A 72,089-nucleotide genomic window follows, 5' to 3' on the forward strand; every position below is an offset into this window, starting at 1 on the left:
GACATTTAGGCTGTGCCAGTCTATTGGCAACCTTACTTACAACTAATTTCTTTTCGTAGGCGCTTGTTCCGGCTTCCAACCGGTAACGTACCGGTAATGTAATTTTGAGAGGACAAGTTCTGTTATTGACTGTACATCTGCCTCTGCTCGCTCGCCTTCGATTGACCGTATGGCCTCTGTCGATTTCGGCGAGACGGCCTCACGAGTTTCTAGAACTCGAGGCCCTTGCAATTTCAGCAATGGCAGCAGTCGTTCTGTGCTTCATTGATTGCCGCACAATTTTGGTTTTTCAACCATAGCCCAGTAAAATGACTCGAAATTTGTCGATTTGGAGGAAATAATACTGACTGGGCTGAAACTTTGTAAACAGGCTTGTTTTAGGATACTATTCAACATATTAAAAGTCCCCACGTGTAGACGCTACGTTGCGGGCAGGGGAGGGTCCAAAAGGTCCAAAAAATTAGTTTTTCGCAAATAACTCGGAAAATATCAACTTTACGGATATTTATGTAGATATCAAAATTGTAGCTTACAAAATTCCGCACAATTCCGTTTTTTATTCAAGTCTGTACGACCAAATAAAGCAGAGATAGAATTTTTTTAAACACCAGTAGTTTTGCGGCGCAACGAAAACGCGTACGTGCTTCGCGAATTTTTTGCTAATATCTCGAAAACGGACTTTCGAATCGAAAAATGTTTTAAATAAAAGTTGTAGAGAATCTAATTACGAACAATTTCGTGTTTTATTCATTTCTGTACAGTGAAAAATCGTGGAAATATGAATATTTAAATAATTTATAACCGCCATAGAAGAGATACGATGGAAATTAGTTGTTAGTCTTCTTCTTCTTCTTCTTTATTTGCACTATTTGAATAGTCTTCATCCGATTCGGAATCGCTCATTTTGTCAGATACGAACATATTTAGGCAGCCGTTCTGTTTGCAATTAGCACAGAGGTCAGAACATCTTAACCCTGCCTTTTTGCAGCTACATGACCCGGTGCAATTTGATTTGCATTTACATGCTATTAATTTAAGAAAAAAAATAAAAAAAAATTTAAAAATTAATAAATTAATAAAAAAATTAAAAATAAATAATAAATAATAAATAAATAATAATAATAATAATAAATAATAAATAATAATAATAATATTAATAATAATAATAATAATATATAATAAATTAATTTTTTTACATAAAAAATATCTGTCACACTTCAAATTCGCTTTTTCTTATTCAGAAATTCTTTTTCTAGCATTCTTTAAGTCCTTAAAGTTCTTCTGTACCATTTAAAAATTACTAAATTTGCGGCGACAAAATTAAGTATTCTTATTTAATTAATAATTATCTCATATTTTTTTCTCATTCGCACTACTTTTAGCTTTAATTTGCGTGTTTGATCATTAAGCTTCGTCAATTTGTTCGTGAGTTATGATTTTTTAAATAAAACGAGTGGTAACGTGTTTGCCACGCCGCGCGTTGCATACCGACTTCGGACTCTTCTCAATCTTTAATACCTATGTATCCTAAAAATATCGGCCTAGTACCAAACGATTCAGAAAGACCCCAAGAATAACTTCTGACATTTCAATAGGTACAGAAAAATGTTAAGGACACGTTTTTTCATCATTTTAGGCGACTCATAGTGATGATCTGCTACATACGTAAACTTACCTGTCTTTTAAAACGCTAGTTTCCCATCACAATGCATTCAAAATTACATGTCATAAACTCTATTTTATAGTAAATTTTGTCAGCTTTAATTTCGGTCTCTTGAAGTTTTTTCGTAAAGTTAATAGAAACGGAGATATTTACAAAAAAAGGAATAATAATGCAATTTTTCCACAATTTATCAAAAATACAGCAATATTCATGAACTTTTTTTTTAAATAAAACATACTTTGCGAAGGACTTATACTACTCCAGCACGTTCATATATATATGAAGTAATGAAAATAAGGTAAAATAAATTTTTGAAAAATTATTATCCATATATTTTTGGACTAAAATGTTAATTTAACAAAAATTGATTTTTTTTTCAATATTTAAACGCCTGTAATTCATCAACGTTTTAATGAAAAAAGGTCTACGACGTCTCATTTTAAAGATAATTAAAATATCTTCAAGAAAAATACATAACATTACTGCCTCCAACCAATTAGAAAAAGTTATTTTCTAAAATGCACTAAAAAATGACATTTTTTCATGTTTTTTGCTCTTAACTTCAAGCTATCTTTACCAAAATGGATTCATGCATACATCAACATGTTCAAAATTTTATTCTCTTTAACTTTCATTATACATACTATATGTGTACGACCTATACTTTCAGAGTTAATACTGATTTTTACATGCAAAACATCCACTATCAACATAAAATAAAATTGTCTTTTAATTAATAACTCGGCGAATTTGGACCGTACAGAAATGAATAAAAAACGAAATTGTTCGTAATTAAATTCTCTACAACTTTTATTTAAAACATTTTTTGATTCAAAAGTCCATTTTCGAGATATTAGCAAAAAATGCGCGAAGCACGTACGCGTTTTCGTTGCGTCACAAAACTACTGGTGTTTAAAAAAATTCTATTTCTGCTTTATTTGGTCGTACAAACTTGAATAAAAAACGAAATTGTGCGGAATTTTGTAAGCTACAATTTTGATATCTACATAAATATCCGTAAAGTTGATATTTTCCGAGTTATTTGCGAAAAACTAATTTTTTGGACCTTTTGGACTCTCCTCTGCCCGCAACGTAGCGTCTACACGTGGGGACTTTTAATATGTTAAATAGTACCCTAAAACAAGCTTGTTTACAAAGTTTCAGCCCAGTCAGTATTATTTCCTCCAAATTTTGTTATTTTACTGGGCTACATACGCTCGTCGTCTTACAATAGTGCTGTCTAAAACAGATTTAACCTCCAAATTCATATTTAGTGGATTTATTATTACCGTATAAGTTTTCCGGAGGAATTTTTTAATTTGCATTTTCAAGGCGAATTAGTTGGACCAAGACACCTGAATAACTTTTTCAGCAGGACCTTTCGCTCCTCCAAGGGAAGATCTTTTACAAAGACGTCTTCCCGCCTGACTACAAGATCTTTGTAACCCGCTGGTTTTAGGATTCTATCAGGCAAAATGCAATCTCTGAACATATCTACAATCAAACAGGAGAGCGACTCTTTGTATCACGACTCTTACCGTCTCGACGCTAAGCAGATTTACAAGCGTCTTTTTAAACCTCATCTTAAGGATCGCTGCTAAACGTACTAAGGCATAGACTAAGGAACAGATACGCACTAGTTCTTAAGAAATCCTTGTCGTAAGAACGACCTTCCAAATAATAACGACTACAGCTTTTCCTATTGGCATCATAATATCGCCTGTAAGGATATTCGTATTCGAGGAAAAATAGTCTTTCTAATAGTTTCAAGGCGAGTTATACTCGGATTGTTTTTTAATATATTGGTTGAACCAATATATTTACGGATAATATTTTCCGCAATAATTTCTAAAAAATTTTAGATACCATCCTCAGTCAGAGTTGTCGATTGGCAGTCTGGTCGAAATTATTTACCTTTCTGATGATATTCTGAAACAAGATGGGGGGTTTTTTCCAATTTGTCCTCGGGAGAGGACGGTTAGGCGCCTTCAGCGTTAGGCTATTTGGCGCAATTGATCTAAAACTAATAATGACCATATACTATAGTCTCGTGTCTCTATCACCATCAAAACACAGTCAATTCAAATCACTCTACGCGTAGCTTTATTGCATCTCAAAATAACGTGGTGTGTATCCTCGTAATCACATCCGCATTCGCATCTCACACTTGCGAAACCACGGCAGTCTCGCCTCTCGATCATAGAATGTATCAAAACAGAAAGTGCCCTTGTATTGAGCATCGCGTTCGATCGATAATTGCATTGCCTTCCACGACTCCTCTCTCACTCGCACCAACAAGTCCCCCACCGGGATCAGATGGTGGGGTCGGGCTCCTCCTCCGTTGTCTCCTCAGCAACATCAATGTGATCTGGACGTGTTTGTGGTATTTAGGCACACATCTACGGAGGAAGCGGGAGAGCACACCCTGGAGGATCCTCAAAAAAGCGTTCTTCGCCGCAAAAGGCGAATAAGGCCCTCCATCGCGTACCGTTCCGCCCCTTTTCTTATGCGGCGTACATCAAATTTATAATTTCATGTACCAAGTCACCATTGTCGTTAGTAGTTGGACAGTTCCATAGGGTGTTATGGGCATTATTGTATCCAGGCCATTTCCCCTAATAGCATTAAAAGTCGGTCTGAAATCATGTCTGTTCGTCGGCTATCCGGGGTGCATCCTGTTTCTGTTAAAATCACAATGTCATGCTCCGAAGCGTGTCGGGCTAGTTCCTCCTTACAACTGCGGTATCCTCTGCAATTCCACAGAAGGAGCCTAAATTATGTTCTCTCGTGGGAGGGAGTCCTTCCCTCGCTATTATAGCTCTGCGATCCATACCTACGCTTATCCTCCATATTCACATCCTTCTTGGCACCATTACCAGCAACGCCACTTGTAGGGAGAGATGCCTCGTGCTCCTCCCTCGTTAATGCCTCAATCAGGCCTTTCCTAGCCAATGGGGCTTTCTTTATGATAGACATTATGCCCGCGATGAACTCACCCGCCGCAGCAGCATCCTGCTGCACCGCATCTCCAGCCTCACGACGCACCACCTGAGACCAAGAAGCTCCTCGGTTACCAGATAAGGCCAATCCTCTTCTGTCCGCGGAAATATCTTCTTCATGGCTATTGAATTGGGCAAAATAGTTGCCAATTCCACTTGATTTAGGCCTCGTTTCGCTTCTAACTTTCGGGGGGCCACTATTAGAATAAGAAAATTTACGCGGCGTTGGTTCGCGTGCCTCCGGTTTCACAGGCCTCGTCCTCCGCGACGGTAACGCCGGCCAACTAGTAGGATCTATCCTGCTGTCCATAGGCCTATCTGTAGGCGGGGATTTTCTCTCCACCAGCCTTCTCGCACTGTAGAAAGAAATATTGTTAAACGCCATAACCTTATTTATATTCTTGTTTTTCTCGTACACCGGGCAACCACGGAAAGTTGATTTATGCGGACCATGACAATTGAAACATCTCATAGTTTTTTCACATTGGGCACCACCGTGTGATTTATCTCCACACACGATGCAGCGAGTGTCGCTTTTACATGCCAACTTAGTATGACCGAACTTAAAACAATTAAAACATTGTTTAGTTTGCGGAATAAACGGCCTTACTCTGAGGTTAACACCATGTTGAAAAATTTTCAGATTTCTAATACTTTTCGACTTAAATGTTATCATAATATTATCCGTGGCCATGAGAGATGATGTTCTAGTAGCCACGTCCCACTTTCTCCGATACATTCTTTCCAGACTCAATATATCAGCCCTATCCTGCAGCACCTCCCAAAGCTCCGGGATGCCGGCCGGCCAGTCTGCAACAACGCCCTTGCTAATAATACTGCGTTGCTCAATATATGCTTTTATTTTTGAAACCCTTAATTTTTCAATAATCTTAAGCGCGCGGTTGGCCTCCGTAGCATTTGCGAATTCCACTTCAGCCGAGAAGTGATTTAGCATTTCCACGGCTGTGGGGCAAATATTCGACTCAGAAAGGAGCATCCAGATTTTTATTTCATTCATGCCCTTTCTGGTAGCGGCGTATTGTGGCTCAAGCCTAACGGTAATCTTAGCTTTACCTTCATAGTGTTCGTCAAACTTAATATACCGCTGGAATTCCGGCTTGTTTACACACTTCTTCAATCCTTGTTCGCTAACTGTATATATCTCCTTTTCAATCCTCGACATGAGATTCACGTCCGTATCATGCCGCTCGTCGCTGTTGTTCACGTGATCGCCCAAGGTTACAGGCGCACGCTCGTACTGGCTATTATTGTTAATATCTTCGTCTACCGGAGACGTCGTCACACTCGTTTTATTGTTAATATCACAGTTCATAGAGTCACCCCTATCATAGTTCGTATTGTCCACCTCCATCTCGTTCCCCGGGGGCGAGAGCACTTGTAAATCCGTCGAGCTTTCTTCGTCATTAATCTGATCCACAGACGTGGCGCGTTTTTTAGTAATCCCGGCACACATCATCTCGAGCCGGTCGTTCAACGTTAAACAGGCTTTAGCAAACTCGTCAAAGTTTTCTTCCGAAATACTCGACCTCGGCCTCTTATTGCACTGTGAAGTGTCCATCGGCACGTGCTTATCATCGTTAATATCACTCGGGTCCACGGGAGAATTCATCCCTGGAATATCGCTCCCCCTCCGAGAGGGGAGCCACCAAAAATATATAACACCCGCCCAAATAAGAGGTTCACCCCAGGCCGATACGGAAAGGCAACACGACACCAACTATAACCTAGCAACTATCGATAGCGGTAGAGAGCGACTCGCATACACGTCCGACTCGTGCGACGGTCCGAGCCGGAATCCCCCTGAAACAAGATGTTATGAGTAAAGGTTATGTATGCAATTGAAATTTATCAATCACACATTTCCAAGGTGAACTGGTTGGACCAAAACACCTGGCTTTGCATATGCGTATTATATGTGCACAATTGAAGTTCCTCAATTTGCCTTCTCAAGTCTAATTGGTTAGACCAAGACTAAATCTTTTTTTTTTTTTTTTTTTTTTTTTGTCGCTACAGTCAGTACAGTCCCGAACAGGCTTGATAGCTGGGAGGACGTTACGCGGTGAGGTTTTGTGCACAATTGAAATTCAATTTGCATTCTCAAGTCGAATTGGTTGGACCAAGACGCCTGAATCTCGCCTATGCATCTTACCCCATTTTTAAAGTCGCTCCGAACGGGCTTGATGGTTGAAAGGACGTTACGTGGCGAGATTATGTGCACAATTAAAATTTTTAATTTGCATTCTCAAGGCGAATTGGTTGGACCAAAACACCTGAATCTCGCCTATGCATCTTACCATTTTAAGATCACTACCGCCCCGACCCAACTTGCTAGTTGGGAGGACGTTACGCGGCGAGATTATGTGCACAATTGAAATTTTTCAATTTGCATTCTCAAGGCGAATTGGTTGGACCAAGACACCTGAATCTCGCCTATGCGTCTTACCTTTTTGAAGTCACTACCGCCCGATGGTTAGGCTATCGTAGGACATTCCGCAATGAGGTTATGCACAATTGAAGTTTCTCAATTTGCATTCTCAAGGTGAATTGGTTGGACCAAAACACCTGAAACCTTCCTTTACGCATTACTGCGTTGACATATAGTCGATATAGACGACACCTTTATATCTTGCTGCTGCGTCTCGCTCGGTTACTTTCGTCTAACCGTCAGGTGCCTCCTTGGCAAGGAGGATGACGACGGTGAGCCACGATCACGACCGTAACGTAATGGTCGTGATGATCACGACACAGCGGCGACGGCGACGACGAGAGGATGTCTCGCGCGCGGTGCTCGCGATTACTCGCAACAACGACGCGCTTCCCTTCACTTCACCTGTTTCCCACGAACGTGCGGGAACGCCGTGGAAGTGCAGCGTCAAACATTGTCACGACGACGACGGTCTCCGGCTTCGTGTAGCCGTCGTTCGTCGTCACTCGGCACATAACCTCGCACCGTACACATATGTGACATATGTAAGTGACACCGTACACATATGAGAACGACGAACGCTACCTAACCGTCGCTATCGTTTCCTTTCTGTACCTCCTCGCCGTCTTCCGAACTCGAGGAACCGTCTCTAACTTTCCTTACTTCTATTTTCTTCGGAATCTCGTAAACACGCGTGTGTCTTAATCGGCACAAAGTAAAAGAATGACCAACGGAACGGGAAGCTAACCCTAGCGGAAAGTTTTAGAACTTTAAAACTGTGGTACATCGGTACATAGTAGGGGCTACTACCATATGATCTCGAGGAAGAGGCGCGCAATACAATCACGTATTATTCATAGATTTGATACAAGTTGGATCCATGTATGTAATATTTTCGGGAAAATGGTCCATTATAATAAACTTTTTCTCAGTCGATCTGTTCAAGCAGTCAAGAAATCCGAACCAATAAATAACTAGTCCAGACCCGAATCTGTTCCAGTAGTTTCCAGTTTCGCATTGTTTTATATTCTTCATGTGTTTTTAATACATGAATTATTACTTATTTGAAAATTATTAATTAGTGGATAAGGAATAATCACATTGTCAGGTAAATTTTTTATTTTAAAAATAATAATTAATTTAATATAAATAATTAAATTATTGCAGATAAACATGATTTAAAAAATATGTTAATATTATATATATGTATATATACGATATATATGTGTATTTATATCTACCTAACATAGAGAATTCACAAGAATAACATTAAATATAATAAATACGTATTTAATACATATTTAAGAAATTTCAAAAATAGAAGACAATAGTTCTATATTATAACTATTATTACATTTAATGTTATAGCGATTCTCTATATAATATAAATACACATATATGTATATTTGTAAAAAATAAGAGGTTTTATATATATATATATATATATATATATATATATATAAATTTAATAAAAATTTAATTCGTTGTTATTATCAATTTGTGAATAATTAAAAAATAAAAAATGGAAATTTTTTGCTGATACTTGCTTATCACTACAAAATGCATGATATCAATACAAAATTACCTTTTTCAAAGAAAGGTAAAAAAAGGCGCTAAGTACACGCGCAATGTATGTTGTAAATCTAAAAATCTTAAATGGTAGTAGCTTTATTTTTTTCTAACAAAATAATTCACAAAATTGCGTTACCTAACTCAACCCAAATGATATGTATAGTAGCTTTATATTTTTCTCCCTAACAAAATAATTCACAAAATTGCGTTACCTAATTCAACCTAAGTGATACGTATTTCAAAAAAAGATGTGAAATCTTTAAATTGCGCCAATTGCAAAGAGAATATATATACTTTGAAAAATAATTGTTGTGCAACTACTTTTAAAAAATAAAACAAAATTGTGTTACCTAACTCAGCCCAAGTGGTATGTATCTTTGTATTCCTGAGAGTCTTTCTATCAACCCAAGTGGTAGTAGTTTTAATTCTCCTTGATAAAATTATAATATTACAAAGAATTATTTTAATCACAAAAAATTAAAGAGGTAACATTATAAAATAAAAATATTTAATTAAAATAAAATAAATAAATTTTTCTTGTAAAAAACTTGGCGCTGCTTTTTTAAGGTTTAGAACCTTTGCACAAGACTTTCGTATGGCAACGTAGTGTAACGAAACGTAGTGGGTCAACGCACAAGAAACGTATCAGTTACGGCGTTAAGCGTCGTCTACAATGGCAGCAGGACTATGCAATAAGACGTAAGCAGTAAGCTATTCTATTGACCAATCACAGTCGATTATTCTTGAATTGTAAAAATCCCATTAGTCAATAACTTACTGCTTACCCCTGGTAACCATCTCCGATAGAAAACGATAAAAAAATTTCTTATCGTTTTTAATACGGTTAGTGAATCGTTTATTTACGGTACTCTATCAGAAACTCACGTTACAAAATACTTGGAATCTTATCGTAAATGTCTTCTCAGCTGCACATCAGTTTCTATCGTTTTTAATATGGTTAGTGAATCGTTTATTTACGGTACTCTATCAGAAACTCACGTTACAAAATACTTGGAATCCTATCGTAAATATCTTATCAGCTATATATCAGTTTCTATCGTTTTTAATATAATTAGTGAATCGTTTATTTACGGTATTCTATCAGAAACTCACGTTGCAAAATACTTGGGAGGTGCTTTTCAGGTGCTCCAAAATTAGTACAAAATGCGGATAAATATTATAGCTTGTTAAAGTGTCATAGTAACTATTATAAGAATTTCATGAATAATAAAGAGGTACATGTATATGAAAGGTGCATATTTAGCGGAATTGTGCTCTACACTGCAGCGTACAGTAAAACTATTAAAACCAACGATTCTGTAGTACAATTAGACGATGATACAATTATCGAAATATTAAGTTTTATTATTGTAAATAAATGTTGCTTTGTCGTTTGTAAAGTTCTGACAACCATGCCTGCGGTCAATCAATTAAGAATAAATTATATGTTACATAAGTTACTAACGAAGCACAAGATGAAAAAATAATTCCGATTCAGCTGATAAAACGTAAACTTGTGGTCGTCGAAATAAAATGTGACAAATTTCTTTGTACAATGCCGAACCAATTTGAAACATTATAACTATATATTAATATATCACTTTAATTATCAGTTAAAAAAACAAAATGTATCTGTTCATAATTCTTCATATTTGTACACTTATATAAAATATATTTCTAATAAATTAAGATTAATTACAGACTGGCGTTTAATTTATTATTAAAAATTCCGTGAAAGTTTATCTAACATATAGTTAAAATTATTTTTCATAATTTTCTATAAAAAAGTATCAAAATTGATTCAGCTCTTCTGGCGTAAAAACAGCACGCGTAGAAATTAGTATATTCAACTTAATTTTTCATAAAAATCTATAGCTTTCTGTGAAAAAGTATAAAAAATTGTAGTTATTCATAGTTTTTCATATATCTGAATTATTAGATGCATGAAAATCGAAAAATTTCTATGAATACCCAGACAGCACGCATGTCCAAAAGCGGGACATAAGACGTCTAAAACGCATCTAAAAGACGTGTTATGTCCCGATTTTGGACTTGGTGCTGTCTGGGTATTCACAAAATATGATTTTCATAGAAATTTTTTCCGTCTGCTGCTTCTAAACAATTCGGTTAATATCGTTGATATACGATAGATAACGATTAGCTGCCGTACAGAAGATGATTGTCAGTCGGAAAATCCTGATAAGAAACGATAGATGTGTCGGTTTGGTTAAGTCGTATAAATATCGACGAGATGTCTATCGTATTAACCTTATAAAAACATATGCAAAGTAGAAGGTTTTCAAACGATTCAATTTATATCATTAATATACGATAGAAAACGAACCGATTTGCTGCCGTACAGAAGATGATAAGTTGTATGTCGGAAAATCCTGATAAGAAACGATAGATGTGTCGGTTCGGTTAAGTCGTATAAATATCGACGAGATGTCTATCGTTTTAACCTTATAAAAACATATGCAAAGTAGAAGGTTTTCAAACGATTCAATTTATATCATTAATATACGATAGAAAACGAACTGATTTGCTGCCGTACAGAAGATAATAAGTTGTATGTCGGAAAATCCTGATAAGAAACGATAGATGTATCGGTTCGGTTAAATCGTATAAATATCGACGAGATGTCTATCGTTTTAACTTTATACAAACATATACAAAGTAGAAGGTTTTCAAACGATTCAATTTATATCATTAAATATACGATAGAAAACGAACCGATTTGCTGCCATAAAGAAGATGATAAGTTGTATGTCAGAAAATCCTGATAAGAAACGATAGATGTATCGGTTCGGTTAAGTCATATAAATATCGATAAGATGTCTATCATTTTATTCTTATATATCCGTATTAATGCATACGGTAAAATTATTACCATAAATAACGATACATATTATATCGTGTATATACGATTGATTCAGACGGGCAATAATTGTACATATAGAAAACGATTCATAACTATAAAATTTGTATAGTTATTTTCTTATTCGGACCTAAAACGATAGAAACCGATTTGATTCGATTAATGTTTTATCTGTCTTCTAAATATGCAACGATAGAACCGATAAGATACGATTAAAAACGATACAGATATAGCCGTTTTTAATCGTTTTCTATCGGATATGGTTACCAGGGACGTCTTACTGTATACTCCTGCTGCCATTGTAGATGACGCTTTATACGTCAATACGTTTCTTGTGCGTTGATCTACGTTACGTTACTATACAAAAATTTTGTGCGGAGGCTCTAACCGATACGTTTCTTGTGCGTTAAAACGTTACGTTACGCTACGCTATCATACGATCGAGAGTCTTGTGCGGAAACTCTTATCCAGACAAATTTGCATAGCGCATAAACATAAGCGTAAGAAATTGATTGGTTTATATGTATATGTGCAAAAGGAAATAGACCAAAATCCATCTCTTTATGCATATGCTTATGCACCTATGCAAGTTTGTCTGGGTTGACCTTAAAAAAGCAGCGCCAAGTTTTTTACAAGAAAAATTTATTTATTTTATTTTAATTAAATATTTTTATTTTATAATGTTACCTCTTTAATTTTTTGTGATTAAAATAATTCTTTGTAATATTATAATTTTATCAAGGAGAATTAAAACTACTACCACTTGGGTTGATAGAAAGACTCTCAGGAATACAAAGATACATACCACTTGGGCTGAGTTAGGTAACACAATTTTGTTTTATTTTTTAAAAGTAGTTGCACAACAATTATTTTTCAAAGTATATATATTCTCTTTGCAATTGGCGCAATTTAAAGATTTCACATCTTTTTTTGAAATACGTATCACTTAGGTTGAATTAGGTAACGCAATTTTGTGAATTATTTTGTTAGGGAGAAAAATATAAAGCTACTATACATATCATTTGGGTTGAGTTAGGTAACGCAATTTTGTGAATTATTTTGTTAGAAAAAAATAAAGCTACTACCAATTAAGATTTTTAGATTTACAACATACATTGCGCGTGTACTTGGCGCCTTTTTTTACCTTTCTTTGAAAAAGGTAATTTTGTACTGTCACATTGACATCAATCAATGTAAAGAATAAAGTAGCAGTATTTTTCTAAATAAAAAGAAATTATTTTAAATTTTCAGGTTTTTATTTCGCTTTACAGAGTTATAAATATTATTCTTAGAATCTATTAATGCAACACCATAACATCTTATTATATTCTTCTATTAATTAAATGGTCTCTGAGAGTTCGAGCTTGCTTAGTTTGAATATGCGTTTTTTTCGATTGTTAGTTTTATAATTTACATGATTTGTATTACAACCTGTAAGAGTGAATTGCGAGTCCCTGATTGAAAAACATATTTGTTCTTTATAAATGAATCTTTATTATTTGGTTATATACATATATGTATAACTATGTATCATACAAATATACAAAATAAATGAAATGGACTATACGACTGTTGCGAAAATATGTGATTATTTTCATATGACACATAAATAATAAATAAATAATAAAATATTTACTATATGTTTTTTCTGCTGTTGTCCCATACGATGTCTCGCTGGTTTCCTTTCGTTTTCGTGTTCCTTCGTTGTGTTGCGTTTTATAAATTGTTTTGTGATTACTCGTTTACGATTACATATATCTAAATTCCATAAAGAGATTTGATGTACCTATGTATACCTTTCATAATATTTTTATGCTGTTGAAATTAATTTAGATCCAATCTCTCGCGCATGTGCGATTAAATATGGTGTGAACGGAATATTTTGTTATTAAAGAAAGTAAATATAAAAAAGGAGCTTTAGTTTTCGCCATTCTGCACTTACAAATATGTATGTAAGCTTTATTATTATTCTTGTTATTTTTATTATTCATTAATCAGATTATATCTTGCTTCTAATACTTTTCTTCAAATGTTATTAATTGATGTTTACTGGGTATAACGTACTTTATATTAATCTTTACTATACTAATCTTATTTTCACTAACGCTTATATTTCCTGTCACAACATGTACACACAATTTACAAATCACAAAACACAAAAGGATAATTGTTCACATTTACAAGATTTACAAAATACTTGTATCACTTGTACCACTAAAACGAACAATCATCATACTGTCAAATTTGCCGCTAAATATAATAACGTCGTCGACCGCTAAACACGCGGAAAAAAGCAATGCGCCAATGAGCACCTATCTCACTCGCTCTTTTACTCTCCCGCTCGCTCGTTCACTCTCCCGCTCGCTCTCCTGATTCATGCATACAACGCGCGCTATCTCGCTCGCACTCTCAATTCACTCTCTCATTCTTGCACTATCTCGCTCGTTTACTCTCTCAATGCATCTTTTTCTTGTAATTTAAAATGACGCTGGGTACTAAGCTCTTACCGTCTATCACTTGCAATATGTCAACAACAACATTTTAAACTCTTAAACGGATTATTAATTCATATAGATCTTTAATCTTTAACTTCCCATTAAACAAGAAATCCACCTTTTAAACGAGGTATATGCGAGACGATCAATGCCGGGCCGGAATCGAATCACGGAGCTTAAATTTGAATTACTAATCAGTAATCACTCTGCACGGAACCACGCGTCATCACCTTCTCAATCCATCAGTGTGGCTTGATAGCGCATTCTAGCTCTCAGAAATTGCAACCGTACAAGAAAATCTTATAAAGTTTATAGGACATACTAAAAATTCTCCTGCTCGCGTAAATATACACCGTAGTGTCTCGCGCTGCATGTGTACTTGGCGCGAGACACTACCGTGTCTTTTGATATTTCTATGTATGAGCGTCCAGATTTTAGACTCTAGAGCTCTAGACTCTTGACTCTAGAGCATTCTCGGCGGTTGGAGAGATGGTGATGCAATCACCACAATTTATACAATATCAAAACAATTTTTTTTTATCATAAAATGTATTATATTATATACTGTTTGTGCTGACATTGCAGCACTAAGAAAAGTAATCGCAAAAAGTTGAAGAAGTTTTCAGGTCGTTGTATAATAAATAGATGCGAAACATTTATCATTCCATATTAACCTCTTCATTCATTGTAATATCATGCAAATCATATGCAACATTTGTAATGGTTCTAACCATTTCGATAACCCTTGTATTGATGATATTATTAATATTGCTTATATAAGCAATTTTTTTTTTAAATTTTTATAAAAAACTTATTAATAATAATTATCGAAGACTGTTCAAGTCATTCAAATGATCAAACAAAACATCACAAAAGCGAACGAATAATCAATAGGTCAATACCAGAACTGATCAGTTACTCGCAAGCGTTTAATATAAGAACTTCAATTTATTGTGACACACTTTATAGTAACGATAAATTTTTACTAAATTTAAATGTTTGTTGTGCACATGCACATTCTTTAATAAAATAAATAATACATTATATCTCTTTAAAATTTGTTAGTGGTAGAGTATTAATAAAGTATTTAAACACGCTTTTTACTTACCAAACGTAATTAAAATATAAAAACCGTAAATACATATTTAGTAACTTGTGTAATTTAAAAACTAAAAGAAGATATCAACACATAAAAAGAAAGCATAGTGCCACAACAGAGTGTTCCTTAGTAACCTTTATTTAAAATAATACTTTAACAAACGTTTTGGTCTGTTATTAAATCATCTTTAGTGTAATAAGTGAAGATAATACATAAAGTAAACAAATAGATAAAAATAAAAACCGCAATACATTACATTAATCGCATTAGTTTTTACAGCAATATAAAATTTGCATCGAACGCACACATCCTATTTCTTCAAAGTATAAGAGCCGAGAAATAAACTGAAATAAATAACGGACACAAATAACAACATGTTACATGTCAATGATATTATATCCAACTAATAACAATATTATAAGTGATAATTTTACAATATGACTCTCTTTACATAGAACACCATAATCACCTCATCACGATACTTAATGTACATATTCAGAAAATATTTTTCTTACTCGTTTATTTCGATGACATGTTATTAAGTATTTGTGAATCCGTAATTCATTTCAATTTACTCCTCGACTTTTATATTATACATTGAAGAAATGAGCGTTCAATTCGAATTTTATATAGCGATAAGAACTAATGCGATTAATGCGTTTATTGTGATTTAAAATTCTTATTTTTTTATTTACCGGTCTTTGTGTTATCTTAACTTATCACATTAAAGATGGTCTGATAATAGACTAAACATTTGACAAAATATTATTTTAGTTAAAAGTTTACGGCACGAACACGCTGTTGTGGCTCTATCCCCTTCTTTTTATGTGTTGATTTCTAATTAATTGAATTTTTAGACAATAAAAGAAGACAGCAGAAGGGAACAAAACTTGCTTAAACTGGTTAATTATTTCGTCGGCCGATAATGATCACTATTATATTGCTATTACTTATCCTTATCCTACTGATATCTAATTATTATGTGCATTATTATGGACAAAAAGGCCGACTTATCAATCTTATACCAGGACCATCGGGTTATCCGATTGTTGGAAATGCATTTCAATATCTTGTTTCACGAGGTAAGTTACATACAATATTCATACATAACTTTACATACATAACTTTACATACAATATTCTCGTAAATAAATATTCACTTGTGCCCATATATTTTTAAATATGATATTTGCAAACATTTTTCTCTGAGATATATAATTCTCGATATTATTGCACGTGTTAACTACTTTTAAGAATTATTAAGCTTATAGGTAAATATTTTCAAGCAATAAACATTCATTTTCTGATTATTGAAGTTATTTGAGGAACAATGAATTATCTAGGTACATTAAATATAACGATAAAGTCAATCATACATATTTTGATCAATATCTATATATATCTATATATATAAGTACCGTCTTCTGTCTGTATGTACGCGAACTACTCATTCGTTAGTGGACCAAATTTTTACCGAAAGTATATGAAATAGGGGTAGAATTTTCTGGGGATGAAAATGTCGCGGCTTTTTTTTGTTTTACGTCCCCCCCCCCCCACCCACGCACGCAACATACGCACCTACGCACACCTACTCATTTGTTAGTGGACCAAATTTTTACCAAAAGTATATGAAGTAGGGGTAGAATTTCCTGGGGAGTACCACAAAGTGTATAATTTTTTGTTACCGATTTTTTTGGAAACCGGTTCCAAAATTTTTCCAATTTTTGGGGAATTAATTGACTGAATCTTAAAAGAATCTCTAATTAAAGAATTGTATATGAAGTATATGAAGTAAGGATAGAAAGAACTAAAGAAAAAAATAGAATTAGAAAAATTGCTAATAATAAAAAAATTTCCAATTTTTGTTTTTAAAAAATGTACATGATTACTCTAATTTTCGCAAATGTTGAGATATCAAGCTAAATTTTTTAAATAATTTTTATTTTTATTTTTATTTTTACTTTTTCGTTACCGATTTTTTGGAAGCCAGTTTGAAAATTATTCAAATTTCGAGAAATAATAATTATAATTAACTGATTTTCTTGAAACCAGTGCCAAATTTTTTTTAAATTTTTGGAGGATAAGTTTAATTTTTCATTAATGGATAATTTTTTATTAATGGATCGATTTTCTTGAAACCGGTGCCAAAATTTTTATAATTTTTTGTTGATAATTTGATAAAATTGGTACCAAAAGTTTACTAATTTTATGGAAATGGCTACTATGGGGTTGAAAATTGGGTTTTATGGGGTTCTATTGGTGCTCCTAATTAATTAGTGAGTTTGGGGAGAGGGGAATAGATTTTTCGCCCGCGCTTAATATTTCCGTAAATTTACATAATAAACATGTTACGTCCAACCCTGAGATTAGGATATGAAAATCCGGGAAGCAAGGAGAAGGCTAACCAGAGGGGTCGGGGTAAGGAAGAACGCAACTAGACCCTTAAGAATATTGCTCGCAAGTACACGCTTTGAGGTGCGTGGCGCGAGCCGAACGCACTGTCGATGGCTCAGGAAGAGTCAACGTCCTTAGCGACGGTAGGACCCCATACAGCATGAAATATTCCATGAATGTTCTATAAATATTCTTTAGAATATTCATGAATTTTCTATGAATGATCTATAAATGTGCAAAGAACGTGTAATGTCCCGCTTTGAATGTCCTTAGAAATTTCTGTAAATATTCTCGAATAATCTACAAATGTTTTATAAATTTTTCCGCATAATCCATAATTTTTTTATATATGCAAAATATATTTATAGAACATTTATAGATTATTTTAGGAACATTAAAAATGGGATATCGCATATTCTGTATACATTTAATATTCACCCGACATAAAAAAAATTATTTATTTTAAAATTTTATTACTATTTTTTAACTAAATTTGTTTCTTAAGATGCAGTCTATGATTATAAATATTTTCTCGTATTTGAAAAACACACTTACCTTGGTGGGATTCGAACTCGGGACCTCTGGATCGTGAGCCAACTGCCTTACGTGGTAGACTACTTCTTAATTTGATGTAAGCGTTATATACAGGGTGTCCGAAAAATCGCCTACTCCACTTCGGGAGGTGATTCGGGACCCAAAAACAAGCAAAAAAGTTCATACAAACATAGATCCGGAAATGAGCCGTTTCCAAGTTATAGCCACTTTTATGTTCAAAAATCGTAATTTAGAATCCGCTTGACATCCCTCTTTCTTAATTATTTCTTAAATTAAAAATTTTTATTTTTAAATATCAGCTAATTCATTAAAACTTAAACGATCCATTGATGAATACGGAAAGATTAGATACAACCTAAAAGTAAGGTGTTGTTAAATAATAATTTGAAACTTATTGAAAAGCCGTGATTTACTTACTGATTTTGAATAGGCGTGAAAACAACTGATTTCAAGTAGCCGTGAAAACAACTGATTTTGAATAGCCGTGAAAACAACTGATTTCAAATAGCTGTGAAAACAACTGATTTCTTTTAAAAATAATGTAATCGTATTTACAAATATTGAAAAATTAAAAAAAAATAAAAAAATTAAAATTAAAAAAATTAAAAATATTTAAAAATAAAAATTTTTAATTTAAAAAATAATTAAGAAAGAGGGATGCCAAGCGGATTATAAATTACGATTTTTGAACATAAAAGTGGCTATAACTCGGAAACGGCTCATTTCCGGACCTATGTTTGTATGAACTTTTTTGCTTGTTTTTGGGTCCCGAATCACCTCCCGAAGTGGAGTAAGCGATTTTTCGGACACCCTGTATAATCTACATATGCCATAACCAGCGCAAATATATAATTTTTCAAAAATCATCTTAAGAAACAAATTCAGTTTAAAAGAGTAATAAAATTTGAATTAGATATATGATATAATATTTCTCAATGTCGGGTGAATGTCAGAAACCAGTCCCGGCTCATTATGAAATTTTTTTATAAAATTATATATTTTTAATTATTTTTTTAAAAAGAAAATTGTAAATCTAATAATAATGATAAAGAATAAGGATTGGCTATTAAGCTTTGGCCCAATATTGGGCGGCACTTGCTTGCCAAGCCTCGCGGCTACCCAAATTCGGGTAATAGTTGGGCCAGGCTTGGGCATTAAACGTCGGCAAGCCGACACTCGTGCCAGTCTTGGACCGTTTCTCGAGTATCGGCGTTTCCTACCTAGGGACTCTCTCGCGGTCTCGTTACGCTTCCCCTTCGTTAGCTCGCAAGGGTCTCGGATTTCTAAAAAGTTTTTATTAATGCTTTCCAGAATATTTATATAATGTTCCAAAATATTCTTTAAATATTCCTGTATAGAATAATTTTTCAATATTTTTCCTAAAATGTTTATAGATTATTTTAAAAATATTCTACTAATATGTAAAAAATATTCTATTAATATTCTGAATATTTTATGTTCATTGCAATGTTCACAGATTATTATTGAAATATTCGTAACAATTCTAGAAAAGTTTTTCAGAATATTTATAGCACATGCTATAATGTTTAAGAATATTAACAAAATGTTCCGTAAATATTCCAAATATTCTATATTTGTCAAAATATTTATAGAACATTCTATGCATTTTTTAAATGTACTATATTTATTAGACATTTGTAGAATATTCTATGCATATTCCAAATGGACAAAATTTTATGGAATATTTATAGAACTTCTACAGAATATTCTGAATGACCCGTGGAATATTAAAATATTTATAGATTGTTTATAGCACATTTCTTGCATATTCCATGCTGTATGGGACGCCTTCCGTGAGCGGTGCGGTGGAAGAGTAGGGTTAGAGGTCTTTAAGTTATAAATCAATGCAGTTTGAAATTAACATTTAACATAAGCTAAACATTTTATTACAATAAAATATTCTATTACAATAATATAAGCTAGGTGAACAATAAATAAGAATTAGGCAGATAAACTGAATACATTTATAAGTGTGATGTCGGATATGTGTGTAACGTGTGTGGATTCTTCTCGGGTGGTACATAAGTGCGGAAGTGATCGGGCAGGATTTTTAAGGGAAAACCTATGTGGAAATGGCCATCCTGCCCGCTATTATCACAATTATTTAAGGAATAAAGTTACATAAATTTAGCTAAGTGTAAGAGTGCGTGTGGTGTGTGTTAAACTAAAATTAAGTCACAATTAAAACGAAATATATGGAGATGTTTACGGGGTGAGACAAGAATTTATGAATAGAAAAATAGGGATACCGCTATTGAAATAAAATTAAACTAATTGTAGAGGTGCGGTGTGTGTATTAAAACAAATAATTGGTCAAGAGTAATCATCTCGGGAACGACTACTTCCTCGAGATCGAGAGTCGAGGCGGTCGAGGAGGTCGGTGACGGACTTCGGGAAGAGGAAGGGGAATTGGGAGGTTCTAGCAAGGGGGCGGGATCGGAATTGACGGGGACCACGCAAAAAGGGGCCACGTGACAAACAGGGCGAGAAAGTGCGACAACAGGGCGAGAAGGTGCAACAACGGGGCGATTCTCCTGTGACGAACAGGGTTCCTCCGTAAAAGCTGGTAGAGGCGATGGAGTGAGGAGTCGCGGAGGACCTGCGTTGACTGATTCCTGAGAGAATTTAAGTCAAGCTCTCTTCGCGCCCGTTTGTTCCGACGATTCCTTATATGTCTCGCGGCGGTTCGCGACCTCTTGGGGGTGAGACTACCCGAATCCACTACAGATTAGTGGATTGTTAATACTTAAGCCTACTAATTGCAGGAAAGTCACCTCGGGTTTTGGAGATTAGAGAGACAAAAACAATACCTCGAGTCCACCGACGAGTCAGCTAACTCGAAGTAATAGATTATTCCGAATCCTCCGATAAATCGGCCAAATCCGAAAATAACAGAAGAGATTATTTCGAATCTACCGATGAATCGGCTAATCCGAGAATAATAGAGATTATTCCGAATCTGCCGATGAATCGGCTAATCCGGGAATAATAGAGGTTATTCCAAATCTGCCGATGAATTGACTAATCCGGGAATAATATTAGAGATTATTCCGAATCTGCCGATGAATCGGCTAATCCGGGAATAATAGAGGTTATTCTGAATCTGCCAATGAATCGGCTAATCCGGGAATAATAGAGGTTATTCCGAATCTGCCGATGAATCGGCTAATCCGGGAATAATAGTGAAGAAGATTACTCCGAATCCACTGATAACTCAGCTAATTCGGAATAGTGAAGAGAAGTGGAGGGTTGGAAGGATTAACGTTTAATGTTTAACCGAGAGACTTCCCGTACACGAAAATGTATTAAAAAAAGGAACCGACATGTATGTATATACATATATATATATGTGCACAGGACTTACTACTTTATGAGTTCTTGGAATTCTCCCCAAAATGGACGTGGGTCTCGTCGGTAGGTGAGTCGGGGCGACTGATGTTTCGTCGGATCTCTCGCACTGACTCTAAACGTGGAATCGTGACTCGAAACGAATGGAACCACGATTATAATTATACCGAACAATAGACGCGATTTATATAGGAAGGTTCGAAGGATGGAAAGGGTGGATTTCGTGTGGGATGTGTCTGGTTTTTGTTTAAAGGATTTCTGGTTGGCGGGATGTTTCTAATTATTATTTAAGGGATTTCTTATTGGGCGAGATGTTTCTCACCCAAGAGGTAGATTTTAAGTTTTTGCCTATCCTAGAAAGCTAGAGACGGTTATCGATTTTTCCGGTTTTCCATTGGTGAGCCCTCTTGTAAGGCCCTCACTGTCTTATTGGGGGTGTAACCCATCGGTTCTTCCAGTGACGCATTTGTTTTTCGGTTTTCGCCGATTTCTCTTTTATTAAGGTTCCTCATTTATCTCGCGACCCTGTTTTTATGTCGACAGACAATGCATACTTCTCAATCTTGATAGTAGGTACAAGGCAAACAGAACTTCCGCCACGTGTATTTACAGACACGTCCTAGGCTTTGTCCTCGGCTTTGTCTCTGTTTGTCGGAAACATCGTACGAGCAATTTTAGAAAGCTCGCTCGATGCAATAAAGATATTCATCAACTCTGTCTGTGATTCAGGTCCTTTTGGCGCGTCGTGTCGCCGGGTTTATAGTTATAGGCCAGACAAGGTTGATAGACAAAATCCGATCACGTATGCCCCGTCTGTCAATACTTTACTCTGGAAGGTTGCTTCGTCGCCTAGGCAAATAGCTATTATGCCCGATCTACAATAGCTGTAGTAAGCTGTAGTAAGCCTCAAGATGTAAGAAATTGACCAATCACAGTCGATTATTTTCCTCACATTCGCCTGTAATTGGTCAATTTCTTACGGCTTGAGGCTTACTACAGCTTACTACAGCTATTGTAGATCGGGCATTAAGGGAAATCGTGAAATTCGCAGGACGTAATAACAAACATATACATACATTTTTTAGAAAAACAATGGAAGTTACTGGTTACCATAACTGACGAGTTTTATCCCATTTTAAAAATATGGTTATTCTTTTTACCTGTAATATCCGTTCGTCATCCGAATGATTTTGAGGTGAAGTATGAGAAAAATATTATTCTGCTTTTTTTTAATATTGATATATTGACGATAAGATGTTTATTTTCTTGTTTTTTTATTTTGAAAAAATATGATTAATCGTTAAAAGTCGGAAATAATTAAATATTCAAAATTAACGATGATTATCTTTTTATTCATCTGTCAGAGAAGATTGAATATTTAAAATACTCTTGAAATCAATTAATTAATTATTTAAATGGCGTCTGAATTAAATAACGTTTAACTTTATATCTTCTGTAATTTCAGACAATATTAAACAGCACAAAACACATCGAAAAAAGTCTTCTTTATGATGTTATACATCCGTGGTTTGGTACTGGTCTTCTCACTAGTGGAGGTAACATAACAATATTAATGTAAATAATGGTAAATGCTTTATTAAATTTTGCTTTGGTTTTTTATTAAATTTTGTTTTAAGTTTCAATTTTGATAACAGAATTATCCTATGTAATTAAATGTAAATAGCATATATACTACTACGCAAGAGAATTCAATTTAAAAATATTTACTTTATTTCTTCCAATCTGTTATCTTGAATTAGATCAATGTTAATTTGTAATTTGTGCGCGAGCGGAGGAAGAAATCGGAGATGAGGCGCGGAAGAGAGGCTTAATTCGAGAAATTGTCTTTAAATCTATAGTATATACACAGTCGAAATATAAGTCTATATTTACAATATATTGGCTGCGTTCGGGGAGCGCGCTATTAGCGCTATTGCATCATGCTATCTTTATCGCTCATCAAGTGTAGAACAAGGATAGAATAACCAAATAGCGCTAATAGTGCGCTCCCCGAACGCAGCCTTACAATGTCTTTGATTCGGTTACGCAAGTGCGCGAGCCACGGATTTGATGATTTGCGAACGCCGAAAAATTCTCCGTTCCGCGAGCCACGGTTCGTACCAAAAGGAGACTTGACACGAGCCACAAAAGTCTCTCGGTAATCGCTGCGAAAGACAAGCTATCGTTTTGGTTCAGTATAGCAATACTGTTATATTCGGTAATCGCTCCGGATAATAATCGAGTGCGGAGCCGCGCGCGGAGGTCCGGGATTTTATACGAGCGCGTCACACGAACACCGGACACAGTATAACTATACCCATCAGTAGCGACAGTGTCGGCACCTTTGATGTAGTTGTCCTCAAGTCACGTGGTACGTCGCCATATTGTTAGATGTAGGGGAGACTGGGGCTAAACCGCCAACGGGGTTGAACCGCCAAATCAAATATCTCGGAACCTGTATATTGTGCGAACTCGCTATTAAACGCTATTAAACGCATTGTAAACGCTGCTTATGGTACCCATGTGACCAACGGAGTTTCGGCAGGTTACCTGCCGTGTTAAGGTGCGATTTCATTGACGCTAGAAACCAGCGGCAGCGTCAAGAAAATGTAGTGGGGGAAGAAGTTCAGACCGTCTCAACTTTTTAGCGTACCGCAAAATTCAACGGAACTTCTTTCCCCACTACATTTTCTTGACACTAGAAACCAGCGGCAGCGTCAAGAAAATGTAGTGGGGGAAGAAGTTCAGACCGTCTCAACTTTTTAGCGTACCGCAAAATTCAACAGAACTTCTTCCCCCACTACATTTTCTTGACGCTGCCGCTGGTTTCTAGCGTCAATGAAATCGCACCTTTATGATTTTTACGAGGGCAAACGTGTTTTCGGAAGGTGAAAGTGAAATTTTCTGCGCGTGGAAATATTGTAATATCGGCAATAATATTTGCTCTCCAAATCTCGAGGTACGTGATTATAAAGAGTAATGCATGCTGAACACGAATCCAGTGTAGTTTTTTCATTATCGTTGATGTCTAATATTTCGTGAGCGATCAAACCTGAAACTTATGTTTGGGGTTTATCCGCCAGTAAGCACCCGGGGCTGGTCTCCGGTGATTTCAGGTTAAATTTCCCTCGAGCGTGATTCTGTCTTCCCTTGCACGTGCGTCAGTTTGTATAGGAGGAAAATGGTACGCACGTATCGTCGCAAAACGGGTGTTTTGGCCGACCAAAAAGATGGCGGACTTGTTTTCGAGATCGCTCGCGCTCACGGCACGTCGGCGAGGTACGGCGAGGAACGGCACGGCTCTGAGATTCCGCGATTTCCGCGCGAGAGTTGATCATCCCAGCCGCGGTAGATCGTCGTTGTTGGTCGTTGTGTCAGTGTCAGTGTAATGGTGGTGGTGTCGGTGGTGGTGGTCGTCGTCGTCGTCGTTGTCGTCATGGTGGTGGTGGTTGTGGTGGTGGTCGTGGCCATCATCGTCGTCGTCGTCGTCGTCGTCGTCGTGGTAGTGGTGGTGGTCGTGGCCGTCGTCATCGTCGTCGTGCGCTCGTCAGGATCTGTATTCACGTGCCTAAATTGTTTTATGGAATAGGTAAAACAATTATTTTTTAATAACGATTTGCATAAAAATTTTAAATAAATTTTTATATTTTTCTCTTAAAAAACAATTATTAAAATGTATCCTATTATTTTTCAGGATTAGATGTATACGTATATGTATTGAAAATGCAGTATGGCGGATTAGCCCCGGGGGGTGGCGGTTCAACCCCGGCATTTTTGAGATTTCAATTTTTCCACCGTTGTCGTTTTTGCTCTATACCGATTAAACAAAGCAACATAGATAAAAATTTCTTATATAAATTTTGTAGCTAAAGGTTCACTCTTTACAGTGGTATACCACATTTAACTAAAATTATTTATTTTGTTGTTAAAAATTGGCACCGAAAAATTGGCGCTACGTTTGAAATGTACATATATAATAAAAAAATGTATATGAGTATATGTAGGGGAGACCGGGGCTAAGCCGACAGCGGGGCGAACTTGACACTAGGCTTTTTGCCAATTTAAATCTATCGTAGAAACTTGCCTTTGCTACTGTAAATGCGTCTTTATGTGCCAGTATTATCAACGGAATTTGGTAACATTCTGAGTTATAGTGTAATTTTTAACGCGACATATAAGTGTTTTTGATAGTAAAAAGTATTTTTTCTGATCTCTCGAAAATGTCTACTCTTTCATCGAGCTTTACTCTTGCGAATCTACCGGTAAGTGATTTTGATGGGAAATTCGATGTTTTATACGAATCCGATAATAATTTTTGCATATTTTCAAAATTTATATATTTTTGGAGTAACAAAAGTAAAAAACGACGTTCGGGGGTAAGTCGACACGACGCCACCGGGGCAAAGACGACACTAACCTAAAGTGACATTATCGCAAAAAAGGTCACTGTTTCGTCCGATTCCGATGACGATTTAAGGAACATCTGTTGCGTGTGTTCGGAAAACATTTCATTAGCTTCTAATAACAAACAATGCATCTTATGCAACCGTATGGCTCATGACGAATGTGTGCGCACATCTGATCGCGAGTTTACGTGTATAAATTGTTTTTCAGACAGTTCAGAAAAAGATAATTAAAAGTTTAATCTTTTTTTTCTCATTATTTTAAATAATTGTTTACTTTATTCCGACTTTTTGTTTCTAATACACAATGTCTTTTCATTTGATAAACAATGTATTTTTATTTTTAAACAATAAAAAAATAAGTTCCAGATCAAATTGTGTCGATCAAACAAAGTGTTGAGTTTGCCCCGGCGGGGTGTCGAGTTCGCCCCGTCATTTTTCAATTCGAAAATTTATCTTCGCGTTACTTTTCCTTTCCTGGCAGCAAAACAAAGCGACGTACAGCAAAACTTCCTGAATCAATTTTGTACCTGAAGAAACACTCTTTAAATATATATCATTGAATTTGCCTAAAAATTTTAATTAAATATTAAAAATTGCCTTTGAAAAAATAGTGTCGGCTTAGCCCCGGTCTCCCCTAATCAAAAAATATTTTTTGCGCAATTTTAATTATAATCCATAGAATTTCTTGAAGTAGAAGAAATGGAAATAACACTTCTGTGTATTTTGCATCATTTTATTTTAAAATTTTTCGTAATTTATTGTGTAAATAGAATTGTAAAATGTACACAAAATATATATAATTATTGAGCTCAAAAGCGAATATAGATCATTGGGTGCAAAAGCTAATATTTTTATTTGTTCTGTCATTGAGCAAAAAATGCATAAAAATATTTTAAAAAATTCTTATGTTTATTCCGAGTACTTGCGTTAAAATTTCATAATTTTTACTAAAAATTTTAGTAATATATAAATATTAATATCCATTTTTTTAATTAATTGTTCCTCATGGACATCCTTTAGTAGAAAGAATGTGCTCCCGATGTCAATGTCAACTGAAACAATAATTGGAATAATTAAAACATGTAATATTCACTATCACTATGTGCTGTTACTGTGTAATAAACTTACATAAGAAGTAGTAGAAATGTTAAAAGAAGTAGCAGAAATGTTAAAAGGAGTAGCAGAAATAATAAAAATTTATTTCAGAAAGTAACACATACATTTTCACATGCACAAAGCTGCCAAACACATTTAGTTTTATAATAATAAAATTATAAACAAACTTCAATAATAAATTTAATTAACGAAAACACAGTCGCTTTTATAAAAATAGATATTAAATAATTTGCATTTATAAGGAAAGAACGTACAGACATTAAATCTAATCGTGACGTAAAATTATAGTTTTTCTGTGTCCGGATTGCGATTTGAAACGCTTATTAATAAATTTTAATGTATAAAATAGTCGTACCCGAGCATATAATTTCAATAAATAATTATGCGGAAAATGTTGACACGGATGAATAAATTCAACTTCTTCAAAAATGGTAATGAGGTTACGAATTATATGCTTTTGTACAATCAATTCCTCAATTTAAAAAAAAAAATAAATTTTCTAACGTTTTAAGATATAGTACGAAATCATCGTGCGGCATAGATAAATTTCCAAAAGGATTATCTTCAGTAGAATTGTAAGCCCTAAAGAAACAGTAATATGAAGTTTCATTTAAGTCGATGTACGAGTTTGCATATTGAGAACAAATCTCACACGAATGTTTTTGAAGACATTTACGTATTAAGTACGTATTCACAAATATATCGGAACGCATCTTGTTCGTTTACGTCCATCTGACGATAATCATGATCATCCAAAAGAATTGGTGCAACGTCATCTGTCTTGGGTTTGACATCCATATAATTCTCCTCTCTAAAGTTTGTAATAGCTACAAATATATCAGCATTGTCTCTTTCACAATTTCCAGTTTTAGCAGTACAATATTTCATAGAGAAAATTTTTCTGAATGAATAAAAAAACTGAACTGGGGTAGGATTAATAACATTGCCATTCAATCCTCGAATAGCCGAAAAAAAGTGTTCCAAACAGTCCTGAGTAAAACGGCGTAATAATAAAAATTGGATTTCTGAAGACACATTTTGCAAATGTTCCCACATTTGAAGAAGAGAATTTATATTATGTTTCATGCATTTGAAAACTTGAACTTTATTAGAAATATTAACACCAGCTTTATTAAATATCGTTATTTTGGATAAATAATCTTTAATTTTTGAAAGAAATTCTAATTGATATTGCGCTCCTCGAAAAGCTTGTTTAAATTGTGATGGATGTTGAACCGAAGATGAATTGAATAAAGCGAGGTAATCGTTCATATTTTGGATAAAATCTGCTGTTCTAAGTGCAATTGGAGCAACCGCAAGTTTAAAAGCTCCAAAAATTACCATTTTCCTCAAGCTACTACTCACTGTAGAGCTCAAAATTTGTGTAGCCAAATATACTCTCATTTTATCGAAATTTGAAAATTTCATATGCTTATCAGTGAGTTTAGGTGCAAGTTGAAATTGCCTAGTTTGATCTTGTTGAAATAAATCATCAACGCACTTCCAAGATATCGCTTTAGAGTCATACTCAATAATATTGTCATGGAAATTATTCCTGACAGCTTTAATTATATGAGGTGAATCAAAAAGATGTGAGATTCGCTCGTTATTAACAAAAAAAATGGATTGTTCTCTGTCACACCTAGGTATTTAGCGGTTAATTTAAAATTCCCTCCCATGTCTGAAACAAACGCGACTACTTTAAACCCCACATTTTGCAGTTTTGTAATTGCTTGAGGAATAATGGCTGTTAATTTACTAGCAAAGAAAGAAGAATGAAGAAAGAAGTAAGCCAAAGGTTGTTTCCAATTGTTGCAAAACCCTCTGATCATTAAAACTGCAACATTACATGCTGGAAGATCTAATTTACCATCACCCAAGTCTTCAAACCCAATGACTTCAATCTGACTTATATTATAATACAGATTTGCTTTAATTGATGCTTCATCAATGCATAAAATGCAATACTTCTCGAGAGGTGACGAAGAAGCCTGTAACTTTTTTTTCAAAATATCAAAAACAAAATCATGCAAACCTGGAGTAATTTTCAAATGTTCAATCATGCGTTGTAAGGTTCTTACACTGGGAAAGATAAATTTTTGTGCAAAAGAATTATAAACTCTGCCTCCCCCAGAAAACAATATATCTAAACAAAACTTTTTAAATGGAAGCGAATATTTTCGTCCTTTGGCTGACTTATATTTACTAAGACGCGTACTTGAGTTTTTACAAAATTTGCAATCTCTGGTGGTAGAAATTCGTCTGTAGCTTCACAATATTCATTCAAGGACATTTTTCTGTATCTAATTTTTGAAGTTTGTATCTTATTTTTCTGTCGTTCTAATTGTTGTTTTAATTTTCGGACCTCTCGATGTAACGCCTCAATTCTGCCTCTCAAAATTTTTTTGCGCGGGAAATGATTAGAAAATTTTGGCTCTGTCTGCAGACTATACTGATGCAACTGTTGTGGCTCTGTTTGAGTATACTGATCCAACTGTTGTAGTTTTGTTTAAGCATACTGATGTGACACTGATTCCATTTGCTCATGTTCATACTGCCCGTGATGATTGTTAACTGTAATATTTAAAAATACTACATCAATTACAAAATTTAAAAAATTAATGATTATATTCCATTTATTACAAAGAAAGAACGAATATATAAATTGTAATAACCATACATCAATTTCATTTTCTAATTCACTAAAATTTTATGTTACTAACATTAGTTAATTCTACATTAAACTAAAATTACTGCCTGATATTGATTCAACCTTGTCTGAAGAGCCAGTTTCAAATAATTCTAATTGTTGCTTATCACAGTTAGATTTAATAATATCACACTCAACCGAAATATAGTAATTATGTTCACCAAATTTTTGATATTTTCAACCATAAACACACACACACACACACACACTGTTCAAAACTGCTTACCTGATATTACTGTATTTTCCTCAGAATTATCACTTGTATCTTACCTCAAAGGTGGTGCGGAAATGGATACAACGCTCGACGTACACATTCATCACTTTGTATTTCACTAACGGTTCATCGTACGTAAAAATCGAATAGAACCATTTTTCTAGAGAATTTCATGATCTTTCTTTTTTGTAACCACCTTAATTGATCTCCGAGCCATACAAAACGAGATTTTCGCAAAAAACTGATTTTCGTGACTTTTGATCTTGAATAACTTTTTTAGCACACCCGGTATCGTTCTCGATTTTTAATATGTTATTTAAAACAACGAAATAAAGCGATTAAAAAAGAAAAAAAGTGGTTACTAATTTTTTTGCACAGAAGCCATATTTTCGTCTAAAATGACTGGGCTAAAAAGGAGAAAGCCAGCCTACGCAGAAAAAGAAAGACAGTTTTTTTGCCTCTCGAAGATTCTCAGAATAACGCCGGTTATTCCCGAAATAAATTTAAGTTTAGCTTAATATAATATTACGCACGATTCACGTAATCGAGGCAAATTCCCGCAGAGATTACGAGATGAATTCACGCGGGGTTTAAGGAGCTCGGTTTTGAACATAATTAGATTTACATATGTTCGCACAATATCTTATATCAATCATGAAAAAAATAATTGTATTATTAAATATAAAAAAAATAAATTATTAAATAATGTAATCATATTAAATATAAATATATTAAAGAATGGGCGGCGGTGTGGTCTAGTGGTAGAGCGCCAGACTCGTAATCTGAGAAACCAGGTTCGAGTCCACTAGAGCCATATGAAACATGGAAAAGATTTTTTCCGAAAAAATCGCGCTCCTCCGTGCAAGAAACGGAGAAAACTGGGCTCCGTCTTTCGGAAGAGACGTTAAACCGTTGGTCCAAAGGAGAAAACAGTAAGGTAATGGATGAATTGGAGGTTAGGGTTGGGTACATCCCTTCAAAACGCCCTTTAAGGCCCCTTGGGGTATATAAAGTAAAATTCTTTATCCTTTTTTTTTATAAATATTAAAGATAAATACGTTTATTGACTCCCCTCAAGGTTGCAAAGCGTTTTTGTAGGGACGTTCCCAACCCTTTACTCAATTCTCATCTAATACTACCCTTCTTCTCTCACTTTAACCATTTGGACCAATGGCTTAACGTCTCTTTCCGAAAGACAGTTTGCTCCGCACAAGAGCCTATCTTGCACGGAGGGGCGCAGCTTTCGCAAAAACATTCCATGTTTACATGGCTCTAGTGGACTCGAACCTGGTTCCTCAGATTACGAGTCTGCCGCCCCAATATAAATATTATAAAAAGAGATAACAATTAAGCGAATTACACCATGTGTTGTCGCAAAAGTTTAAACGCATATCACAAAAAGTACATTTGTAATATTCAATTGTTATTAAAAATCAATTAATTTTAAATTAAATAAAAAAATATATGTTTTACTGCACATCGTTATCACACAATTATGCAATATGTTATTTATGTTTCAGGCGCCAAGTGGCATTCACGACGAAAGATATTAACCCCCTCATTTCATTTTAATATATTGCAGCATTTTATTCAGATTTTGATCGAGGAAGGTGAAAACATGACCAAATCTTTGAAAAATGCAGGAGGCACAATTGTGAAAGATTTAGTACCATTTTTTAGTGAACATACGCTGAATGCAATATGTGGTATGTTTATAGAACTGTACATTTTAACTGTAATTGAACTGAACTGTAAATTTTATTCCTATTAATAAGTAAAATTAGACCAAAATCAAATTTTTTAACAAAACGGGAAGAAAAGAGGCTATAAGGGTCAAACGCGGTTCTTCTTGCGTAATGTCTCATTTATTCATCTTCTTGGATATAACTTCAAACGTTTCGGCTCAATTTCGAGCCATCCTCAGCGATAACAATGGTTAGCCCACGATCTCCAAACCAAATAGCAAGCTCGTCGACTCGTGTTATTTGTACCAAATGATCCTTATCTGTAAGATTTTGATGTATAAAATCAAAACTTAATTAACCCGAGACAGTGATTAACTTACCAAATGGCCAAAGAGAACGTGGGAATTAATAAATAATCGAAGTGACTTGTCGGTAGCATCGACATTTTAAAAACGACGGACGGAATAACAACATTTAACGTAACGTAGTTTTTGTCTTTCTTCAGCCTAAACAAACTTAAAAAATTTATTAAAGTACAAAAGGATGTCCTCCCAGCTCAATCGAATAAAAATGTGGTTTACAAAATTTCCTGTAGAGAATGTGACGCGTCATACGTAGGCCAAACTAAAAGGCAATTAAAAACTCGAATCTCTGAACATCGGAGCCACATTAATAGAATTACCACGACACAATCTGTCGTCACCAAACACAGGCAGAATCTAGATCACGATTTTGACTGGGAGAATGTGGAAATCCTAGACAAAGAGAAATATTTATTCAGGAGACTAATTTCTGAAATGATTCACATAAAACTACAGGAAAACAGTATTAATTTGCAAAATGACACCGATTTTCTAAATCACGCATACATAAATATTTTAAATAAATTGTAAACCATGCCTACGATCGATGTCCTTATTGGCTGTACAATTGTTATGACGCGTCGAGCTCTCGTGCTCTCATTGGTATTTTGAATTTTATCACAATAATACTTTTATCATCGACACAACTATCTATGTATACATTCGAATTCTGACTACGTTACGTTAAATGTTGTTATTCCGTCCGTCGTTTTTAAAATGCTGTGACTTGTCGATGCTACCGACAAGTCACTTCGATTATTTATTAATTCCCACGTTCTCTTTGGCCATTTGGTAAGTTAATCACTGTCTCGGGTTAATTAAGTTTTGATTTTATACATCAAAATCTTACAGATAAGGATCATTTGGTACAAATAACACGAGTCGACGAGCTTGCTATTTGGTTTGGAGATCGTGGGCTAACCATTGTTATCGCTGAGGATGGCTCGAAATTGAGCCGAAACGTTTGAAGTTATATCCAAGAAGATGAATAAATGAGACATTACGCAAGAAGAACCGCGTTTGACCCTTATAGCCTCTTTTCTTCCCGTTTTGTTAATTCTCGAGGGTCCGTTTACGATTTATTCAAATTTTTTAAATTGTAAATATTAATATCACAACATAGATACTGATTCGTATATAATTTTTACAGCCACAGATATATACTTTTGAAATATATATGATAATACATTATCACGATATTTATATAAATGCGTTTGCAGAAACTGCCATGGGCACTTCTCTACGAGGCCTTGGTGATTTCCAGCAGCAGTATCGAGAAGCGGTTCATCGGATGGGCGAACTTCTTATTTACAGGTATAATAATTCATGTTTTATTAGATGTAATAAATAACTGTACATCCATATTCTGTCTTAATTAAAATATGAATTTGTATTTTGTATAATTATATGAAGAGGTAAGTATAATAATACAATACTTAATGTAAAATATCACTTTCGTTAATCGGAAATTTATAAATTACATTTTTACAATTAAATTTACTGTTAAATTGTCTATTTAAAAAACAAATAGAAATAAATTTAAGAATAAATCGTTAAAAGAAGGTATAATGTTTTAACTATATAAGATTTTGCATATCTCTGTAGCATAATTTTATTAGTGTTTAAATGTATTCTTTTTTTTATATAGTTACTGAAATAGTACTAATTGCAAGAGTATATAAAAAAATTAAAGAAATGTGTGTTTTCCAAGTATTATCATGTTCTTAAAGTAACATGCCTAACATTTATTAATTATTTAGAGTAATGAGACAATGGCTGCGCAGCGATTGGATATTCTCGTTGACGTCCAAAGGTAGAGAGCAAAAGAAGATGCTGAAGATATTACATGGATTTACTAAACGAGTACGCAAAAATGCTACTTAATAGTTAAATAGTATATTCAGACAGTTACTGTATCTATTTAGAATTATTACAACACAAAAAAATTACAACATGATTATTACGCAGAAAAATTAAAATTTGTAAATGTCAACAACACATTACTAATGTATTTATTAAAAAAAAACCATTAATGTTGTATTTACATAGATAATTGCTGAAAGAAAACTTTATCATGATCGTACTAATGGGCAATACTTAAAAAGCTTTGATAATGACACGTCGGCAAAGAGAGATGACGCAGAACCGGTAGGAAGTACGTAATGTAATCGGTAGTTATTCTTTAAATCTGGTTGGTTCAATATCATAAATTATATTTTACAACTCATGAATATTATACATATTGTTTAAATTCTTAACGTAGTCGAGTTTATGTAACAATAACGTTACAGAAGAATTTGGCTGTTAAATTGATACAGACATGTTTACATATTTTGATTTAGTACAAAGAAAACGACTTGCAATGTTGGACCTTTTAATAGCAGCATCTCGCGATGGTCTTATGACTGATTCAGATATTCAAGAAGAAGTTGATCTTTTTATGTTTGCGGTACATTTCTTTTTAACCATTTTTATTCATTATTTGATTTATCGGTATATGATACATTAGTGTATACGATTATATTATAGGGTCATGACACTACAGCGATGGGTCTGTGCTACATTTTGGCACTATTAGCTGAGCATAACGACATTCAGGTATCCATCGTAAAGTATGAGCCGCCATTCTTAGGCAAAGAAATTAATTGTTAACAAAAGTTATTTATTAACCCTCCGTCTGTATACGTGAGTCTATGTCGTCCGAGCCAAAATGATATCTGCTCATCTATAAAACTTGCAAATCTACCAAAAGATATTAAATAAACGATGTTTATCAAAATGATTATAAAATCGTCAACTACAATAATGTTTCATAATTTTTTTCAGATTTTTAAAAATACTTTAAGGTAGAGAAAAATAGCGTCGAACGTGACAAACCTACTCCGACGAAGCAAAAAGAATGTATACAGACGGAAGATTAAATATGAATCAATATCTAACCTTTTAAATGTTTTTTAAAAGTGTGTATATGTACACAATTTGCTTTTTTTGCATTAAGAAATATAGAAAATATGCGCGCGCACGCGTATTTCATGCATATACGCACACGTAAGCGTACGCACGCATATTTCAAATATATTTTTATATCTTAAGTGTAATTTATGTACACATATTTCAAACATAGATTAATCAAAACATTTGTACAATAAATATTCTCGGAATATATTTGTTTCTACGTCAAAATATCACAATAACAAGAGACGCCTTTTAATTAACAATAATTATACAGGATCGTGTCAGGAACGAAGTCAATACAGCATTGCAAGAGAATGAACAGAGGTATACTATGAAATTATTGCAAAACCTACCATATTTGGAGAGATGTATAAAGGAAGCATTGCGCTTATATCCCAGCGTGTTTTTCATATCACGAATTCCTGCGGAAGACGTAAAATTACGTATGCATCTAACCAATTTTTCCTTGTATAAATTTTTAAATATATTACGCAACATGTCATCAAATACGCATAAAAGGCAACATACTTGTATATTTCAAAGATGTAAAAATTTGTATATTTTTATTGATAAGTTTATTTCTATAATGTTTCAAAATTTTAAATACGTACGAAGCTCCATCTAATATAATATTTTTAGAAAATAATGTTAAGCAAGTAATTGTTAATAAAATTTAAATAATATAATTATATTATATTTTTTATCTTGCAAATTATAAGCAATTATTCCTATGTTGTATTAGATGTATATTCAATTTTAAAATTTTAATACAGCTTAAATTATTATTTCAAAACCTTAATTATTGTATAATATGTTTTTTAGAGACATATTTGGTACCTGCTGGAACACTTTTGTTTTTTAACATTTACGCAGTTCACAGAGATCCCAATTTTTGGTCAAATCCAGAATTATTTGATCCTGATAGATTCTTGCCTGAGAAGATCCGACATCGTCATCCTTATTCGTATTTACCATTCAGTGCTGGTCCACGTAACTGCATTGGTAAACTGTATTTTCTATATCCTGATATGTAATACCAGGTTATATTAACATAGGATATGTACCAAATTATAGGTCAACGATTTGCTATGTTGGAAATGAAAGCGATGATAGCTTCTCTGATACACAATTTCTACTTGGAGCCCATTGATTATTTAAAGAATCTTCGGATGCAGGTTGATTTGGTACTTCGCCCTGCTAAACCACTTCGTGTAAAATTTATCCCTGTCTGTAAAACAAATGCAAGCTTTGAAACACAAATATCAATTTAATGAAAATCATAAAAGGCAAAGAAAAGGTTTTATTTGCTTACAAAATGATTGTCAGCGTCGTAATAATAACAGTTTGCTCACGTGTCATTATATTGGTCACAAAATTAAATTATAAATGGAATGTATTATATATACAAAATATATGTTTCTATAGTGGTCAACCGCGCGATGACTTTGTAACATGTACAACCATAAGACTCAAATTAAAATAGCGCTTAGAATAATCAATAATTCAAAAGATAATTTTAACATGAATAGAACTTTTTGTCACATTTTGATTTAATATCTATTAAAATATTTGTAAATTTTTTAAAAAAGATCTTCATAAGACTAAACTTTCACAGTATCAGATTAATTTGTTTTCTCTAATGATTATTTTTAAATTGTTGAAATAAAGCGATCCAAATAAACAGGAAGAAATGATTAATTTACACAAATAGTAAATGCTTACTGCAAAGTTGTTCAACTGGCGTCAGGTGTACTTCCAGGCTTCTTCCTCCATCTCTTCACAGATTAACAGAATTAACTTCTTCTCATTCGCATCACAATGCAAAGTTATACTAACCATAACACAAATCTGTACTGAACTTATGCGAAAATAAAAATAATATCTAAAATAAATATATAGAGGACTAATTTTTGCATGCAAGTACCATTTTCTTCGTAATTCCAAGATATTTAATAAAAGAATAATTTCTTAATGATATTGCTTTCTCAATTTATATAATCTTTGATAAGAAAAGATCTAATTCTAATACACGTGTATAACTTAAATTGTTATAAATTTTAAACATTGAGAAATATTTTGTATATATATATTTATTAATATTGATCATGTGTCATAAATACTTTACTTAATATTCTGAAAATCTTCACAAATAGAATTTAATATGTTTATTAAATAAAGTATTACATGCAGTATATTTTATTAGGTATACACGCTATTTTATTGTACAATAAAATTGCAAAGCGCATTACAGCGCAAACGAACAATTATTTCCATATATAATAAATAATAAATTATGAAATGCTCACCTTGCAATCCTCTGTCACATCTGACCATTTCCCTGGCCTCCTTTTTCTCTCTTTATTCCTCGTTGCTATTTTCTTATAGCACTCTGATTTGTTTGATAAAATAATTACTAAAATACACAGATCATGTGGCTTCTCGTCATACTTTGTACGATATTAATCACACACGATATTAATCGCAGCAGAGAAATAAGAGCTCGAGCTCTGCTACATTTTTCTCAAATAAAAGTTCAATAAAATGCATTCGCGCTACTAATCTTCGACCGATGCAAATCTTGCGAAATACGCGTCTGAACGAGAAACGGAGGAAGTATCAGTACACGAGCGCATCTATACCACGCGATAGATATTGCAGTAAATAATAAATTTACTGCAATATTTATGACGTCTATTTTTAGTCATTTTTAATCTATGACGTCGGCGACTAATAATGGACGTTTATAAGACGTCATTTCTTAGACCATCTAAAGACGTCATTTTAAAGACGTCTTAAAGTTGTCCAAATAAGGTCTTTTTGTAATATAACTATCTTCACTTTTTAATATTGTATAATAAAGTAATAATAAAATAAAAACCACAAAATTAACTACAATATGTTTGTTTCGCAACTTTATGATTAAAGTGTTGAATTTGTGGTATAAGTTTTATGATAACTATTTCATGCAGTAGTTATCATAAAACTTATACCACAAATTCAACACTTTAATCATAAAGTTGCGAAACAAACATATTGACGTCAGAAAATGACGTCGTGTGGATGTGACATATCGACGTCATTTTCGGGTCTCACGAGATCTATTTAGGACGTCTAATTGGTCATTTTGTGACCAAAATTTACAGTCATTATGACGTCATTTTGCTACTTGGGTACCGATTACATTACGTAACGTACTTCCTACCGGTTCTGCGTCATTTTTCTTTGCCGATGTGTCATTATTAAAGCTTTTCAAATATTGACGATTAGTACGATCATGATAAAGTTTTCTTTCAGCAATTATCTATGTAAATACAGCATTAATAGTTTCTCTATAAATACATTATAGTAATGTGTTGTAACATTTGTTGGATGAAATTGATTGAAAGCCGGATTGACACAAAATAAACTTTTATTATAATATCGTGTCGTTTCTCTTACGACCGAACGACGACATCTTGGTTGAACATAAAGAACATAGAGATGGCGTAACATAGAGTAGAATATACACGAGGAGAAAAAGATCAGGTTCGCCACCTTTAACAGATGCGCAGTGTGTACATAAGAAAAACTAAAGTTCGTTTACATGAGCTTAAAATAAAATACAGTGAATAATTGCAACTTATATAAACAGATCAATATAAAATAAGTACGTAAATCTCCACAACATTTATAAATTATAATTTTTCTGCACAATAATCATGTCGTAATTTTTTTTGTACTGTAATAATTCTAAATAGGTACTGTCTAAATATAATGTTAAGTAACATTTTTGAGTACTTGTTTAGTAAATCCACGTAATATTTTCAACATTTTCTTTTACCCTCTGTTTCTAGACGTTAACGAAAATATCCAATCGCTGTGCAGCCATTTCCTCATTATTCTAAATAATTAATAAATGTTAAGCATATGTTACTTTAAGAACATAATAATATAAATTTGGAAAACATTTCTTTAATTTTTTTATATACTCTTACAATCAGTATTATTTGAATAACTATATAAAAAATAAATTTTTTTCAATTTTTTGAAGTTGGGACCACGCGTACTTTATTTCTCACATCGAAAACAACTTATGTGTAAAATTTTAGGACAATCGGGAGCAGGGGTCATTCGGAACTATATCCTAATCTCATTTCAAGATTATATATTCTTGCGTATATACAAGTATATCAGTGTTAATTGAACACTTCTTATTTTTCTGTGCAGTACCAGATAGAACTGATCAGTCACTCGCAAGCGTTTAATATAAGAACTTCGGTTTATCGTGACACATTTTATAGTAACAAAAACAATTGTGATAATGTAATATCTCTAAAATATATTTCGAAATTAAATAAATTTTTACTAAATTAATGTATTTCCAAAAAGAGAAGTAAAGTACCTTGGACATGTAATATTTGCAAAGGGTGTTGCAACAGACCCAGATAAGATTTCTTCTGTTAAACATTGGCCGCTTCCGAATACACGGAAGCATATGTGCGAAGTTTTCTTGGTTTTTGCTCGTATTATAGGAGATTTGTCAAAGGTTTTTCTATTTTGGCTAAACCTTTGTACAAATTGACGGAAGAAAATAATAAATTTGTCTGGTCTTCCAAATGCTAAGAGGCATTTGAGAATTTAAAATGTATGTTGACTTCTCCTATTTTAGCTTTTCCTTCAGTTGAAGGACAGTTTATTTTAGATACCGATGCCTCAAATCATGGTATCGGGCGGTGCTTTCTCAGTTTCAGGGAATAGAAGAAGAAGTGATTACTTATTTTAGCCAAGTGTTAAACAAATCCGAACGAAATTATTGCGTCACCCGACGTGAATTATTGGCAGTGATAGACTCGGTGAAATCGTTTCATCACTATTTACCTATATGGAAGGAAGTTTCTAGTGAGAACGGATCATGTTTCTTTACGATGGTTGATGTCTTTCCGGAATCTGGAAGGGCAATTGGTCAGATGGTTGGAGCATTTGCAGCAGTACGATTTTGACGTCTGTTATCGGAGCGGAAAAGCTCATGGTAATGCGGATGGTTTGTCTAGACGTCCGTGTTTGGAGACGTCTTATTGTTACTGTGCAAAGATAGAGCTCAACGAAGGATCGAAAGAAGAGACTTGTGGACGTACAGTCTTCGCTGAGGAGAATAATCTTCAGGAATGGCGTTCCGCTCAACTTCAGGATCCGGTTGTTTCAAAAATTATTCAAGCCAAAGAGGCTGGTGTCTACGCGTCCCCAGACGACTTGATTGGCAGGAGATTTCGCCTGGAGAGCCTTCTTTAAAAATCTATTGAACTCATTGGGAGATGTTGACAATAGTTGATGGCGTTTTATATAAGAAATGGCTCTTCCCAAATTTGCGGAAGAACATTCTTCAGATTGTCGCGCCTAAACAAAGGATTCAAGAAATTCTGAACGAGGTCCATAATTCACCTTCTGGGGGACATTTTGGCGTTAATAAAACGTTACAGAAGATTCAGAAACGTTTTTATTGGGCCACTTGTAAGAAGGATGTAGAAAGATGGTGCGCTACCTGCAAGATTTGCGTTGCTAGGAAAGGTCCCATTGGTAAGGGAAAATCTTTCTTACAAATCTACAATGTAGGAGCTCCTTTTGAAAGGATACAAGTGGATATTTTAGGTCCTTTGCCTTCTTCGGACGAAAATAGATATCTGCTGATATCTGAAAATAAAAGAGTCAGTACAGTGGCAAGATCTCTGGTAGATCAGGTATTTTCTCGACGTGGAATTCCTTTGGAGTTGCATACGGACCAAGGGAGAAACTTTGAGTCCCGGTTTTTCCAAGAAATGACCTCCCTGATGGGGATTAGAAAAGCTCGTACGACCCCTCTTCATCCACAATCAGACGGGCAGGTCGAGCGTCAGCATCGTACTATTTTAGATTATTTGGCAATGTTCATTTGTGGAAGTCAAAAGGATTGGGATTGGTGGATTCCTTTGTATTTACTAGCTTTTCGTTCTTCAAAACACGAAACCACTGGAGTAACTCCGGCGGAGATGTATCTAGGACAGGATTTACGTTTACCTTTGGATCTTCTTAGAGGAAGCCCACCTTCGTTAACAAGGGAGGAAGATGGAGAGGTAGAATATATATCCAATTTAAGGGACAGATTGGATCTCATCCATCAGTTTGCTAGACATCATCTTCAAATTAGATCCAAAAACGTTAAATCCTGGTATGATCGACGATCTAGACGAGTGCTTTTCAAACCGGGACAAAAAGTCTGGTTCTATAATCCTCAACGAATTACGGGAAAGGCCCCGAAATTGCAGAGTCCCTGGGTAGAACCATGGGTGATAATTAAAAAACTTAGTAATGTTGTATATTGTATTCAGGAGTCTCCTCGTCGTAAAAATAAAATTGTCCATGCAGATTGCTTGGCTTCTTTTCAGGAAAGGGAATAATTTTCCGATTTTGTATTAAAATGATAGTTCGATCCGACATGAGTCTGAGCCCGTACTTGCTGTTGCTTAATTTTTTTAAGGGGTCCCCAAAAAAGTTTTTGCTGAATTTCTCGAAAACGGAAATACAGTTACAAAAAAATGTTTCAAATGGAAGTTGTTTATTTTATCTTGGAATTCTACACAAATAAGTCTTTTTTATTTTTTTCGTAGGGTTAATCCTTTGGCTCGAAAACTCTCACTCGCTCACTCTCTCAATGCATCTTTCTTTTAATTTAAAGTATAAGAACTGTCTGTCTTACTAAGCTCTTACCGTTTATATAGACTCTAAAGCATTCTCGGCGGTTGGAGAAGTGACGATGCAATCACAACAATACAATATTTAATTATACAATTTATACAATATTAAAACAATTCTTTTTTTTATTATAAATTGTATTATATTACTGTTTGTGCTGACATTGATGCAACACTAACAGAAGGAATCGAAAAAAGTTGAAGAAGTTTTCAGATCGTTAAATATTTAATAGATACGGCACATTTATTATTCCATATTAATCTCTTTATTCATTTTAATATCAATGATGCAAATCATATGCGACACTTGTTAGTGTCTCGCGCCAAGTACGCGCGGAGCGAGACCGACCGTGACTCTTTAACGCGACGCGACAAGTTGCGAGTACTCGAGATGTTGAGATCTCAATAACAAGTGAACGGATCAAGGTCTAAGTAGGCTTGATCGATAGCTTGGGGTCGATTTATACATATAAGAAGAGTGTTTTTATTTTTCCGCTACGTGTTCTACGAGCGGAGATATTGCGATGCAAAGTCCAAATGTGAAAATATTATTTATATTGCTTGTATAAGCAATTTTTTAAAGAATCATCATCATCATCATCATTCTCTTATAAAAGCGGTATGAAACCCTGAAGTTGGCTGAATCGCGTTTGTAATTGTTGCCGTGTTATTGCGAACGTGATTGGTCGTCTCGATTTAGTCGATTGATCGAGTGTATAAATGTTTTTCGCATAGATAATAACAAATAAAAAACATCACGAGGTGCGCGCGAAGCGCGCACTATAATCTAGTCATATCTAAAAAAAGCATGTAAAGTCGATACTCGAATCTATATCTATGTTTATTGTTGTCGCTTTTCCGCGATGCCGATTGATTCTCTTGCTGCGCTTACTTCATGAGCAGCTGTTATCGTATTTTAACAGTTGTGTGTATTAAGGGGTAACGCCACTCTAGAGTCCCAAAAAAAGCCAATTTTTGATAATTTTTTTCAGAAATACAATAATCATAAATGAAAATTGGATTAATTCTATTTATTATCTATATATTAAAGTATAAAAAAAATTTTTATTAATTATTTATTGCCAAAATGGCGGCACCAGAGCCATTGCTCCAAAGTGCCTTTTTGCGGAAGGCGTCCAACTGGCGAAATCGAAGCTCCTATAATTTCTGAGCTGAAACAAAAATTCAAAGATTTTTGAAAAATATATAAGTTTTTCTATAGAAGTACCCAGATAGCACATTTGATCTTTATGAATTCATAAAGATCAGATTCAGATCTTTTTGAATTCATAAAGATCAGCTGTGCTATCTGGGTACCTAGGGGAATTGCGAAATATCATTTTTTGTAAGAATGGTGCATGTTGGAAAAAAGTGCTTCATTTTTCGCTAAAAAATGTCAATAATGTTCTTGTAAAGTTTCACTCAAAATTTCAAGTTAATCGGATAAAAGGTGTTCGAGTTCTGATTCCGCCCGACTTTAAAAAAGCGATTTCGAGAAAAACGCGTTTAAAGTTTCAGTTTCACCATTCACAGATGTGAACGCGGCGGCAGACGGATTACAAAAAAGGGATAATAGAGATTTTTTCGAGCTTTGAAACCAAGTGTACCTTATTTCTAAGACCTTAAAGCATCGTTTAACAAAAAAAAAAATCGATTTTTTGAAAATTCTAGAGTGGCTTTACCCCTTAAGGAGTTAGTGTATAGTAATAGTATATAATGTTAAAGCTAAATAGCACGCGCGATGCGCGCGTCTGTGTTGTCTATTGTTATAAAAAGCTTATTAATAATAAATTTTAGATGTTGTTATTGTCTAAGACTGTTCAAGTCACTCAAATGATCAAACAAAACATCATAAAAGCGAACGAATAGTCAATAGATCAGTACCAGAACTGATCAGTTATTCGCAAGCGTTTAATATAAGAAGTTTGGTTTATCGTGACACACTTTATAGTAACGAAAACATTTGTAATAATGTAATATTTCTAAAATATTTAAAAATTAAATAAAATTACATGTTAATACTAAATTTACGTGTTTATTATGCACGCATGCACATTTTTTAATAAAATAAATAATACATTATATCTCTTTAAAATTGTTAGTGTCAATAAAATATTAATAAAGTATTTTAGCGTACTTTTTACTTACCAAACGTATTTAAGATATAAAGACTGTCTAAACATATCGATAAAATTGTCGATCGCATAAAAGAATTTCGACGGTTTCTCTTCTCGAGACAAATTTGTTCGAGAAGATTCGGTTTCCAGAAGAGAAACTGTATTCTCTCTTTTGTTGTTCCTCCTGTTTGTCGTTGGTTTTTTTCTTGCATGTAGAAAGTCGACAAGTCACGCGGCAAAGTTAACAACAACCAACGGCAATACAGGATAGCGTTGAACTGCGGAGCGCTCCAAGCTGTACGCTCCTGTCACGTGACGCCTCATCCACCAACCCCGATACGGAAATCGGCCGGCGACATGACGTAAAGATCTCCGGCCCCTACTGCGGCGCCCAATGTAACGCGACGCCATAGAATGACTCCTAAATTATTTAAAAGAAGAGATTTTATTGGATTGGTGGATGAGATGTCACACATAAACCGAACTTATAAAAATTATTTCGCATGGTAATGAGAGTCCTTGTTCGCTCTCGCTCGTAACAGTAAACGTCGCAGTCTTAAATCGATTCGTGGTAAAACTTGCTTTAAAACGTAAAATTAAATTGTTAATAATTCGGGAAAACTTTATTGTAAACTTTCATAATATTGTAAGAATAAATTCAGGGTTCGTTGCTTACTAGTAAAAATCTGACTCTAAAATATATAAAACCGATCCTCCTCCGCATCCTGGACTACAATCGCGCGCGCTCTTAAACAAGACTGTAAATTATACATATTTAGTGATTTGTGTAATTTAAGAATTAAAAGAAGTTATCAACACATAAAAAAGAGGGCGTAGTGCCCAACAGAGTATTCGTAACCTTTATGTAAAATAATACTTTAACAAACGTTTTGGTCTGTTATCAGATCATCTTTAGTGTAATAAGTTAAGATAATACATAAGGACTAGTAAACAAAAGGATGAAAATAAAAACCGCAATACATATTGCATTAATCGCATTAGTTCCTATCGCAATATAAAATTCAAATCAAACGCACATCCTATTTCTTCAAAGAATAAAAGTCGAGAAATAAACTGAAATAAATAACGGATTCACAAATAACATGTCACATGTCAATGAACTAATAACATTAGTGAAAATTGTACAACATGACTCTCTACATAGAACACCATGGCCGGTATTCATAGTTATTTAAGACCGTCATAAGTTCAATCTTAAGATGTCATAAACCAATCACAGAGCCGTATTAGCGGCTATTAAGATCATTACTTAAAACGATCTTGAAGACTAATGAATACCAGCCCATGATTATCTCATCACAATACTTATGTACGTATTCAGAAAACATTTTTCTTACACGTTTATTTCGATAAAATGTTATTAAGTATTTGTAAATCCATAATTCATTTCAGTATACTCTTCGATTTTTATACATTGAAGAAATACAAGTGCGTTTAATTCAAATTTTATACAGTATAATGATAAGAACTAATGCGATTAATGAGTTTATTATGATTCATATTTTTGTATTTTTGTTCACCGGTCTTTATGATAAATCTTAACTTATTACATTAAAGATAGTCTGACAATAGACCAAAACATTTGTTAAAATATTATTTTAATTAAAAGTTACTGCACAAAAATACCCTGTTGTAGCTCCATGCCCTTCTTTTTATTTGTTGATTTCTAATCAATTGAGTTCTTAGACATTAAAAGAAGACAGCAGAAAAAGGAAACGGAACTTGCTAAAACTGGCTATTATTTCGTCAGTCAATAATGATCACTATTATGTTGCTATTACTTTCCCTTATTCTACTGATATCTAATTACTATGTGCATTATCATGGAAGAAAAGGGCGACTTATCAATCTTATACCAGGACCATCAGGTTATCCGATTGTTGGAAATGCATTTCAATATCTTATTTCACGAGGTAGGTTATAACTTCACATACAATATTCCCGTAAATAAATATTCACCTATGCAGACAAATTTTTAAATATAATATTTGTAAACACTTTTCTCTGAGATATATAATTATCGATATTATTGCACGTTAACTACTTTTAAGAATTATTTAAGCTTATAGGTAAATATTTTTAAGCAATAACATTCATTTTTTGATTATTGAAGTTAATTGAGGAATAAAATATCTAGGTACATTATATTAATATAACGATAAAGTCAAACATACATATTTTGATCAATATTTAGAATATTTCTGTAAACTTACATATATACATACATTTTTTAGAAGAACAATGGAAGTTTCTGATTACCTTAACTGACGAGTTTTATCCCATTATTAAATTTTGGGGATTCTTTTTCCCCCTAATATCCATCCGTCATCCGAATGATTTAGAGGTGAAATATGAAATTTTATTCTGTTTTTTTATTATTGATATATTAGCGATAAAATGTTTATTTCTTTGTTTTTTATTTTGCAAAAATATGTTCATTCGTTAAAAGTCTAAAATAATTGAATATTTAAAATTAAAGATGATTATCTCTTCATTCATCTCTCAGAGATAATTAAATATTTAAAATACTTGTGAAATCAATTAATTGATTATTAATACATATAAATTAAATAACATTTAACTTAATATTTTCTGTAATTTTAGACAATATTAAGCAGCACAAAACATATCGAAAAGAGTCTTATTTATGATGTTTTACATCCGTGGTTCGGTACTGGTCTTCTCACTAGTGGAGGTAACATCACAATATTAATGTAAATAATGATACATGCTTTATTAAATTTTGCTTTAGCTTTATATTAAATTTTGTTTCAAGTTTCAATTTTGTTGATAACAAAATAAGTCTATGTAATTAAACGTAAACAGTACATATCATATCACACAGTAATTAGATTTACGTATATGTCTACAATATCTCATATCAATCATGAAAAAATAATTGTATTATTAAATATAAAAATAAATTAATAAAATTGATATAATTACATTGAATATAAATATTATAAAAAAAGATAAGAAGCGTATAAAAAAAATTTCTTTCTTGTACGTTATATTACACGATGTGCCGTCGTAAAAGTTTAAACACATATCACAAAAAAAATACATTTGTAATATGGTTATTAAAAATTAATAAATTTCAAATTAAGTAAAAAATATACATATCTCACTGCAATGTTTGTTTTGCATTGTTATTCCACAATTGTGTAATATGTTATTTATGTTTCAGGCGCCAAGTGGCATTCACGACGAAAGATATTAACCCCCACATTTCATTTTAATATATTACAGCACTTTATTCAAATTTTGTTCGAGGAAGGTGAAAACATGATCAGATCTTTGAAAAATGCAGGAGGCACAGTTGTGAAAGATTTAGAACCATTTTATAGTGAACATACGCTGAATGCAATATGTGGTATGATGTGTTCATAACTGTATATTTTAACTGTAAAATTTATTCCTATTGATAAATAAAATTAGACTAAAATCAAATTTTTAAAACTGTAAGTATTAATATCACAATATATATACCGAGTTGTATATAATTTTTACAGCCACAGATTTATGAAATATGTATGATAATATTATCATGATACTTTTACAAATGCGTTTGCAGAAACTGCCATGGGTACTTCTTTACGAGGCCTCGGTGATTTCCAGCAGCAGTATCGAGAAGCGGTTCATCGGATGGGAAAACTTTTTACTTACAGGTATAATAATTCATGTTTTATTAGCTTAAAATAACTGTATATCTATATTCTGTCTTAATTATAAAAAGTTTAAAATAATAAAAAATACTTTATTTTTACGTTATAATTAATTGCACATTTAAAAAGAACAGTCGGGAGACGTCACGCAAAATCTAATATTTCTTAATCATATTTATTTAAAAATTTTACAATTTATGTACACACAAATATACATAAAGTACAATATATGTATGTGCCAAATAAGTATATTTGGCGTGACGTCTCCCGACTGTTCTTTTTAAATGTGCAATTAATTATAACGTAAAAATAAAGTATTTTTTATTATAAATGTATTAAATTTTTAGAAAATTTTACCTTTTTGTATTTTTTATTATTTTAAACTTTTTAAAACTGTTTTTTATTTATTATTATTTCAAACTTTTTAAACCTGTCTTTTTTTACCGTTTAATTTTTTTAGTTTTTTGTTTTTTTATTGTTATTTAACTTACTTTAGGCAGCAGTCGGGAGTCTATTTTTTTTTAAATTAATTTTTTTACCAATTAATTTTTAAGTTTTTGTTTTTTGTATTTTGTTTTCTATTATTATAATTTTTGTTTTTATTAAATATTTTAAGTTTTTAATGTTTAGTTTTTTAAATCTGTTTTTTTTTGTTCTTTATTATAATTTTTGTTTATTTAATCTTTTTGCTGCAGTTGCGAGATTTTAATTATTTATTTATTTCATACTTTTAAAAGCTATATATATATATATTTCTATGCTATGCAAAAGCATATTTTATAATATATATAAATAGTTGAAAATGTAGGTATTACTAGGCATAATCTAAATCTTATACACAATATCAAATATGACAAATAATTTTCTCTATCTTTTTGGCATTTTTAATGATTTTTATTTATATATAATAAATTTAAATTTACAATTATATAAACATGTATATACAGGGTGTTAGGTAATAAGCGGACTACTTTAGGGTGTTATGGTAATAAGTGGACAGTAAAAGCAAATTAAACTGAATCAAATTAAACGTCTTTTATCGTACTGTAAATTTCACAATAATTAATGAGAAATGAATTAATAAAGATAAGAGAATTAATCAGTGTGTATCCACACAATTTGACGAGAAGGAGCAGCCCAACGTTTACGTTACTATGTGCATAGCGAAATATTATGAGAGAAGTGCTTTATAAATAATAATGACAATGAGTGTCACTCATGTATAATTAATAATTTTTGTTATAAACATATAATAGCGTTCCTCCCAAATGGCTGCGTTCAGCAGAGCGCAATAGTTTTCAACCGTTTTATGATTCTCTGCTGAACGATTCTAAGCGCATTCAAAGTCTCAACATGTTCACTCAGCGGTCGCCATGATTTTCAGCGAACTAAAAGTACGCTGTATACATCTCAAGCAAAACGTTATCAGTAAAATAACTGCCTCCAGTGTATTAACATCGCTGAGAATGTATAAATATAAATATACATATAAAAATATTATTTATAACGCAATAGATACAGTGGAAACGCACAGAAAGTTACAAAATGGTATATATATATATATATATATATATATATATATATATATATATACATATTAATATAAGAAAATAAAGAAATATATTATAATTATAATTTAGATAACTTGGGTTAGCACGCATATAACATAGAATAATAGGTTAAATCGTTAAATGTGTACAAAATATGAAATACTTTAATGCAACTTATTAATTAAATGTAATGTACTAACTCAAATTATAATATTACTATAATAAAATGTACATACCTTATTCTAATGATGTTTGTGGCACGTCTTGTAATATATCAAGCATTCCTACTATCTCTTAATAATTTTCTTCAAAATAATTATTGAAAAAATTTACATAAGTACATGACATTTAATTAATAAGTATAATACATGCATCAAAGTATCAACACATATTTTATAAACATTTAGGGAGTCTATACACGTACGAGTTTGGCTCGCAAGTCCGGGTCGGCGAGTTTGATTCGCGAGCCGGACTCGAACGTTTTTTCACACACGAAAAGAAAATGTGCGAATTTGGCTCATTTGACGCCGAGTCCGACTCGTAACATCTCATCCACGAACGAGTAGAAGCCGAGCCGAGCCGGACTTGCGAGCCAAACTCGTACGTGTATAGACCCCCTTAACCTATCATTCTATCTTATATGCGTACTAACCCGAATTTATTTAAATTATATAATTATATATTTCTTAATTTTCTTATATTATTATTTGTACATACCGTAGTCCATACATTTATACATCGCGTAGTCCATACCACAGTCCATACTATATCTCGATGACGTTTTGTTTGACAGCTTGACGTTTTACGTACTTTTAATTCGCTGAAAATTATGGCGACCGCTGAGTGAACGTGTTGAGACTTTAGGTGTGTTTAGAATCGTTTAGCAGAGAATTATAAAACAGTTGGAATACTGTTGCGTTCTGCTGAACGCAGCCAATGTCTCGCCGCGACCTAGCAACGTAAACATTGGACTGCTCCTTCTCGTCGAATTGCACGAACGCATCTTGATTCGCGTATCTTTATTAATTATTTTCTCATTAATTATTGAAATACTTACAAAACAGTAAAATTTTCGATTCAGTTTTACCCGCTCTAGCTGCCCATGAGCAGTGATCCGCTTATCCTGTATATATACATACATGGGACATTCCATGTCAACCGGAACACCGCCACGCCCAAAATTTGTGAGGGTTTAAAAATTTTTTCCTGGGTGCAAAATTTACGTAAACATATTAGGTTTCGAATACCGAGTGCGCATTTGAAAAAATTCAAAATGGACTCAGTATGGCGCCTAGAATAAAGAGAGTCATACAATATAAAATTATAAAACCACAGAGTAAAATTTTGTTTTGCATTTAAATTGTGTGTTCATTCGTGTACTTTACGTTAGGGGTATATTGGATTTAAAAAAATTTAAAATGGCGAACCCATATATGGCGGACAAAAAATCAAAACTTAAAATTTGTAATTGAAAAAAATATGGTCATATTCTGCGTCAAATTTGAAGTATAAATGCCTTCTTGCGATTTTTTGATATAACGCATCCTTTTAGAGATAAAAATTCATTAATATCGAAGTGCTAAGTCCGCCATGTTGAATTTTTTTAAATGCGCATTCGGTATTCGAAAGCTACCTCTAACTACACTGTAAAAAAATTTTGTAAAATTACAACTATTTATAGTGGGTAATTTTGAGACCCACTAATAGTTGTAATTATACAATATAATAGTTGTATTTTTACAGAATTACAGAACGGAAGGAAAAAGTAATTTTGTATTACAATTACACAAATTAAAAATGTGTAGAAATTTACACCTATTATAGTGAGTCTCAAAATTACCTGTAATTTTACACAATTTTTTTACAGTGTACCGGCCAAATATAACATGCATCGACGTTAATCAATTTCCTCTGTAACTCAGTCGATAGCCAATAAGAGAACATATAAATACATAATATATCGTTTTTTCGCTTTTTTATTAACACAACAATTAATGATAGTTCCGTTATTAGGTATTTAGGAGCATGAGAAGGAGTGTGTGTGTGTGAATGAATAGGAAAGGATTGTAACCAAGTCCACTTTCTGGCTGTTATGCTAAAGTTAATAAACTATATATGTACATAACAGCCAGAAAGTGGACTGGTTACAATCCTATATATATATATATAGGATTGTAAACCAAGTCCACTTTCTGGCTGTTATGTATATATATAGTTTATTAACTTTAGCATAACAGCCAGAAAGTGGACTTGGTTTACAATCCTTTCCTTATTCATTCACACACACACACACACTCCTTCTCATGCTCCTAAATACCTAATAACCTATTAAAATATAAGTTTCACCGAGGCCGAATCTTTGTTACCTTAATTAGTTCTCGATAACTACAACATACTTTGATGTGTGCTTCCGTATATAAGTTTCTTATTGATCAAGCAAGGTTTATAGCGTATAATTATCATTATTAAAGTTGTAATAGGTTGTAAACCAATATTAAGTTGTAATAATGATAATTATACGCTATAAACCTTGCTTGATCAATAAGAAACTTATATACGGAAGCACACATCAAAGTATATGTTGTAGTTATCGAGAACTAATTAAGGTAACAAAGATTCGGCCTCGGTGAAACCATACTCTTTTCGTCGTCGCCAAACTTCGGTTTTGTCAGCAGTCGGGAGTAAGAATATGAATTCGTATTGTATAATTATATGATCAGATAAGTATAATAATACAATACTTAATGTAAAGGTAAATTATCACTTTCGTTAATTAGAAATGTATGAATTACGTGTATGTTAAATTATCTATTTAAAAAGAAATAGAAACAAATTTAAAAATGAATTGTTAAAAAGAGGTGTAATATGTTTATACTATATATAATATTTTGCATATGTTTCTAGCATAATTTTATTAGTGTTTTAATGAATTCTCTTCTTATATAGTTAATGAAATAAAACCAATTGTAAAAGTATAAAAAGCTTAAAGAAATATATGTTTTCCAAATTTACATTATTATCTTCTTAAAGTAAATGCCTAACATTTATTAATTTTTAGACTATTGAGGCAATGGCTGCACAGCGATTGGATATTCTCGTTGACGTCGAAAGGTAGAGAGCAAAAGAAGATACTGAAGATATTACATGGATTTACTAAACGAGTATGCAAAAATGCTACTTAATATTATATTTAGACGTTATTTATTCAGAATTATTACAACACAAAGAAATTGCAACATAATTACACAGTAAAAAATTTAATGTCAATGAAAGTCCACTCTAAATTTTGTGTTAAAATAACTCATTCATCGTGTTACTTGTTGACATTTAGAAATGTTATATCGACATTTTTTACAATGTATGTTTACAATAATGTAAAAATAACTTGTAAAAAATGTTGATATAACATTTCTAAATGTCAACAAATAACACGATGAATGAGTTATTTTAACACAAAATTTAGAGTGGACTTTCATTGACATTTGGTACACAAAATTTTTTACTGTGTATAGTGTAAAAAATTATAATTTGTAAATGTTAACAACACATTATTAACGTATTAAAATTTTTGGACCGCAAGAATGGTCAGTTTGAGTAGTAAAAACGTGCATTTGGTTCAGTGAGTACGACCCGCCGCGTTTTTGGAGCGCAAAGCGGCCGTTTTGCTTAAAAACGAGTGGTTAAAACGGATTGTGTACGAGTATATCCGAGTAATAATAACGTGTATTCTTATGAGTATTTTTGAGTGGTAAATACGTGCTGTGTTTGTAGAGTAAATGTACTTCAATTTAGAGATAAGAAGGAGATAAGGAGTGGGAGTTTTTCAGCATTTATGAGATTCGATGGATAGAAATCGAGCTGACTCGAAACCCCCCTGTATGTACCATAAGGGTTAAAATCGGGCGAAATCCGCGGATATTTTCTTGTGAATAAAAAAGGAACGTACTAACGTGTGTCACTCATCAACTGAAAAGCGAGTATTAAAAACGGACAATCTACTCAAAAATACTCATGTACGCATACTCGCGTATACTCATATCATCATGTTCTTTCGCAGTAGACTGCGCGTGCTTGAGAGTGCAGAAACGGACATAAAAATGATAAAACGGGCTAAAAACGATCTATATAAGGTGTAAAAGCGGTGAAATATTTTTGTAAGGGAAAGAACCATTATAATGTTGTATTTTATACATAGATAATTGCTGAAAGAAAAGTTTATCATGATCGCACTAATGGTCAATACTTAAAAATTTTTTATAATGACACGTCGACAAAGAGAAATGACGCAGAACCGGTAAGAGGTACGTAATTTAATCAGGTATAGCTATTCTTTAAATCTGGTTAGTGTTTAATTTTATTAATTATATTTTACAACTTATAAATATTATACTTATAGTTTAAATTCTTAACGTAGTCAAGTTTATGTTATGAAAACGTCACAGAAGAATTGAGCTGTTAATTTGATACAGACATGTTTACATATTTCGATTTAGTACGAAGAAAACGGCTTGCAATGTTGGATCTTCTAATAGCAGCATCTCGCGATGGCCTTATGACTGATTCAGATATTCAAGAGGAAGTTGATATTTTTATGTTTGCGGTACATAATTTCTTTTGTAACCTGCTCAATCGTATACATCAATGTATTATAATATATGTGTCTATAAATAATAAATAATGTTATTCATTATTTATACATACATAACATATATTATAATACATTGATGTATACGATTATAGGGTCATGATACTATAGCGATGGGTCTGTGCTTCATTTCGGCACTATTAGCTGAGCATAAGGACATTCAGGTATATCGTCAAATATAAATTAATATTCCAAGCCAAAGAAATTAATTGATTTCAAAAGTTATTTATTAACCTTCCGTCTGTATACGTGAGTCTATGACGTCCAAGTCAAAATGATATTTGCTTATAACTATAAAACTTGCGAGCCTTCCAGAAAATATTAAATTAACGATGTTTATTGAAATGATTATAAAATCTTCAACTACAGTGTAGACAGAAGTTTCTTGAATTTTTTCTTTTCTTCTTTATAGAAGAAGAATTTTTTCAAATTTTTTAAAATACTTTAGAGAAAAATAGCATCGAACGTGATAAACCCACGTATACACTCCGAGGGTGCAAAGAAAATGTATACAGACGGACGATTAAATATCTAACTTTTTAAATATTTTTTAAGTGTGTATATGTGTATATGTAAACAATTTGCTTTTTTGAATTACTAGTTTAGATATGGAATAGATGTATATAGAAAATATTCGCACGCACACGCTTAAGCGTACACACATATTTCAAATATTCTTTTACATCTTAAGTGCAATTTATATACACATATTTCAAATAAATTAATCAAAACATTTGTAAAATAAATATTTCCTAGATATATTTGTTTCTATGTAAAAACATCACAATAACAAGAGAAGCCTTTTAATTAACAATGATGATACAGGATCGTGTCAGGAACGAAGTCAATACTGCCTTGCAAGAGAATGAGCAAAAGTTTACTATGAACTTATTGCAAGACCTACCATATTTGGAGAGATGTATAAAGGAAGCATTGCGCTTATATCCTAGCGCATTTGGAATATCACGAATTGCTGGGGAAGACGTAAAATTACGTATGCATCTAATCAATTTTTTTCTTGTATAAATTATTAAATAATGTCATCAAATACGCATAAAAGGCAATATACTTGTATATTTCAAAGATGTAAAAATTTGTATATTTTTACTGATAAGTTTATTTCTATAATATTTTAAAATTTTATATACAAAGCTCCATCTCTAATACAACGTATAATATTTTGAGAAAATAATGTTAAGCAAGTAATGCTTAGCAAAATTTGAATAATAATTACATTATATTTTTTATCTTACAAATTATAAGCAACTATTAATTATTCCTACGTTATATTATATGTATATATTCAATTTTAAAATTTTAATACAACTTAAATTTTTTTAAGTTTTAATTGTTGTACGATATGCTTTTTAGAGTCATATTTGGTACCTGCTGGAACATTCTTGCATCTTAATATTTATGGAGTCCACAGAGATCCCAGTTTTTGGTCAAATCCAGAAGTATTTGACCCTGATAGATTTTTGCCTGAGAAGATCCGACATCGTCATCCTTATTCGTATTTACCATTCAGTGCAGGACCACGTAACTGCATCGGTAAGCTGTATTTTTTATATGCTAATGTGTAATATCATGTTATATTAACAGATTACGATATGTACCAAATTATAGGTCAACGATTTGCTATGCTGGAAATGAAGGCGATGATAGCTCCTTTGGTACACAATTTTTACTTGGAGCCCATTGATTATTTAAAGAACTTTCGGCCGAAGGTTGATTTGGTACTTCGCCCTGCTCAGCCACATCGTGTAAAATTTATACCTGTCTGTAAAACGAATTTAAGCCTTTGAAGCAAATACCGAGTTAATGAACATCGTAGAAGGCAAAGGAAAGGTTTTATTTGCTTACAAAATGATTGTCAATAGCGTCGTAATAGTAACACTTTGCACACGTGTCATTATCGGTACAACATTGACATATAAAGGAAAAATGTAACAATATATAAAAATATATTAATTAAACAATTATTTTACTATATAGTCAATAATAATATACATATATACAAAATGTTTCTATAATTTTACTATTTTATATGTGCAATCTATACATATATAGTCGTGTGTTTGCAGTGTATTTGTGTATAATATGGTAAATATAACTTGTATCTGTGCAATATGACTGCATGTATAATATGCCTATGCGCAAATAATGCTTATGTTGATAATCTTTTTACAGACAAACGGGATCTTTCCGTTAAAAAAAATATAGCAAAGATAAAAATATTCTACATATTATACAATTATACATAATCAATAACATTACATTTATTTTAATCCTTAAAATGCTCGCAATTATACAAAATATATTCTAATTTGTAGAGCGTAAAAAAATAAAGAATAACATATTGTAGGATTATTTTCCGTGCACGTTTTGCTATAATAAGAGTATTCAGTAGTTATATACGAGACTATTGTAAGACAGTAAGAGTTACGTTCGTCCGAGATACGAGACTAGATACGAGTGATCGGAAAAGACAGAGTTAAGAGTTTATATTTGCATCGTAACTTATTCATTCCATCGTTTTGTCATAATTAATCTTTATTACTTGCTCAGAATAATATTAACGTACGTTAAGCATTTACTCCGACTCCACAAGCATTTATCAATAATCCTACAATATTAGAAAAAAATCTTTATAGGAAGACTATTTGTGTATTATGTTTTATGTATTGAACATACATAATATAAATGCGGATCGGCCGGTCTAATGGGTAGAGCGCCAGATTCGTAATCCGGGGAACCGGGTTCGAATCCCGGTAGGCCATTGGAAATTGTTCCAGTAAAAACGCCGCTCTTTTCATCTAGCGGACAAAAAGTTAACCCTAGATGATGGAAAACTGCTGCTCCGTCTTTCGGAAGAGACGTTAAGCACTCATGGCCGACGATCGCTATGAGATACCACCTCAATCTTACTCCTATATCAACCCGCATTGGCCAGTGTAATAGAAAAATGGCTAAAAACCTCTAAAAACAATGCAATTGTTAAAAGAGAGGCCTATGTCTAGCAGTGGACGAAGCCTTATTGTCCAGCAACGGACGAGGCAAAGGCCGGTGATAATGATTAAATACACACTATAAAATATGTATTAATTATGTGTGTACGTAGACTACGTAGATACCCAGGTAGCAAGCATATGTCATTTTAACGTCAAATACTAATCATGTTTGTACAAATGACGTCAAATGACCAAAAAAGCGACTATGTTTTTAAAAATGACATTATACTGACGTCATTCCATAATGTCGTTATGACGTAATATTTTGATTCTGCTTCCTGCCCAGCTGGGGCATAATGACATCTATTTTTAGCCATTTTTGGTCTAAATACGTCGGCGACTAATAATGAACGTTTATAAAACGTCATTTCTTAGACCATCTAAAGACGTCATTTTAAAAACGTCTTAAGGGGGTAGTACCCTCTGGCGGCCGAAAATGAGGGTCAATTTCAGGATTTATTTGTGACAAAGTAGTAGGCCAATCAGGTTCATGGTGTATACAATATTGAAGTACATGTTTAGGTGCATTTACAGTATTTTTTATATGGACAAATATTAAAAAATGTAGGAGTTATGAGTCATCTCTTCGCGCGCGCGCTCGACTACGGTGTACGTAGTAGCTCCTGTACGGCGTGCCTGAAAGAAAAAACGCAAAAAGGGTATTAAATTTAAATGTATTCCCCACATGCTGACGTTCGAAAATAGTAAAAATGTTAAACATTGTGAAAGTTATAGCACTTAACAAAAAGAAGTTGGCAAAAAGTTCATTGGCACAAAATTGTTAAGTGTTCTGTTGTGTTAAGTGTTGCATGTTCTTTCGTTGTGTTGCGTTTTATAATTTATAATTTGTTTTGTGATTACTCGTTTACGATTACATATATCTTAATTCCATAAAGAGATTTAATGTACCTATGTATACCTTTCATAGTATTTTTATGCTGTTGAAATTAATTTAGATCCAATCTCTTGCGCATGTACGTACAATTAAATATAGTGTAAACAGAATATTTTATTATTAAAGAAAGTAAATCTAAAGGAGTTTTAGTTTTCGCCAGCCTGCACTTACAAATATGTATATAAGCTTTATTATTATTAAAAAGAAGTAGTAATAATCGACGCTGACTGGCAATATATAAATTTATTATCTCACGACGTTTCGACCGTCACTTTCGGTCCTTATCAAGTGTTCAAGTTACATATCTCTTACAAACAATTCAGTCCTGGCATTGTGCCAACAATCCAAAAGTCAAGATCTAAAATTATGAAAAAATAAGATGAAAAGAAAAGTATAAAATATAAAATGACAAGTTTATATAACTTACAATTACGCGTCATATGTAAAAGACGTGGTATATGTGGGAAATGCATGTCAGCAGCCCACGGGTGACAAAAGCACACTGATCACGATCGATGTTAAATGTTCTTTATTATTATATCATATGCCCCGGTCAAATTATCCGTGTCTTTCTGTAGGTTGATTGTATTGTTATTTTGTTTTATGAAAAACATTTCTGCGATCTCGCGTTTTCTAACTTGTTTTTCGCAATGTAATATCTCAGTTTTATGGCATTTGAATTCGTGATCAAAAGAGGTACGATGCTTACTAACAACGGAATGGTTGCTGACATGCTTCTTGATGTCTGCCCTATCCTCTTTAATGCGTGTTTCGAGATGTCTTTTGGTTTGGCCAATGTACGTGGCATCGCAATTTCCGCAATTAATTTTATAAATTAAGTTAGTCTGCTTGAAACAATCCAGCCTATTTTTCCCCCTCCTTATGACGCAATCAAGGGACTTAGGGACTGTATAAAGAACATGAAGACCATGATCATTAAAGATACGCAAAAGTCTCTCGCTGAGACCTTTAATGTAGGGAATGTTATACAACTTTCCGGTATCCGTCGTATAATGTCATTCGTGTTATTATAGATGTGTTATCACGGTAACTTTATTATTATTCTTATTATTCATTAATCAGATTATATTTTACTTCTACTTTTCTTCAAATGTTATTAATTGATGTTTACCGAGTATAACACGTACTTTATATTAATCTTTACTATACTAATCTTATTTTCACTAACGCTTATATTTCCTATCACAACATGTAAACTCAATTTACGAATCGCAAAACACAAAAGGATAATCGTTCACATTTACAAGATTTACAAATACTTATACCACTAAAACGAACAATCGTCATACTGTCAAATTTGCCGCGAAATACAATAACGTTGTCGACCGCTGAACACGCGAAAAAAAAGCAATGCGCCGATGTGCGCCTATCTCGCTCGCTCTTTTACTCTCCCGCTCGCTCGTTCACTCTCTCGCTCACTCTCCTCATTCATGCATACAACGCGCGCTATCTCGCTCGCACTCTCAATTCACTCTCTCACTCATTCTTGCACTATCTCGCTCGCTCAATGTATCTTTTTTTTTTGTAATTTAAAGTGACGCTGGGTACTAAGCTCTTACCGTCTATCACTTGCAATATGTCAACAACAACATTTTAAACTCTTAAACGGATTATTAAATCATATGAATCTTTAATCTTTAAGTTCCCATCAAACAAGAAACGAGGTATATGCGAGACAAAGGCCGGGCCGGAATTGAATCACGGACCTTTGAGTTACTAATCAGTAATCACTCTGCACGGAGCCACGCATCATCACCCTCTCAATCCATCAGCGTGGCTTGATAGCGCACTCCAGCTCTCAGAAATTGCAACCGTACAAAAAAATCTTATAAACTTTATAGGACATACTAAAATTCTCCTGCTCGCGTAAATATACACCGTAGTGTCTCGCGCTGCACGTGTACTTGGCGCGAGACACTAATACCGTGTCTTTTGATATTTCCATGTATGAGCGTCCAGACATTAGACTCTAGAGCATTCTCGGCGGTTGGAGAGGTGACAATGCAATCGCTACAATTTATACAATATTAAAACAATTTTTTTATTATAAAGTGTATTATATTACGTTTGTGCTGACATTGCACTAACAATAAGAGAAGGAATCGAAAAAAGTTGTGAAGAAGTTTTCAGATCGTTAAATATTTAATAGATACGGCAAATTTATTATTTTATATTAATCTCTTTATTCATTTTAATATCAAGCATGCAAATCATATGCAACATTGTAGTGATTCTAATTCTTTCGGTATTGATAACCTTTACATTACTAATATTATTTATGGACATTGCTGATATAAGCAATTTTTAAAAAAAATCTTATAAAAAGCTTATTAATGATAAATTTTAGATATTGTTATCATCTAAAACTATTCACGTCAATCAGATGATCAAACAGAACATCATAAAGCGAACGAATAGTCAATAGATCAGTATCAGAACTGATCAGTCACTCGCAAGCGTTTAATAGAAAATCTTCGTAACACACTTTATAGTAACGAAAACTTTTATAATAACGTAATATTTTAAAATATATCGAAATTAAATAAATTTTTACTTTTACATGTTTAATTGTTGTGTACATGCACATTTTTTAATAAAATAAATGATACATTATATCTCTTTAAAATTTGTTAGTGGTAGAGTATTAATAAAGTATTTTAACGTACTTTTTACTTATACCAAACGTAATTAAGATATAAAGACCGTAAATACATAGTTAGTGACTTGTGTAATTTAAGAACTAAAAGAAGATATCAACACATAAAAAGAGAGCATATAGTGCCACAACAGTGTTTTGTAAGTAACCTTTATTTAAAATAATACCTTTATTTAAAATACTTTAACAAACGTTTCGGTCTGTTTGTCAGATTATCTTTAGTGTAATCAGTTAAGATAATACATAAAGACTAGTAAACAAGAGGATGTAAATAAAAACCGCAAAACATTGCATTAATCGCATTAGTTCTTATTACAATATAAAATTTGAATCGAATACATTCTATTTCTTCAAAGTATAAAAGTCGAGAAACAAATTGAAATAAATAACGGATTTACAAATGACAACTTGTTACAATGAACTAATAACATTAGTGAAATTTTACAACATGACTCTCTACATAAAACACCATATCTAATCATCTCATCACTTATGCACATATTCAGAAAACATTTTACTTACACGTTTATTTCGATGACATGTTATTATTTGTGAATCCGTAATTCATTTCAGTTTACTCCTCGACTTTTATATAAAAAAATAGCATGTGCGTTCGATTCGAATTTTATATCCGATAAAAACTAATGCGATAAAAACTAATGCAATTAATGCATTTATTGTGATTTATATTTTTATCTTTTTGTTTACCGATCTTTGTGTTACCTTAACTTATCACATTAATGATGGTCTGATAACAGACCAAAACATTTGTTAAATTATTTTAGTTAAAATAAGAACTAATGCAATTAATGCAATGTTTTGCGGTTTTTATTTACATCCCCTTGTTTACTAGTCATTATGTATTATCTTGACTGATTACACTACAGATGATCTGATAACAGACCGAAACGTTTGTTAAAGTATTATTTGAAATAAAGGTTACGAACTGTTCGGCTTCATACCGTCTTTTTTATGTGTTGATTTCTAATCAATTGAGTTTTTAGATATTAAAAGAAGACAGCAGAAAAAGGAAACGGAACTTGCTAAAACTGGCTAGTATTTCGTCAGTCAATAATGATCACTATTATACTGCTATTACTTACCCTTATTCTACTGATATCTAATTACTATGTACATTATCATGGAAAAAAGGGGCGTCTTATCAATCTTATACCAGGACCATCAGGTTATCCGATTGTTGGAAATGCATTTCAATATCTTGCTTCACGAGGTAAGTTATAATTTTACATACAATATTTCCGTAAAGGTCGTAAATAAATATTCGCCTGTGCATACAAATTTTTAAATATAATAATATTTGCAAACATTTTTCTCAGAGATATATAATTATTGATATTATTGCACGTTGATTACTTTTAAGAATTATTTAAACTTATAAATATTTTTAAGCAATAACATTCATTTTTGATTATTGAAGTTAATTGAGGAATAAAATATCTAGGTACATTATATTAATATAACGATAAAGTCAAACATACATATTTTGATCAATATTTAGAATATTTCTGTAAACTTACATATATACATACATTTTTTAGAAGAACAATGGAAGTTACTGATTACCTTAACTGACGAGTTTTATCCCATTATTAAATTTTGGGGATTCTTTTTCCCCCTAATATCCATCCGTCATCCGAATGATTTAGAGGTGAAATATGAAATTTTATTCTGTGTTTTTTTATTATTGATATATTAGCGATAAAATGTTTATTTCTTATGTTTTTTATTTTGCAAAAATATGTTCATTCGTTAAAAGTCTAAAATAATTGAATATTTAAAATTAAAGATGATTATCTCTTCATTCATCTCTCAGAGATAATTAAATATTTAAAATACTTGTGAAATCAATTAATTGATTATTAATACATATAAATTAAATAACATTTAACTTAATATTTTCTGTAATTTTAGACAATATTAAGCAGCACAAAACATATCGAAAAAAGTCTTATTTATGATGTTTTACATCCGTGGTTCGGTACTGGTCTTCTCACTAGTGGAGGTAACATCACAATATTAATGTAAATAATAATATATGCTTTATTAAATTTTGCTTTAGCTTTATATTAAATTTTGTTTCAAGTTTCAATTTTGTTGATAACAAAATAAGTCTATGTAATTAAACGTAAACAGCACATATCATATCACACAGTAATTAGATTTACGTATATGTCTACAATATCTCATATCAATCATGAAAAATAATTGTATTATTAAATATAAAAAATAAATTAATAAATTGATATAATCACATTGAATATAAATATTATAAAAAAAGATAAGAAGCTATAAAAAAAATTTCTTTCTTGTACGTTATATTACACGATGTGCCGTCGTAAAAGTTTAAACACATATCACAAAAAAAATACATTTGTAATATGGTTATTAAAATTAATAAATTTCAAATTAAGTAAAAAATATACATATCTCACTGCAATGTTTGTTTTTGCATTGTTATTCCACAATTGTGTAACATGTTATTTATGTTTCAGGCGCCAAGTGGCATTCACGACGAAAGATATTAACCCCCACATTTCATTTTAATATATTACAGCACTTTATTCAAATTTTGTTCGAGGAAGGTGAAAACATGATCAGATCTTTGAAAAATGCAGGAGGCACAGTTGTGAAAGATTTAGAACCATTTATAGTGAACATACGCTGAATGCATATGTGGTATGATGTGTTCATAACTGTATATTTTAACTGTAAAATTTATTTCTATTGATAAATAAAATTAGACTAAAATCAAATTTTTAAAACTGTAAGTATTAATATCACAACATATATACCGAGTTGTATATAATTTTTACAGCCACAGATTTATGAAATATGTATGATAATATTATCATGATACTTTTACAAATGCGTTTGCAGAAACTGCCATGGGTACTTCTTTACGAGGCCTCGGTGATTTCCAGCAGCAGTATCGAGAAGCGGTTCATCGGATGGGAAAACTTTTTACTTACAGGTATAATAATTCATGTTTTATTAGCTTAAAATAACTGTATATCTATATTCTGTCTTAATTATAAAAAGTTTGAAATAATAAAAACCACCGTGGTCGCGCGCCACGATTCCCGCTATTTGTTAATAACTGCAAGATTCGCTCGATTGGTGGATCCTAGATCCGCCCTCTGATTCGCTCGCATCCACCAATCAACTTATATGTCAAGTCACGACGACCTATTTTGTTGGAAACGAGACGGAGATAGCGGAAGCCACGGATCCCATATCACAGGCACCGAAGACGCTTGAAGTTACGCCGCCTTGTTGTTAATTATGTATGTGTATGTGTGTCTGCGTCGCTGCCCTTATATATTTATTTATCTTATTTATCTTATGGGCTACGTCGTGCACGACTTTCGTTTACCGGCGACACAACATGCTCCCCCCGTTGAGAGGGTAACGATCAATTTATATAGCTATAACGCTCGCATCGAATTGACATGTAAAAACGATAGCGAGTAATTTATTATTATCTCGCTTGACAATACATTATTTCGCATAATTAATTTTCGATTGGCAAAGGACACAAAAGTTTAACCGCTCTCTTTAATTCTCCGGTTGCGGTTTTGACTGTGGCCGTTCGAGCTACTCCGTCTTCACCTGGGTGTAGTGTGGTGATTTTGCCTAGTGCCCATTGTAAGCACGGCTGATTTTTTTCTTTCAGGAGCACGACGGTCCCTATATTCACCTCCGGTCCATCTTTGGTCCATTTATGGCGTTTTTGAAGCTCGTTCAAATACTCGAGATTCCAACGAGCCCAGAAATCTTGCCGGACCTTCGTAATATGCTGCCATGTAGATAGTCGATTAGCTGGAACAGAAGATAGATCTCCCTCCGGGAGGGTGGTTAGCGGTTTGCCAATCAAATAATGAGCTGGTGTCAAGGCTAACGTGTCGTTCGGATCGGAAGAAAGAGAGGTAATAGGACGGGAATTTAGAATTCCTTCGATCTCGATTGTGAAAGTGTTTAGCTCCTCAAATGTAAATAGAGAATCGCCAACAACGCGTCGAAAATGTGTGTTTGAATAGCTTCACAGTCGATTCCCACAGACCGCCGAAATGCGGTGCTATTGGTGGGATGAAATGCCACTTGATGCGGCATTCGCTTGAGAAATTATCTAATAGAATTTTATGTTTGTCTGAATTGAACAAAACGTATAGTTCTTTCAGCTGGTTATTTGCACCCACAAAGTTAGTTCCGTTATCCGAATATATATGACTCGGTATTCCTCGTCTAGCAACGAATCGTCGTAATGCCGCGAGAAATCCGTCGGATGTTAAATCGCTTACCACTTCGAGGTGTATCGCCTTTATAGACATGCATACGAATATGCATACGTATACTTTAATTCGCGTTTTATTTCGATATTTCTTTTCTTTTATATAAAAAGGGTCACAAAAAATCAATTCCAGTATTTGTAAATGGTATCGCTTCGCGTACACGGACCGCCGGAAGATTACCCATTCTATATTCTATTGCCTTGGCGTCGAAGCGAAAGCAACGCGTGCATGCACGTATCACTCTTCGCACCTGATTTCGGCCGTCTATTATCCAAAATTTTTGTCGGAGAATATATAAGGTAGGCTGAATTCCCGTGTGGTAATGGGCTTCATGAAATTCGCGTATGATCGATCGGTTAAGCGATGTCGATTCGGTAGCAAGATTGGATGCTTCCGTGAGAATGTCAGTTGTGAATTTTGTAGACGTCCTCCGACGCGAATTAAATCGTTTTTTGTCTAAAAACGGGTTTAAACTAGCGAGTTTCCCTTGGTTTATTACGCGCTTATTTTTAAGGATTTTAATTTCATCTGAAAAATTGCGTAGCTTGTAGAAGCCTTAAAATATGTATCTCCGCTTCATTAATTTCCTCCGCGCATAACGATCCAGTGTATTGATTATCAAGTCGAAAACGACGACAATACGCGATGATTCTACGCAATTTAGAGTAAGAGGAATATTTTCAAATAATTCTAAACTATCGGATGTCACCGTTAAACACGTGTTTGTCTTTGTTTCGGGTATTTCGCTTAATCGTATCCTTTCGTTGGGCCACTTGCCCTCATTTTCACCCAGCCACGGAGGTCCAGTAAACCAGGTGTGGTTTTTTAAGAAGGCGTGGGGTAATTGACCCCTTGATATCGCATCCGCCGGATTGTCTTCCGACCTAACGTGTCGCCATTTGATCCCGCTGGTTAGTTCTTGTATTTCCGCGACTCGGTTCGCCACATAAGTCTTAAGTAAATGAGGTGACATTTTCAACCATTGCAGTACTGTGGTTGCATCGCACCATAAGGTTGTTTCATCGATATTAATACCTAATTCTTATTGTCTCGCGGTATAATCGTGCTAGTAGTAATGCGCCACAAAGTTCAAGTCGGGGAATTGTGATCAATTTCAATGGCGCGACTCTGGATTTAGCGCATAGTAGTCTAGTGACAATCTTTCCGTTTTTTCCTATCGAACGTACGTAGAGACACGCGCCGTAACCGATATTACTAGCGTCGCAAAACCGTGTAACTGAACGTTTTGATAATTGCTTATCAATAATCTGCGTTCAAAGGAAACCGAATTTATTAATTCTAATTGCCGAGCAAACTCTGACCATTCGGTACATATATTTTGCGGAACTGACTCATCCCAATGTACTCCGCATCGCCATACATCTTGCATTATTTTCTTCGCATATAGAACGACGGGTCCCAATAATCCTAATGGATCGAAAATTTTCGCGATTTCGGCTAATATCCTTCGCTTCGTTAATCTTTCTGTAGGCTTAGTCGGTTGTGCTGAATAGCATATTGTATCGGTACGCGTATTCCACATTATGCCTAACGTATTTAAAGAGCGGTCTATGTTTACCGTAAAATTCGTGTGTATCTCACTGTCAGCTAAATCCTTAATGACTTCTTTCTCATTAGAAGCTCACTGTCTAATTGTAAAACCACCCTGAGCTAATAAATTAATTATCTCGTCTCTGATTGCGCGAGCCTCATTGACATTTTTGGCGCCAGATAATACGTTGTCTACATACATATGTTCTTTGAGGACTTTAGCCGCCTTAGGGTACGTATGACCTTCGTCTTCCGCGAGCTGTACTATAGAGCGGATCGCAAGAAATGGAGAAGATGTGTTGCCGAACGTGAGTGTATTTAATAGCAATGTCGTTATCTCGCCGTTTCTACGCCAGAGAATTTTCTGATATTGTCGATCGTCTTTATGCAATAGGACTTGGCGATACATTTTTCTCTATGTCGGCCGTAATGACAACTACGTATATACGGAATCTGATTAAATGTGCAAATAGTTTATTTTGTATCGTGGGTCCTGTCATTAATAGGTCATTCAAAGATACGCCGTGCTAGTTTTCGCGGACGCGTCAAAAATACCACTCGAACCTTAGTGGTGTGGCTTGATTCTTTAATCACTGCATGATGGGGCATGTAAAATCCGTCTTCCTCGGGAAATTCTATTATTGACATGTGCCCTAATTTTAGATACTCTTCTATAACCCGTGTGTATTCCATCTTCAAACGTGGCATTTGCATTAAGTTTACGCTCTAACGATATTAAGCGTTTAAGTGCGATAGTTCGCGACTCGCCGAGACATTGATTTTCCTCACGAAATGGCAAACGAACCACATATCGCCCGGTGCTATCGCGTTACACGGTGTTTAAGAAGTGTTTTTCACATTTAATCTCTTTCTTAGATTTCGGTTTATGTGTCGCGATCTCCTCGATATTCCAAAATTTGCACAATTGAATTTCTAAAGTCGTTAAATGACATGTCATTTTCGTCGCGCCCTTTGTTGTCGCGCCGCCGGCAATCACCCATCCGAGACAGGTACGTGAAGTGGGCACCCGACTTTAACAAAATGAATTTTTAAAAAAAGGAAATTGTAGCATTTTCTTTGTAGTTGTTTGTAGTAACAATAATTTCGTTTGTAGTTTTACCGATTTTGCAAAAACAAAGATTTTAAAAAATCACTCTTGCCTAAAATTGAGATATTTGAAATTCGCTCGCGCCATGTGTTTTAGAATCGTTTGTAGTTGTTTGTAGTAACAATAATTTCGTTTGTAGTTTTATCCATTTGGAAATAACGAAAAATTAAAAAAATCACTCTTACTCAAAATTGAGATATTTGAAATTCGCTCGCGCCATGTGTTTTAGAATCGTTTGTAGTTGTTTGTAGTAACAATAATTTCGTTTGTAGTTTTATCCATTTGGAAATAACGAAAAATTAAAAAAATCACTCTTACTCAAAATTGAGATATTTGAAATTCGTTCGCGCCACGTGTTTTAGAATCGTTTGTAGTTGTTTGTAGTAACAATAATTTCGTTTGTAGTTGAATAATATAAAAGTTACAACGTATTTGCAATATACAAATAACGTATCTTTCTCAATTTTAAAGATATCTCGAATCCGCTTGCGCTATGTGTTTTAGAATCCTTTGTAGTTGTTTGTAGTAACAATAATATCGTTTGTAGTTTTATCCATAAAAAAAAACAAATATTAAAAAAATTACTCTTACCCTAAATTGAGATATCTCACATCAAAATATTTTTCGTGTACTTCTTAATGTATCCGAACGTTTTCCGAAGAGTTCTGTTCATAAACATTTGTCTATTTTTCAAATAATTATCAGAAATCGGCTAGCGTGTCTCACTCATGTAGTCGTAAATGCGGCAATAACAATTATTTAAAAATTAAATAATTCTAATCGGCAGAACTATTTGGAAAACTATTTAGAATCGTTTGTAGTTGTTTGTAGTAACAATAATTTCGTTTGTAGTGGAATAATTTAAAAGTTGCAATGTATTTGTAATAAGCAAATTACATATCTTTGTCAATTTTAAAGATATCTCGAATCCGCTTGCGCCATGTTTTTTAGAATCGTTTGTAGTTGTTTGTAGTAACAATAATTTCGTTTGTATCCATTTGCAAAACAAAAATTTTTACTCTTACCCAAAATTAGATATTTTCGTCGCGCATGTGTTTTAGAATCGTTTGTAAACAAAAAGTTTATTTTTAAAATCACTCTTACCCAAAATTTAGATATTTGAAATTCGCTCGCGCCATGTGTTTTAGAATCGTTTGTAGTTGTTTGTAGTAACAATAATTTCGTTTGTAGTTTTATCCATTTGGAAATAACGAAAAATTAAAAAAATCACTCTTACTCAAAATTGAGATATCTGAAATCCGCTCGCGCCATGTGTTTTAGAATCGTTTGTAGTTGTTTGTAGTAACAATAATTTCGTTTGTAGTGGAATAATTTAAAAGTTGCAATGTATTTGTAATAAACAAATTACGTATCTCTGTCAATTTTAAAGATATCTCGAATTCGCTTGCGCCATGTGTTTTAGAATCGTTTTTGTCAGACAACTACAAACGATTCTAAAACACGTGGCGCAAGCGGATTCGAGATATCTTTAAAATTGACAAAGATACGTAATTTGTTTATTACAAATACATTGCAACTTTTAAATTATTCCACTACAAACGAAATTATTGTTACTACAAACAACTACAAACGATTCTAAAACACATGGCGCGAGCGGATTTCAGATATCTCAATTTTGGGTAAGAGTGATTTTTAAAATTTTCGTTATTTCGAAATGGATAAAACTACAAACGAAATTATTGTTACTACAAACAACTACAAACGATTCTAAAACACATGGGCGCGAACGAATTTCAAATATCTAAATTTGGGTAAGAGTGATTTTAAAAAATTTTTGTTTTTGCAAAATGGATAAAACTACAAACGAAATTATTGATACTACAAACAACTACAAACAATTCTAAAAAACATGGCGCAAGCGGATTCGAGATATCTTTAAAATTGACAGAGATACGTAATTTGTTTATTACAAATACATTGCAACTTTTAAATTATTCCACTACAAACGAAATTATTGTTACTACAAACAACTACAAACGATTCTATAACACATGGCGCGAGCGGATTTCAGATATCTCAATTTTGGGTAAGAGTGATTTTTAAAATTTTTCGTTATTCGAAATGGATAAAACTACAAACGAAATTATTGTTACTACAAACAACTACAAACGATTCTAAAACACATGGCGCGAGCGAATTTCAAATATCTAAATTTTGGGTAAGAGTGATTTTAAAAAATTTTTGTTTTTGCAAAATGGATAAAACTACAAACGAAATTATTGTTACTACAAACAACTACAAACGATTCTAAAAAACATGGCGCAAGCGGATTCGAGATATCTTTAAAATTGACAAAGATATGTATTTATTTATTACAAATACATTGTAACTTTTAAATTATTCCACTACAAACGAAATTATTGTACTACAAACAACTACAAACGACTAAATAGTTTTCCCAAATAGTTCTGCCGATTAGAATTATTTAATTTTTAAATAATTGTTATTGCCGCATTTACGACTACATGAGTGAGACACGCTAGCCGATTTCTGATAATTATTGAAAAATAGACAAATGTTTATGAACAGAACTCTTCGGAAAACGTTCGGATACATTAAGAAGTACACGAAAAATTTTTGATGTGAGATATCTCAATTTAGGGTAAGAGTAATTTTTTTTAATATTTGTTTTTTTTATGGATAAAACTACAAAACGATATTATTGTTACTACAAACAACTACAAAGGATTCTAAAACACATAGCGCAAGCGGATTCGAGATATCTTTAAAATTGAGAAAGATACGTTATTTGTATATTGCAAATACGTTGTAACTTTATATTATTCAACTACAAACGAAATTATTGTTACTACAAACAACTACAAACCGATTCTAAAACACATGGCGCGAGCGAATTTTCAAATATCTCAATTTTGAGTAAGAGTGATTTTTTTAATTTTTGGTTATTTCCAAATGGATAAAAACTACAAACAAAATTATTGTTACTACAAACACTACAAACGATTCTAAAACACATGGCGCGAGCGAATTTCAAATATCTCAATTTTAGGCAAGAGTGATTTTTTAAAATCTTTGTTTTTGCAAAATCGGTAAAACTACAAACGAAATTATTGTTACTACAAACAACTACAAAGAAAATGCTACAATTTCCTTTTTTTAAAAATTCATTTTGTTAAAGTCGGGTGCCCACTTCCGTACCTATCCGAGACGCGTCTTTTGTAGAAGATAAGTCATGGCCTGCTTGGGAGATATTAATTTTGACCGACGAAAAAATAACGATAACGTTGTTCCCGAACCTATCAATAAATCAACCGGTCTCGGTAGATGAAAATCTTATATCGGCTAATCTGATTTTGCGGGTATTTTAATCGACTCTCGGGGAAATATTTCAGATGGAATTAAGTCTGTAATAGTCGGTATCGTTAAACATGTTAATTCTTTCCGGAAATCATCGATAGTCGATTGTAATCGTAATTCTTACTAAACCCCGTGATTCGGTAATCGTGTCGTTAATCGCACCGACCGGTATTGAGTGTGCCATGACTCGCATTCTTAAACGTTTTACGACGGATTCCGAAATGAAATTCGCGGTTAGCGCAACGTGTCTAGTAACGCACGGACCTTGATGAGATTACTCTCACGATCCCGGATCCCGGATGTATACCCATCGCACTCGTCAATAATTGTGGCGCTGATATATGGGTAATATTGTCGCGAGGCTTCATTGGTTTCTCCCCGTTCGAGTCGGTTAGTCATTCCGGATTGGCGGTCGCGGGCTTCGAAGCATCCTGTTTACTCGTGCTCGCATACTGATCGTAATGCAAGAGCGTGTTATGCCGTTTTTGACAAATAGTACAATTAGAGAACTTGCAAGGAGAGTCCCGGTGGGACCGTGTAAACAATTGTAACAATCTTTGCGCGCGTTTCATTACTGTCTCGATGCGTTTAGGTACGGGCAATTTCTTGAATCTATCGCATAAGTATAAGTGGATGCTTCTAGGTTTGCATACTATGCAGTTACGTGAACGAATATTATAAGTAAGGCTTGATTTCGATGCATAAACGCTTATTTTTGCATGGGGGCTCGCCCTTGGCCCTTTTCCATATCTCCTATCTTTGCTCTTTCTTTATCGAAAGCCACAGATCGCGGACTTGTACAAGAATTCGTTACAGTTGATCGAGTTTTGGAAATTCGTCTCTCTCTAAGCTTGCCTCCCATCTTTCTAAAGGGACCTTCGGTAAGTTACTTTTCTAAAATGAGAACGATCATTTCGGATCCAACGGTAACATTCAACGCCGCAAACGAAGGGACCATGATTGTCTCGTGTATCGTCCGCAAGCTTGGATAAAACGTTAATCGTTTCCTTCGTGTACTAACAGGGGCTTATTCAATATTTAAATGAAAAAGAGGTCGTGAGATTAATACTCGCTTTACTTCATACGAAGCCGTTCTAATAATTAACCCATGCGTTTACGTAGTTTATTCCATCGATAGCAAAAATTCTCACCTTATTAGCTGTATCATCAATCAACGCGGATTTTAAGTAGTGCAATTTATCCACATCAGATAAATCTGTTTGTGAGCCTATCATGTTACGAAACGCGTTTTAAATGATAGCCAATTTTCGTATTTGCCATCGAACGTCGGCAACTGCGCCTCGGGTAATTTGATTCGCCTTTTTTTGACCGAACCGACGGCTCCTGTATTATCATTTCGCGTTTCGTCGTTTGCTACGCCGGCGTCCGCGTTCGTATTTTTGCCGCGCCTAAAATGTTTTCTATCTTGCCCGCGAGAGAATAGAAACGTTCTTGAATGTGTGTAAATTCGTCCTGATGTCCTTCGTCAGGCTCTAATACCACGAGTTCGTCATTGAGATCTTCGAAATTCTGATATAATTCCGTTAGGCGGGCAATTCGCAATGTTAGTGTAGCGTTA

General features: G+C 33.3%; 3 protein-coding genes and 1 long non-coding RNA gene across 21 annotated transcripts in view; 3 read left to right on the forward strand and 1 right to left on the reverse strand.

Annotated features, from left to right (window-relative positions):
- Positions 1 to 14,934: 14,934 nt before the first annotated feature.
- Positions 14,935 to 36,349, forward strand: LOC139820595 (cytochrome P450 4C1-like). Of its 8 annotated transcripts, none has more exons than XM_071790972.1 (13): positions 14,935 to 15,021; positions 16,010 to 16,234; positions 22,555 to 22,664; positions 22,935 to 23,025; positions 31,436 to 31,621; positions 33,183 to 33,276; positions 33,723 to 33,825; positions 34,012 to 34,117; positions 34,305 to 34,411; positions 34,492 to 34,560; positions 35,192 to 35,360; positions 35,740 to 35,919; positions 35,992 to 36,349. In XM_071790972.1, exons 2-13 carry the CDS (start codon positions 16,078 to 16,080, stop codon positions 36,186 to 36,188), a joined length of 1,569 nt encoding a protein of 522 aa, XP_071647073.1. In that variant the 5' UTR covers positions 14,935 to 15,021; positions 16,010 to 16,077; the 3' UTR covers positions 36,189 to 36,349. The 8 variants fall into 8 exon arrangements, with proteins under 8 accessions (XP_071647073.1, XP_071647075.1, XP_071647072.1 ...); XM_071790974.1 differs by having other exon boundaries at positions 14,974 to 15,113; XM_071790971.1 differs by having other exon boundaries at positions 14,981 to 15,120.
- Positions 34,150 to 38,989, reverse strand: LOC139820604 (uncharacterized). Of its 4 annotated transcripts, none has more exons than XR_011734035.1 (6): positions 38,059 to 38,989; positions 37,224 to 37,330; positions 36,640 to 36,799; positions 35,982 to 36,145; positions 35,755 to 35,911; positions 34,150 to 35,339 (listed from the first exon to the last, which is right to left on the reverse strand). It is a non-coding gene; the product is annotated as an uncharacterized lncRNA (long non-coding RNA). The 4 variants fall into 4 exon arrangements; XR_011734036.1 differs by having other exon boundaries at positions 34,150 to 34,589; positions 35,271 to 35,339; positions 37,224 to 38,989; XR_011734034.1 differs by having other exon boundaries at positions 34,150 to 34,704; positions 35,271 to 35,339; positions 37,224 to 38,989.
- A 5,210-nt stretch (positions 38,990 to 44,199) lies between these two features.
- On the forward strand, positions 44,200 to 56,221 carry LOC139820598 (cytochrome P450 4C1-like). 8 transcript variants are annotated; one of them, XM_071790987.1, is made up of 13 exons: positions 44,200 to 44,309; positions 45,446 to 45,672; positions 45,994 to 46,103; positions 46,364 to 46,454; positions 46,947 to 47,132; positions 47,334 to 47,427; positions 52,033 to 52,135; positions 53,170 to 53,275; positions 53,468 to 53,574; positions 53,715 to 53,783; positions 54,445 to 54,613; positions 54,991 to 55,170; positions 55,246 to 56,221. In XM_071790987.1, exons 2-13 carry the CDS (start codon positions 45,516 to 45,518, stop codon positions 55,422 to 55,424), a joined length of 1,551 nt encoding a protein of 516 aa, XP_071647088.1. In that variant the 5' UTR covers positions 44,200 to 44,309; positions 45,446 to 45,515; the 3' UTR covers positions 55,425 to 56,221. The 8 variants fall into 8 exon arrangements, with proteins under 8 accessions (XP_071647088.1, XP_071647089.1, XP_071647083.1 ...); XM_071790988.1 differs by having other exon boundaries at positions 44,252 to 44,498; positions 53,251 to 53,275; XM_071790982.1 differs by having other exon boundaries at positions 44,253 to 44,498; positions 45,396 to 45,672.
- Positions 56,222 to 60,103: 3,882 nt separating this feature from the next.
- The window catches only part of LOC139820053 (cytochrome P450 4C1-like), a 19,854-nt gene continuing 7,868 nt past the window's right edge, over positions 60,104 to 72,089 (forward strand). Inside the window, exons 1-6 of the mRNA XM_071789978.1 lie at positions 60,104 to 60,341; positions 61,207 to 61,433; positions 61,762 to 61,871; positions 62,135 to 62,225; positions 62,716 to 62,874; positions 63,074 to 63,194. Coding sequence (XP_071646079.1) covers positions 61,277 to 61,433; positions 61,762 to 61,871; positions 62,135 to 62,225; positions 62,716 to 62,874; positions 63,074 to 63,194 — 638 coding nt within the window. The 5' untranslated portion in view covers positions 60,104 to 60,341; positions 61,207 to 61,276. The remainder of the gene's footprint in view (positions 60,342 to 61,206; positions 61,434 to 61,761; positions 61,872 to 62,134; positions 62,226 to 62,715; positions 62,875 to 63,073; positions 63,195 to 72,089) is intronic.

Source organism: Temnothorax longispinosus, chromosome 10 (assembly GCF_030848805.1).
Source record: "Temnothorax longispinosus isolate EJ_2023e chromosome 10, Tlon_JGU_v1, whole genome shotgun sequence".
Lineage (NCBI taxonomy): Eukaryota > Metazoa > Arthropoda > Insecta > Hymenoptera > Formicidae > Temnothorax > Temnothorax longispinosus.

Bases quoted from the DNA above. Each gene is read 5' to 3' on its own strand.
- LOC139820595 (XM_071790972.1), top strand. From the start codon at position 16,078: ATGATCACTATTATATTGCTATTACTTATCCTTATCCTACTGATATCT. The intron at 16,235-22,554 runs GTAAGTTACATA...TACATTTTTTAG, and splicing joins TCAATATCTTGTTTCACGAG to AAAAACAATGGAAGTTACTG. The intron at 34,412-34,491 runs GTACATTTCTTT...ATTATATTATAG, and splicing joins TTGATCTTTTTATGTTTGCG to GGTCATGACACTACAGCGAT.
- LOC139820598 (XM_071790987.1), top strand. From the start codon at position 45,516: ATGATCACTATTATGTTGCTATTACTTTCCCTTATTCTACTGATATCT. The intron at 47,133-47,333 runs GTATGATGTGTT...ATGCGTTTGCAG, and splicing joins TACGCTGAATGCAATATGTG to AAACTGCCATGGGTACTTCT. The intron at 47,428-52,032 runs GTATAATAATTC...ATTAATTTTTAG, and splicing joins GGAAAACTTTTTACTTACAG to ACTATTGAGGCAATGGCTGC.